This window comes from Callorhinchus milii, unplaced genomic scaffold (assembly GCF_018977255.1).
Source record: "Callorhinchus milii isolate IMCB2004 unplaced genomic scaffold, IMCB_Cmil_1.0 Scaffold1, whole genome shotgun sequence".
Lineage (NCBI taxonomy): Eukaryota > Metazoa > Chordata > Chondrichthyes > Chimaeriformes > Callorhinchidae > Callorhinchus > Callorhinchus milii.
In genome coordinates, this window is record NW_024704742.1 from 20,727,549 (window position 1) to 20,799,637 (window position 72,089).

Genomic DNA, 72,089 nt, shown 5'->3' on the forward strand with positions numbered 1-72,089 from the left:
CCCTTGCCTCTTTCAAGGCATGACTCAAGGCCTCACTTTTCGACGGTGCCTTCAGCCACCCTCCTACTTCTCTGCCCTCCCTCATCCCAACCCTGATCCCCCACACTTGGGTCCTGATCCCCGACTGTTCAGCGCCTTGGGACGTCCTCCCAACATGAAAGATGCTTTACAAATGTAATGCTGATGTTGTATATTTGTGTGCAAACATTTGCTCATTTGCACACAGCAATGTTCCACAAACAGCAATGAAACAAATAAATAGTTTTATTTGGGGGATTGTTGACAAGTACATTGAGAAAAACTCTTCTCTTTTTGAGTAGCGCATGGGATTTTTAATGTCTACTTGAACAAACAGTTGGGACCTCAATTTAATATCTCATCTGAAGGACGGCATCTTCAAAACGCCCTCAGTCAATGGGAATAGAAGTCTGGATGTGGGGCTTGAATCCACAACCTTCTAACTCAGACGCAAGAGCACTACCAACTGAGCCTGGCTGACATAAAACTGTGATACCATGAGACTTTTATACTAATCATGACATGTATAAAAATAGCCAGTCCAGGGAGACTATGAAATTCCCAGGACCTGTGAGATTCCCCAGTGTTGATTTTCTGCTTCATTCACTAGATGTAGGGAATTTATTAATGTGGGCTTTGAGCTATTCTGCTTCGTTCGCTGAGTTTAGCAGATTTGTGATTGCACTTGTGAATAATTATAATGCGATTTTCTGTGTATAATTTAATTTTACATTTAGAATGTAATTTTATTTATAATTTAAAATTGTATTAGTTATTTATTGGTGCACATGACAATGTTCAGCAGACTCCATACCAGTCTGTAAAGGTCAGTGCAGTTACCCAAGATTGCAGACCAGAGAGGCAGCAAGCAACATTTTGAAGAAAATCTTTCAAGTGCAACAACCACAGATCTGAACTGTTACAAAACAAGGTGATTCTTTCTTTAAAAAAAATCTGCAGCATCAATTAAAGGTTCTGAACAGGAATTTTCTTTTTTTGCATCCTTTTTTTTTCTGGTTGGTTGTGCTTTTCCCCACAAGGTCATATATATATATATATATATATATATATTGGTCAGCCTGACACATGCGGAAACCCATCACCATAGTTAAGAGTAACCAAACCAAGCTGAGATTTCCATGTATCCCACCTACACATGGAAATTCCAGAGATAGACTGTTGGACTGGAAAGCACACTCTCTCCCTGGACAGATGGATGTTCATTACCTAATTCCAGAAAATATTAGGCGCAGGTTGGCAAGTGCCAAGGTTTGGGGACCCCAGTGTGCGTTGATGTACTGCTCGAGTTAACTTCCACATGTATGCGGATGACACCCAACTCTACCTTTCCTCCTCTACTCTCAACTCCACGACCACCGATGTCCTGACAGCCTGCCTGTCTGACATCGAGTCTTGGACGAGAGACAACTTTCTTCAGCTCAACGTGCGAAAAACCGAGGCCCTCCTGATTGGCTCACGTCAGCGCCTCCGCACCTCAGGCGCCGACACCATCAGCATCCAAGGCTGCACTCTCCACCTCTCAAAGCCAGTCAGGAACCTCGGCGTTTTGTTCGACCCTGAGCTGTCCTTTCTCCCTCACATCCGCACCACAACTGGCACCGCCTTCCATCACCTCCGGAACATCGCCAGACTACGGCACTACCTCACCCCTCACGCTGCTGAAACCCTGGTCCACGCCTTTGTCATCTCAAGGCTGGACTATGGGAACTCTCTCCTCGCCGGCCTTCCCGCCACCTCCCTCCACAAGCTGCAGGTCATTCAGAACTCTGCAGCTCGTGTACTGTCCCGCACCAGGCTTCGGGACCACATCACTCCCACCCTCGCTCGCCTCCACTGGCTCCCCATCCCCCAGAGGATCGATTTCAAGATCCTCATCCTCACCTATAAGGCCATTCACGGCCTTGCTCCCTCCTACCTCTCTGACCTACTATCCCCCTACCTACCTGCCCGTACCCTCCGTTCCTCCGGCTCCGGTCTGCTCCACGTCCCCCGCCCCAATCGCCCTACCATCGGTGGTCGGGCCTTCAGCCTCTCAGCCCCCAGGCTCTGGAACTCCATCCCCTAGTGCCTTCGCCGCTTCCTCCCTCTCCTCCTTCAAGGCTGGTCTCAAAACCTTTCTCTTTGACCGAGCCTTCAGCTCCCCTCTCGACTCTCTTCCCCCTCCTCGCTCCCTCCCTTCCCTCCCCTCACCCTGACCATTTCCCCCCTCCTCGCTCCCTCCCTTCCCTCCCCTCACCCTAACCATTTCCCCCTGCTCGGGTCCTGACCCAACTGTGCAGCGCCTTGGGACGTCCTCCTGACGTGAAAGGCGCTTTATAAATGGAATCTTGTTGTTGTTGTTGTTGTTGGAGTCTAACCAGCTAAAACCGCATAGCTTGCATTGATATTGCTGTCTGGCGGGTTTTTCTCGCTGCTTGTCCAGCCAGGAGCACCCTACCTGTTGGCTTGCAGGGTTAACAGGAGCTGAGTTGGATGACTCCCTGCCACCAGTGGTTAGTCTGCCCTTCGAGGTCCTATCAATGGGCCAAGCTGAGTGGTCTGTCATCAGCAGTACCCTGGAATACTGTGGGCCCGCCTGGCTCAGGAACCAAACTACAGAGGGCTGGCTCTTGGAGCCAGTTCAGGGGGTGGAAACCATCTGGTTACAAGAGACCTCAGAAAAAAAAACTTTAAATTAGATCTAATTCTGTTGTAATGCAGATAGAGGCTCCTTTGGCAATTGGAAGTACGTCACAGCAACACATGGGAACTGCATTCTGGAAATAGATTAGGTTCGGAGCAGAGTTTCTGCAGGTCGGTATGACATGTTTCTGGTTGCCTCAATTCGTACCACAGAGACCTCATTAAGGAATCACATTACAAATTGCCATCATTTAGATTTCATTGTGTTCAATTAAATATAAACTGAATGGTGATCTCGCCAAGAGCCGAGTTTTTCGTTCACCAAGATTGCAAAAATGTATCACGTGAATAAAGTATGAAAATCTTGACAAAAAATCCAGCTTTATCTTTCATACCAGATAATGCCAGTTCCTCAAGGTAGCACCTCATAAAGAGAAGCTGTGATCAGCACAGTGATCAAAATGCATTGCAATTTTATTATATGCAGTACATATATATACATAGATATAGATATATACATATTATCTATTCAAACCTGCAAGTAAGCATAATGGAACTTTATGTTACTGTGGAAAATTGCTTTCTCAGAAAATGCCATGATTGAAGTGTCCATATAAAGTATAACTGTGTCAGTCATGATAATGACCTGCCAATCAGCCTGGAAAGTCAGTTTATTTTCTTTGTGATTGATTTAACCACTTTGACAGCCAGTTACAGGCTATAGTGAGAGCATTCTGGAATGGATTCTGGAATGACTCGTGAAAGATGAACCACTGTTATTGTTTCTGCAACTTTAAGACAATTGTTGGACTTGGCACATCAACTGGGTGAAACCTTGAGTTGTTGACTATTGAAAGGGATGGCTCAAGCCTGCAAAACAGTGAGATGTGGGCACTCAATTGGGTGGTAGAAGATGAAGGACAGTTGAAGACAAAATTAAACAGAGACTAAAGAAATGCTCTATGATTTTTGACAGATTATTTTCATTGGGAGGATGCGAGCTGGTAACATAACACCATGTCTAAATACCATGCAGACAACGTATACATATCTATAAATAATAATAATAATAATCCTTGTATTTGATATAGCGCTTTTCACGTCGGGAGGACGTCCCAAAGCGCTTCACAGAACACACTGTAAAGTGAATTGACTGTATATTTGTGGACGAATGCGGCAACCAATTGCGCACAGCAATGTCCCACAAACAGTCGTAGATTGAAAATGACCAATTTATTATTGTTTTTGTTTTTTTGGAGGGATTATTGTTAGGCGTGTGGAGTAAGGAAACTTGCCCGAGGTTTCTCCCTGCCTGGAATTGAACTCAGGTCTCTCACTTGCAAAGCGAGTGCTCTAACCATTGAGCTACAGGACTCCACAATAGTAAAATTAGGACCAGATCTGTCTGTGTTTGATTCCACCGCCATTATTTTTAACCCCCAAAATATCAAATCCATCCCATTGTGTATAATTCCTAATCAAACATTGCAGCAAGTCAAATAAGATCTTGACTGGAACAGAAAAGATGCTTTTTAATCATGTTATTTATATTCAGTTCTTTAAATAAATCCACTTACACAAACATAGTTGAGAAGTTAAGGATTTGAGGATAAAGGAACCAGTGTGTGTGCTCGCCTGTTCAGAATGATTCGGTGAACAAGTGATCAAATGGTCCTTAGGATACATTATCCAACCATTTCCAAGGAAAACTGTTTTTCACACAGAGTGTTGCTGGTATGTGGAATGCCCTGTCAAGTAAGGTGGCAGAAGTAGAGTCCATTGTGGGTTTCAAGAGGGAAGTAGACAGGTATAGTAAAGATAGAGGCTTAAAAATATTTAAGGCAGTGCAGTGAGATTAATAATAATAATTGCATTTGGTGTAACGTCTGTTACATCAGGTGGATGTCCTGAAGTGCTTCACAGGATGTATTGTAAAGTGGAGTGACATTGTGTTTCGTGGGTGAATGTGGCAGCCAATTTGTGTACAGCAATGTCCCACAAATAACCATGGAGTGAGTACCCAATTTCATTTTGGGGGATTGTTTGCCAAAGAGATTACAAAATCTTGCTTCTCTTTTTGAATAGTACCACAGATCCTTAATGTCCGCCCGAACAGGCAGACAGGATTTTGGTTTAACGCTTCATCCAAAGGACGGTACCTCCCACATTGGAGCACACTCCCAGCACTGCATTTGAGTGTCAGTTGATACAATACAATTTCTAGTCGTGATGTGGAATTTGAACCTACAAGCATTTGACTCAGAGGAGAGAGTGTTATTATCTGATCCACCCTGACACACATTGAATGAATATCTTGGTGTGAGAGCTGGTCCAGACGTAATGGGCTGAATGGCCTCTTTCTGTGTTGTAAATTTCGATGATTCTCTGAGGTATTTTGTCAACCACTTGTCAGAAGTCCAGCTATACATTATTTGGCTTCCAACAGTCAATTTGGGCTGTCATTTCCTCAAAGTCTATGAGATTGGTCAGAGAAGACCTATCCTTTCTGATCCCATGCTGGCTGTCATTTATTAAATTATTTTTATACAAGTAATATTCCATTTCCTTTCTAAAAATGGCCATATTGTAATAATAACAATAATAATCCTCAATAACCCTTACATTTGGCACAGCACCTTTCACATCGGGAGATATTCCCAAAGCGATTCACATGATATGTTGTAAAGTGTGCGAATGTGGTATCTAAGCAATGCATAGCAATGTTCCATGAATAGCCATGAAGTAACCAGGATTGATCAATTTTATTGGACCCCAGAGGCAACTCCCTTCTCTTACAGTACCCATATTGTCCCAATAGCTATTCGTTCCATTATCATAAACTGACAGACAGTGATGTATATATAACATAAGTAGTTCGCTCATAGGAATGGCAGAATTCTTTTATGTTAAGAGGAGCAATGGTTAATGTTTAGAAATGAATCATGACAGAAAATTGATAAATGGAGACCTAAAGATGAGGATAAAAAACAAGGCCCAATCTGCCTATTTGGGTGGATGTTAAATATCACATGGCACTATTTGAAAAAATGATCAAGTTTTTCTCAGTGTCCAGGCCAACATTGGTAATGACAGCTCATTATGCTTCTTAATTGCCTGGATGTACTGAGTTGGACAATGTTGAAGTATAGTCAATTACAAGTCATTTACATGTGGAGCAATGCAGAGGAAATCAAGAAGGTAGCTGCATACATCTTGTTTTCATTTAATAAGGGAACATACTTTACAGAGTGATATATATATAACATAAGTAGTTGTTGTCCATCTATTTGACAAACTCTTATTGGTTAACCTTTAGAGCCGGTTGGCTGATTTATAGAGGATACACAGAATTCAGCATAACACAAATCTCTCTTTCTTCAATTTGATTTTTTGTCTGTGTTTCTTCTGCCACTGAGGCTGATGGGATTTACAGAAATGAGCTGGAACAAACCCATGTAGCAGCATTTAATATCTAAACACAGAGAGAACGGCATATGCAAGATTGAATATGAAATTAAATAACCAGAGGAATGTAGCTGATGTAACAAACTCTTTTACTGTTAATTTGAGAACAAATGGAAACCCATCCTCATTATTAATTCATATCTGTAGTTATGAATGATCCAAGAGAGCTAAATATACAGCGAGCAAATCTGAATGAGCTATTTTTGACAATAGGATCTGGAAATAATCAAAAGTCCCAAAATTCAAAGCTGTGTTTTCTGCTGGTGAATCACTGATTCCGTGGGGAATGATTGAATTTACAGAGACATTCTGCTGATTCTGCTGAGACTGTGACAATTCAATAGACTCTCAATGTGTTAGAAGACCTCAGTACAGTTACAGCACTTTAATTGGTGCCTCAATGGAAGGAAGTGAGTCAAAATGTATTGGTAATTAACATATGTGTTATCATTAGAAAGAAGTCCTTCTACTTTTAAGATTATTAAAGCAAACGGCCAAGCTGAAACAAAGAATAAAACACCAGGAAATTGCTCTGCAGTCTCCATGAGATCAGGAGAGAAATATATCAGGAACCACACTAACTCCTCTTCCAATTAACAAATGGGGTTTTAATTGGGAACAACAACAACAACAACAACAAGATTCCATTTATAGAGCGCCTTTCACGTCAGGAGGACGTCCCAAGGCGCTGCACAGTTGGGTCATGACCCGAGCAGGGGGGAAATGGTCAGGGTGAGGGAGGAGGGAGCGAGGAGGGGGGAAATGGTCAGGGTGAGGGGAGGGAAGGGAGGGAGCGAGGAGGAGGAAGAGAGTCGAGAGGGGAGCTGAAGGCTCGGTCAAAGAGAACGCTATGAAAACCTTATAAAATTGAGATATATAACTGTGTTCAAATACAGATTTTAAAAGTAGCATGTAAAGGAATTAAACATAGCAGAAAAATAGAAAGTTTCACCAATAATCTGCTTTACTTTGCAAAATGATACTTTTCCTTCATAGTGCAGAATACAGTCAGGCAGGCAGGTAGGACTCTTTCTTTCTTGGTTGCTTCCCTCTGTTCGGACCTCCTTCAGTCCTGCTATATTCCCCCAGAAAGCTTCCCCAAATAAACAGTTTCAGAGGTGGATCTTCAAAGGTCTCATTAAATTTAGGGTGGCCTCTGTCTTTGGAACAATGACCATGGAACATCTTAAATCTTTAGCAGATTAACACGAGAATGTAAGAAATTTGGAGAACATTGGTTTTCAAACTTCTTCCTGGGACACGCTGTTGACTGGGTGTGACAATATCGTTTACACAGACGGTCATACACATACAGGCTTGATAGCTTTTTGCATTTAAAAATATTATCACATAGGGCTTCAGTCTACAACCTTCTGACTCAGAGGCAAGGTGCTACCAACTGAACCCAGCTGACACCCAATCTGGATAATATAATAATTTGATATAAGGCCTTATCACTTCATTGAGACATCTCAAAGCGCTTCACAGAATATACTATAATATATAATATATAACAACAACAATTTGCATTCTTATAGTGCCCTTCATGGGGGCTAACGTCCCTGAGTGCTTGACAGTGGCAGAGTCTGACAATGAGCCAAGGGGAGAGAGAGGAGGGAAGTGATTGTAACCACAATCAAAAAGGAAGGTCTTTAGTGGGGATTAGAAGGTGGGGAAGAAGGAGGGAAGGCAAAGGGATTGAGGGAGAGAGTTCCAGAGTTTCGGGGCATAGTGGCTGAAGGCACGGCCACCGATGGTGGAGTGGAGGTAACTAGGGAAGAACAGGAGGCCAGAGCTAGTCAAGCAGAGGCAGAGGATGGTGGAGTATGTGGGTAAGTGGGTCGGATAGGTCGGGAGGGCATGAAGCCCCTGCAGGCATTTCTTGGTAAGTGCTGTAAATATGCCACCAAGTAAGGAGTTGTCATTACGTGAGAGAGTGGACTTAATCAAAACCAGTCAGGGCAAAGGTCATAGACAGTTAGCTGTGATCTATGGCACTGGCAGAATACAAGTTGGATGCATTCTCAAAAGGAAGGCTGAATACATGACAGCTTTCGTTTTAAATGTGACAATGCCTTTATTTTATCGAGATTGCAAAATATGGTTGTTGAATGTTCATCCCCCTTGCCCATTACCAATGCCCTTAACATTACATCAGTTGAACTGAATCACCCGACCTGTTTCAGTAATCAGGTCCCCATCACTAACTAGGTCACTTTTGCCCAGTCCCTTGAGTGTCTGGATTAGTGAGGTTCTAACTGTATTTCCTCTGGTGGGGAATCCAGAACAAGGAGGTATAATCTTAACAATAGAGCTAAGACACATAGGAGTGAAATCATGAGGCATTTTTTCACCCAAAGGGTAGGGGAAATCTGGAACTCTCTCCATCAGAAGGCTGTGGACGATGGATCCATTTACATATTCAAGACTGAGGTAGATAGATTTTTGTTAGGTCAGGGTATCAAGGGAAATGGGGCAGGGCGGGAAATTGGAGTTGCGGTACAGATCAACCATGATCTTATAGAGTGGCAGAACAGGCTCGAGTGGCTGAATGGTCTACTCCTGTTCTTATGTTCTATATAAAAAAATTGAATGTATATTGTTTGTCCCACAAACAGTCATGGGTTCAGTGACCAAATCATTATTATTTTTAAATACAGCATTTTTTTTAAATAGATCATTCACAAAGCAGAATTCACTGCACTAATTGTGACCTCTGGTTTGCAACTGAAATTGAGGGATTTGCTTCAAAATTTGATGAAAAGGTTTTATTGAAAAAAACGATAATGCATCTTCCAGCTGTTTGTGGGACACTGCTGTGCGCAAATTGGCTGCCACATTCGGCTACAAATACACAGTCACTACATGTTACAGTAAATCCTGTAAAGCGTCTGAGATGTTTTGTCAACATGATGGTCATTTATCAAATGGCACAGCAGCTTAATTTCACAGCTCCTATTTTGGAGCTCTCTGGCCACTGGAGGGCCTCAATGCTGGGTGCAATGTTGTGAATGTGAAACACTGGAATCACAAATTGTACTTCAAAATAATTGCAGTATGTTGTTCCATGCATTGCTGAGGCTAAAAAGCCAATAGTCCCATTTGCATGCCACACCTGGAACAATGTGGTTATCCCGAGACTCCCTTGTACAACTTGTGTCAGGAGTAGCCCAGTGGCAGCACTCTCACCTCTGAGTCAGAAGATTGTGGCTTCAACATCGGGACTTTGAAATCATAGAAATATTATAGTCCAGGTTGAATTCCACTCCCTGGCACCCCTTAACATTCCAATATCCTCCTACCCTACTTTTCCACTCACCTTCTCTGTTCAACTAACTTTGGTTTACCTTGCCTGACTCACCATGCCACCATTGGTGGCTGAGCTACCGATGCCCCAAACCTCTGGAACTCCTTCCCTTTATCATTCTATCTCCCATCCTTTCTTTCTATCTTTAGGTTTTCCTGCTCATATCCTACTTTTTTAAATGTGGCTCTGTGCACTTCCCTCTCCACCTCCACTTCTCACTTGCACAAACCAATCCCTATAAAGCACTTAAAGACATTACCTTACGTGAAGATACCACATAAATATAAGTCGTTATTATACTAAAAGGAAACAAGATAATCAAGCTTAACATGTATAAAATTTTCCTTGAACAATACATAACCAAAATTCTACCTAGATTTAATCTGTAAGACTATTTTCTCTTGAAATTTGAGATCAACAACAACAACACAATTACATTTGTATACCGCCTTTCAAGTCAGGAGGACGTCCCAAATTGCTGGACAGTCAGTGTTTTGGACCTGAGCTGGGGATCGGGATCGGGGAGGATGTAGAGCAGCGAGGGAAGGAGGGTGATCGGAGGCATGGTCAAAGAGTAGAGTCTTCAGATGGGTCTTGAAGGAGGCAAGGGAGGGGGCAAGGCAGAAACTGTGGGATGGAGTTCCAGAGGGTGGGGACAGAGTGGCTGAAGGCTCGCTGACCAATGGTGGGGCAGGCGAGGTGGGGTACCTGAAGCAGGTTGGTTGAGATTGCAGACGTAGGAGGAGAAAGGCCATGGAAGGCTTTGAAGGTGAGACCCAGGGTCTTGAACTGTATCCTCTGTGTGATGGGAAGTTAGTGGAGTCGGGCGAGGATGGGACTGATAGGGCCATGGAACCCAGTGCGGGAGAGGACACGGGCTGCAGAGTTCTGGATGAGCTGCAGCTTATGGAGGGAGGAGTTGGGGAGGCCAACAAGCAGGGAGTTTGCATAGTTAAGCCTGGATGTTATGAATGCGTATATGAGGGTTTCAGCGGCCTGCAGTGTGAGATAATGGTGGAGCCAGGTGATGGGGGAAGGCAGAGCGGGTCATGGCTGGATATGGGGTAGAAAAGATAGTTGAGGGTCAAACAAGACGCCAAGTTTCTGGACTGGCTTAGAAGGGTGGAGTGTGCATTCTTGGATGGTGATGCTGGCAGCACTTGAGGTGTAGCGGCGTTGACGGGAGCGAATCAGGAGGGCATAAGTCTTGTTGATGTTCAACTAAAGAAAGTTAGCTCTCATCCAGGAACTAAGAACATAAGAACATAAGAAATGCTAGATGAAAAAAGACCAAGGTCCATCTAGTTCACCTTCACCTTCCTGTCGGTCGCAAGCACATATGTCCCAAACTACTTATGTAACATATCCCATAAAGTTATTTCCTAAAAGAAAACTATCTAATCTGTGTTTGAAAGAATCAACACTTCCTGCTTCAATCATCACCCAAGGGAGCCTGTCGCACAGGTTCACTATTCGCTCACTGAAATAGTGTTTGCATAGATTTGTTCTGAATTTACCCCCCTTCAATCGCAAGACATGTCCTCTGGTTTTACTACTCAGGACAAGTTGAAGCAGCCTGTCATGATCTATATTGTCTTGCCCCTTTAGAATCTTAAAGACAGCAATCATGTCACCTCTTTTCCAGCGTGAACATGCCCAATTTTTTTAGTTGCTTCTCATAGTCCAGTCCTTCCATTCCCTCATTTTGGTTGCCCTCCTCTGTATCTTCTCGATTTCTCCAATATACTTTTTGTACTGAGGTGACCAGAACTGTACACAGTTCTCTAACTGTACACAGGTCTCACTAATGATTTATACAATGGCAGGATTACCCCATTCTTTCAGCTTGCTATTGATCTTTTGATACATCCCAACATCCGGTTGGCTTTACTCACTGCCAATGAGCATTGTTGGGAGCTTCAATTTATTGTCAATCAGGACCCCCAGGTCCTTTTCATTTTCCATACATATTATTTTCCTTCCTTTCAAGTGATAGACCCTTCCAGGATTTTTTTCTCCCCATGTGAAGTCCTTTACATTTCTCCACATTGAATTTAATCTGACAGACGGAACCCATCCAGTCTCGATAGATGCCCCTATTCCAAAAGGTGCCCCATTATTTGAGAAAATGAAAGCCTGACTCCCTACACCAATGCTTTAACCATGCATTGGTCTACCTAATTACCCTCTGTCTTTCCTTACTAGCACGTGGTACAGGTAATATTTCGGAAAATACTACACTTGAAGTCTTTCCCTTTAGTTTTCTTCCTAATGCTCTGAATTTAACATGAAGGCCCTCTGGTCTACTTCTATATATGTTATTTCTTCCCATATGAACAACTACAATTGGTTCCTCACCTGCTCTCTGTACTATTTGGTCAACCCAGTGTATCAGATTCTCAACCTGTGCACCCGGTTGGCAACTTATCATTTATTTTTCTGCTTCTGGTTTGCACAGAATGCGATCTGTGAACCAAATAGTTAATCCCCTAATATCACAACTTGTCTGCTCCTCTTTCTCTTCTTCCCTCCTTCCCTGGCAGGCTGCTGGATTGCCTCGGTCCACGGCACTCCCTTGCCTGACTTGATGTCTGACAGACATTCTGTCAGAACAGCAGTGGTCCTGGAGTCAAGGGTGGAGGGAGAGATAGAGTTGGGTGTTATCCACATGCATGCTGTTGTTTTTGTTGACTTCAGGTGCGATCTGAAGACAGGCAATGAGGGGGCAAGGTGGAGGGATTGAGGCAGGGATTTCCAGAGTTTCTGGGCATAGTGACTGAAAGCACGGCCACTGATGGTGGAGCAAAGGGGACAAGGGATGTGCTGAAGACAAAACTTTTGGGCCTATGATCAGTTCCTCTGAGGCTAGGTAGTATTTCAACCCTGTTTGCACTCAGTGAAACAGTGCCAACAATGTAGCAACATATCAATGTTATATTTGAGTCGATGACTCTGAGCAATATTGAAATAAAATTTGAAAGATAGAATCCAGTATTGAGGTCACGTCTCCACTTTTAGGTTTTATTGATGAATGAGACAGCCTTGTCGTTAGAGTTCCAGATTTTACTATGATCGGCGGATGGTAGGCAGATGGTGGATTCAAATCATATGTTGGGACTTTGAGCTGCTAGTCTATGCAGCATTCCTGTGCTGTGTTGGTGATATCATTTCAGATGTTAAAAAGGTGTGATTTCTTTACGCAGCTGGTGGTGTAAATGTGATACTCGATGCCGGACGTTGTGATTGAAGCAGAAAGCATCAACTTATTGAAGAGGAAACTTGATGCACACATAAGGGAGAAGGGATTAGAGGGGTCTGGGGGAGCAGAATACGAGGGTTGGAGGCTCATCTGGGATATAAACACTGGCATAGATTAATAGGGCTGTATTATCCGGTCAATATAATTTTATGTAATTTTTAGAGTCATTGAACTGAGGTCTCATCTGCCTGAATTTTAGATGGATAATAATAATAATCCTTGCATTTGGTATAGTGCTTTATCGAATTGTCAAGAGGTCTCAAAGTGCTTTCAAGCACTTTACTTTGAAGTTTAGTGATTGTGTATTTGTAGATGAAAGCGGCAGGCAGACAATTGCTCCACAGCAATGTCGCACAAACAGCCATGAAGTGAATGATCAATTTTATATGGTGATTGACGGCCAGGATACCGAGAAAAGTTTGCTTCTCCTTTTGGAAAGTGGCATGGGATCTTTATCGTCTACCTGAGCAGACACTGAAGATATGTTTCTGTTCTATTTCTAATGCCCCAGAGTCATTCTGAAAACGAACAATTCTTCTGTTGATCTAATCTCCAAGCATCACACCTCTGCTGTTCAGGCTCTACACTTTGGACAAATTAACAAAGGAATGTTGATCCTAATGTTGAAATGAACCGTCTGATGTGTTGTATGCACAACATTTTGCGGGATCCCAGATCTTGTTACAAAAATGTCCAGTGGCTACGTGAGGTCTTCATTAAAGCAACTCCTCAAACTATTCAAGATCCTATTTTGCTAACTCGTATTTATATGTAGAAATGAAGCTATCGCATTTGCACAATAAGCGATATTAGAGAAGAACATCAAGGTCAATGTAAAGGTGGAGACACAACAGATGAATTCAGCAATCAAACAGCATCCCACTTCAGACATCAGTGCTGCAGGTTGCACAGTTGCACTGCTTTAATTAACAGATACTTTGCATCCTTTGAATCAGAGGAATGTCAACTCAGGCAGCAGGCTATGAGCAAATTAATTGATAATAAACTTCAAAACCACAGATATGAGTTTGTAGCAGAACACAAAAATTGCAACCTCCTATTGCTTCGCAACATAAAACCACTTGGCAAATTCTAAGATATTTTAAATATGATAAGTTTGCTTTCCTAATCTGTTTTCTTCAGTGTGCATCTCAGGATACCAAGGAAAATATGGATCAGCGTTTCAATAACAACAACAACACATTATATTTATGTTGCGCCTTTCATGTCAGAAGGATGTCCCAAGGCTGAACAATTAAGGGTTTGCGTTTGATTGGAATCAAGAGCGGTGGAGGCCATTGATTTTACATATTACTTGGGATATAAGGCTATGAAGAGCTACTAATGCTGATATAAGACAACAAGCTCAATCGACGCCATTCACGAGCTCTTGCAATGTGCTCATTCTGCTGACACAGACGCCCAAGATCCATTCACAATACTCCATCTTCCAGCTTGTATACTTCATTCACAGCAATGCTGCTGTTCAGCTGGCCCTGAAGTCAAACCTAATGAAACTGGAAAAGTGAATTTATTTACTGTGTTGTGGACAGTTCTGGTGATTCAGCGGTGCTACGTTTGGAGTCATTACAGTAGTAAAAATGTCAGACCTATATGATGTATGTAACAATTTCTGCTCCACACAAATTGTCACAATCGATTACATTTTTATTTTCAAAGAATTAAATAAGATGAATAGCCCACTGTGACACTTAATGCTCCTGTTTTCAGAATGTCAGCCAGAAATGGAAGAATAAAAAGGAAAGCGATATTAATGTAGATTTGGTCTGATATAACCACCACAACAACAACAACAGCGACAAATTACATTTGTATAGAATCTTACCTGTGGGGAGACATCTCAAGGCGCCAGACAGTCGACGATTTTTTCAACCTGAGCTAGGGGTTGGGATCAGGATGGTTGGAGGACTAGGAGGGTTGGGGCAGGAGCCTGACCAAAGGTGTGGTCGAAGAGGAAGGTTGTGAGATGGGCCTTGAAGGAGACAATCATGGGAGCAAGTTGAAGGGTCTGTAGGATGGAGTTCCAAAGCGTGAGGGCAGAGAGGCAGAAGGTTTGACCACGAATGGTGGGGTGGGTAGGGCAGAGGATGTGGAGCAGGCCAGAGTCCGCTGAGCAAAGGGAGCAGAAAGATCAGTATGGAGTTAGCAGGTAGGGTGGAGCAAGGGCATGGAGGGCCTTGAAGGCAAGGACAAGTATTTTGAACTCTATCCTCTGGGGTATGTAGATCTAGTGGAGCCGGGCGACAGCGGGGGTGATAGGGTCAGGGAGTTTGGTGGGAGATGACACAAACTGCAGAGTTCTGAATAATCTGCAGCTTCCGGAAGGAAGAGTTGGGAAGACCAACAAACAGGCAATAAGTATAATCAAGCCTGGATCTGATGAATGTGTGGCTGAGAGTCTCGGCAGCCTGAAGAGAGAGACAGTGGCGGAGCCGGTGATGTTGTTGAGGTAGGGGAAGGAAGAGCGGGTCATGGGGTTTGAAGGATAGTTGAGGGTCAAACAAAATGCTAAAGTTCTGTACTGGCTCAGTGAGGTGTAGAGTGCATCCATGAACGATGATGCTGTCAGCGCCTGATGCGGCAGGACTGTCCGCCAGTATAACACTATGCGGATTATAACAATAGGTGACTTAATAACATGTGAATTTGGCTGTGGTTAGAGAGAACAAGAGTTGCTGCATGTAAATATCGTGCCAGTTCAATGAGTGTGATATCTTAAATGGTGATTTGGACAAATAAAGATAAATTATTTTAAACAGATGCTATCGGGTTGAAACTTTTTCTGGTTGCTTTGTTGCTGTTGTTGTTGTTTGTTCATTGCAATTGTCATTTACTGTAAATTTTGCAAGTAAGGGTTTGCCTCCAGTTTTATGTTTCACTCAAGAAAATCTGAGAAACCCTTATGTGAACATTTGAATCATACTGTAAATGATTTTGTATCCTACAGATACAGTCTAGATGGAGCGCGTGCATCACCAAGCAGTTAGACATAGCAATGAACATGGAGATATCAAAGCTCACCTCTAATGTTTCATACATCAAACACAAGACGCTAAGCAATTAAGTCATAAAGTCAATGGCTTTGTATACTTTGGCTCAGAAACAACGTCAACTGAAAGTGCTATGAACAGATGTCTTTTGTAACAAAGGGAGAACACATGGAAAATCCCGAGTAATTTGACATCATCTTATGATTCAAGGGCTGGATTTCTATCAGGAATTAAAATACAAATTCCATAAAAAGAGCCCAGGATTTCAATGTTTTGTTTTTTAACTGATACTAGTAAGTTGATGTCATAATTAAATTGAATCTCTTACCTTGTAGAACATCTCCAGGTCTATCTGGCATACATTTGAGGAACGTGCAGGCCGTTATGTACATTTGTAAGCATGGTGATGGGTTTCTGCTTGTGTCAGTTACCCAGCTGACGAAAAGAGAACGCTGTGGAAGAAACAGTTCATATTTATTTGCCTTCCCGTGTGCTTTCCTCTGCCAATATTCTCAGCTGATCAATAATCTCAAGATCACGAAAGTGGTTCGGATGAAGAAGGCTCTTTAGCCCCTATGATCTTATCCTTCAGAATATCCACCCTAATGTCTTCCTATTTAAGCATCAAGCTGCATTTTAAAATGAATGCAGTGGCCTGGTCTCAAACTCCCTTTCTGGTAACCTGTTCCAGTTGTTAATTACCCTCTAGGAGGTAAAGACATCTGTCCTGTAATTGTCCTGTGCAAGCCTTTCGACGTTTTTTCTGTTTAAGAAAAACTTGCATTTGATATAGTGCCTTATCACACCATTGAAGCATCCCAAAGCATTTCACAGGATTTATTGTAATGTGTAGAAAATCTGTATTTTGTAGGTGAATGCGACAGCCAATTTTTTTGCCCATAGCAATTTGCTGCACAAAGCCATGAAGTGAATAATCAATTTTTCTGGTGCTTTGTTGGCCAGGACACTAGGAGAAATTTCCTTTTCTTTTTAAACAGTGGGATCTTTAACACCTTGGGAACAGGCAGGCAGGATCTCAGTTTAATGTCTTATCCAAAGCACTGTTCTGGTATCTTGGTGCATCCAAAAGTATTACTCTGAGTTTAATTTCTCAATCCCATTTTAAATCATTTTAAATCATACATGATACATATGATCCCTTCTGAGATTCCTTTTCAAGACTAGAGAGCCCTACCTTTCCTCATTGTTGCTCACAACTCATTCTTCTACCACTTGGGATCATCTCATTGCTCTCCCCTGTAATGCCTCTAGGCCCTGGCCTTATGCCTCATGCCATGGCAACCAAAACTACACGCAGTACACTAGGTTTGATCAAAGAGAGGAACGCCTGGCCTCCTGAAGCGACGACAAAACTCTGGAAGAGTTCAAGCCATCTGCTCCTCGTAAAGTACCGGCTTGCCATTCCCACAGCCGGTCACTCGCTGAACACGGAGTCTCGCAAACCATCCACCTCAACAGGACTAACACTGTTTGTTGTTGCAGTAATCCTACCCTGAATGCTGGAGCTGTCTAATGTTAGCACTGTGCTAGAAGGCCTCATTCAGAATTTTACCAGCCAGCAATATTTTTTAATAAATATATATATATTGAAACAACGGTCAGCCAAGCTTGTCTCTGCCTGTCTCCTGGGGTTACGTGCTGCATTGTGGAGAATTCACTGTCTTGTGTCACCTTCTGTTTACCTAGCAGTAAGTAGGAACTCGGCTGTTGGTCGATTGGCGGATCGCTTTACTGGGGGTAATAATCCCTTCAGAAAATAATAATAATTTGGTCAATCAATCCACGACTGTTGGTAGGACACAGCAGTGCGCAGTTGGCTGCCACCTATCGCCCACCGAATATAAGGTCACTGGACTTTACTGCGTATTCTGTGAAGCACTTTGAGACGTCTCAGTGACACGATAGGGCACTTTATCAAATGCAGGAATTATTAGCTATTATTAGAGCCTTACAAGAGCATAACATACCCTGATTATTACCTCTGGGGATCAAAGATCAATTGATTTGATAATATAGGCCAGTATCCTGTTTGCCTTGTTTATTGCTGCTTCACACTATTTTCATACAGTGAGTGATTCGTCAACTAACACCCCAGATATCGTTCAGCTTTACCTTGACAAGTTTTTGTTAAAACTGTGCATAAATAAACTGTATCAGGTAAAGCTGCCCATCTCAGTACAGCAAGGGAGGAAGGTTAATTGGTCTGTAGGAGGGAGATTTTCTTCTCTCTGATAGCAAAGAGTTTAGGTTTGATACATCATGTGCTGTATCTCTTATTGAGGATTTTAAGCACTCCGAAATGCTACCCTGCATGAAGGGACCTATATAAATGCAAGTTGTTGGTGGTGTTGTTGCTAAATGTGGATCCAAACATGATATATCAACCATTCACCACTGGAGATTTGGAGAAAGCTCCCAGTAGCAGGCAGCTTCTATAGCATGTAATGCACTTACTTGCAGTTTATTGACAATCATTGTAATAATTTCTTATTTAGGAAAGAGAAAAAGGTGGTGGGTTTGGAGAGGGAAATTCGAAATAGTTAAATCAGGTCATAAAACAGGACCAGGTTGAATGACCTTTGCTTGCATTTAATATACTGTGTTCGTACCCATGTAAATATATTCTTATAATTTGGCACAGTACTGAGGATTAGAGTTCACTGATCTGCCAATTCAAGTGGATAGCTCAATTTGAATAAACAATTTACTGAATCTTATTGTGTTTGGCAATGAGAGACAGCAATCTCTCCGGGAAAATGATTTGTTATCGACTTTTCTCTCTCAGTAAGATGGTTTGATAACACCCTCCAATCCCCAAAGGCAGCTATGTATATACAATGTGATAAATCACAGATTCAAATTGATGGTTCTGTTCGTACTGAACTTAGTACTGTGGTGAACTGTTCGCTTCATTGACTCCAGCTCTGCATGCAAACTAACTGAGGTAAGGTTATAAGCTTCACTGCTTTTTAAAATGTGTTATAAAAGAGTAATACAGGCAACTTTGGAAAATGACTGGATGTGTAAAATGTGCTTTTTGTTCTTGACAAATCCCCAAAATATTGAATGATTTAGCCAATCTGTTGTAAAACCACATGTTTCCACCATCTATTCTGAAAGACTGCCTCTGGGTGTTGAACTCCCACCAATTTCATCACAAAGGCAGTGACCAAAACTGGATCCAAGTTCTTAAGCGTCATTATCCCTGTTTAACTACTGCAATTGTTGTTCCCTATATTGAGTGTTGATTCACATGATACCTTAAGGTTATATTCCTCTGAAGCTGCACTGAAACACGGTCGAAAACAACAATGGCTTCTGAAACCTTCAGGCCTGACTGTTGTGCTCCCCCTGGGAGGAGAGAGTTCAATCCCAGAGCCAGGCATTAGCAACAAAAGGAAACATGCGATGTTTCAACAACAGATTCAATAACACATTTTATAATTATCAAATCTATTGTGAAATATTGTTATTTTACCTCTAATTTAATTTCACCTAGAAAATAGATCAAACCCATGCCTTTGTTTTATTTTCTCACAAAATGAACCGTCTATTTTTTAAGACAAACTCTTGTCATATTTCTTATTGAGGAACTCTTTTAGAATTAAAAAAAATGAAAAATCAACTTCCCAATTAAGATTGAATGTAAGATGTTTTGAGGTATCTTCCCAACGTGAAAGGTGCAATTCCAAATTTATTATTATTATGTTAAATGCAAAATTGTTATTTTTTGTTCTTTGTCGTCACACAATTTTGTGGACAAGTTGGATATACATTTCAAAAGCAGCCATTTGCTGATCCTATTAAAGTGAGTTACTGACAAGTAGGCAGTGTTTAACAGTGGAGCCATCACTTTGATTTATGACTTCACATAGAATAATGTTGGTTTGTTGCGTGGGTGCTGATAATAGTCCCTTAATATTAGTGGATGGACAGACGAGGGGAGTGAGGGACTGGGAAAAAAAGCCAGACAAGCAATTGATTTTCTCTGTTCATTGTATAGTAAGAACGAGGATATAATGAGTGAAAGACAATTACCTTATCTTATCATGAATAGTCATCAGAGTCAGTAGAGAAACAGTGCCAGAGTTGTTTCCTTTTTGGATCATTGCACCAGGATTCAGAGCAGTATTGCGTGGTAAGGTCAGAGTACATGCAGCCTTTTATATGAATGGGATAATAGTCCTCCTGCATGACTGGGGCAGAACTCACTCATACTAGTGATTAATAGGTTTGTAGATGTGTTGTAGACATTCCAGAGACAATGTTGAGCACATTCATGAAGTACTTCTCCTGAATGTGTAGAGAATGAGGTTGCCCTTTGGTATTTCTTGGGTCAGATGGTCAAGCATATTATCATCTGCAGAAGAATAAGCATCAATTAATATGGAGGATTATTGGCCAGAACACTATGAGAAACTTAGAATATGGCATGAGATCAATAATAATCTTTTAAAGTTTTGATTTTGATACATTTCTTTTTTTAGCAGTGAATGACAATGTTACAATTTGTTTTCCTTACAAATCATGCCTTTTCAGATCTTTTCAGGTAACAGAGCTTCTCCTGCAATTTGTAACATGACCTCTGGGTTAATGGGGCTGTGTTGACCCTGGAACTCACCTGCTGCCACACAACCTCTTTCTCAGAACATGGTGGAGGGGAGGGAAGGTTTTCTTACAACTCCAAACAAGGCATTTCTTCTCTGCAACACAACTTCACCACACCCTGCTAGGCAGCCATGCTAAATCAGACCTGAGGTTGTTTTTCCCTCCACCACAACCTCTGCATGCCACAGCTGGATAAATTGGAAGCTGTGCTTTAGGAACTACTATTGCTTGGTACAAATCTATTTGTTGATTAGCAGTTTCACTTGTCAACGCTTACAGATTTTGGCAAGGCTTCTGTTTTCATTTGTAAGTGCAGAAAATGGCTGTTTCAGTGTTATTCACAGCATGTTGCTCAACCTCAGACTGAGTTCGGCTAATTTTCCCTGAAAAATCTTAGACAATCCATTATGCCACTTGAAAATGATCTCTGCTTAGTGGAATCCAAGTTGTCAGAACCCAGAGCATTTCTGCCCGATTTGGGCATTAGAATGATTCAGAAGCTGGAGGTGAAGGAAATTAACTTTTTTCCTAAAATAAAGAACAAAATTCCTTTTGGAGTACTGCATTTTTATCCAAGTGCATTGTACAAAGGAGAATAATTTCTATCTTATGTAAGGTTTAAGATTATAATAATAATAATAATAACAATAATAATAATAATCCTTGCATTTGATATGAAAGGATATGCTCGTGGAGTCCTGTAGCTCAGTGGTTAGAGCACTCGCTTTGCAAGCGAGAGACCTGAGTACAATTCCAGGCAGGGCGAAACCTTGGGCAAGTTTCCTTACTCCACACGCCTAATAATAATCCCTCCAAAAAAACCAAAACAATAATAAATTGGTCATTTTCAATCTACGACTGTTTGTGGGACACTGCTGTGCGCAATTGGCTGCCGCGTTCGCCCACAAATATACAGTCAATTCACTTTATAGTGTGTTCTGTGAAGCGCTTTGGGACGTCCTCCCGACGTGAAAAGCGCTATATCAAATGCAAGGATTATTATTATTGTCATTATTATTATTATTATTATTATTATTATATAGCACCTTATCACATCATCGAGACTTCTCAAGTGCTTTGTGTAAGGTGGTTTGACTGGGTATTTTGTGGGCAAAAAGTTGGAACCAATTTGTGCACAGCAATGTCCAACATATAGACATACAGTGAATGACCAATTTTATTTAGGGCATTGTTGGCCAAGAGACAAGGAGAAACTCCCTTCTCTTTTAAAATAGTGCCACGGGATCTTTAACATCCACCTGAACAGGCAGACAGGGACCTCAATTGAATGTCTCGTCTGAAGGACGAAACCTCCAACAGTGCAAAGGATCCCTAGCAATACATTGGAGTTTCAGCTTAGACGATTTGATTCCAAGTCTCTATGTGGGGCTTGAACCCACAACCTTCTGACTCAGTTACCACATGAAAATGTATTAGATTTAAATAGGGAGTGATTTATGAATTTAAGTAAGATAGTGATATTTCATGTGTTTTGTAGCCATGATTGCTATTACAATCTTTATTACAATACAAATTTAATTTGCTATTATCTTCATATTAGCATTATGAATTGTGCAGAGCAGATAGGATCTGTAGCTATAACTATTTTCCTTTATTTAAAGTCACATATTCTATCATCCTGTTTTTTTTTCTTGCAGTTTTGATTTCCAGGAGATAGTATCAAAAATATTGATGGCAATCATGTTTACACAGGTACAACATTCTTTGTTTTTATATTACCAAATGCTTCTTTGTACGATATGCCTGTAGATTTCCAATGGAAATACCATTTATCTTATTTAGCTAACTGGTCATTATATTGTTCATGCCAAACTGCATATGAGCAGTTATTTTTCCCTGACAAATATTTGCAATCACTAGATGCTCTAATTTGCCTGATTTTTTGGGGGAAAATATTATTTGGTTGAATTGGGTCATTCTCTTAAAGGGACAGGGTTGTGCTGGTGAAACGAACTGGCCTGGCATCTTAGCAGACTCGTAAACAGAGCTTTGGAAACACGCTTGTTGCTGATGCACTGAGAGAAATTAACTTTTGAGAAGTTTATCAGAAATATAAAAGATTCAGATAAACACCATATGGCAATTGTTTGCACAGAATGATTTTTCCCAGAAGCCAAAGAGTTTCAGCTCATGCTGCTATTGACTATTCCAGGAACTGAGTGTGTGCCTTTCAGGACCTGCTCATTGACCAGACTCGATGGCAATTTGACTACTTAATAACTTCTCCTGAACACTTCAGTCTCTTCTATCTTAAGAATGTTTGGCTTTGGTAATCAGAGGGTCGTGTGTGGTGGGAAGAGACAATGTTTGCTATACAAGTGTGTGCTAATAATTCATTCTTACTTGAAAAGAGATACTAAATCTACAGATGCTTCATCAGGGAGGGGGAGCTCAGGTTTACAGCCAGTCATTAGGAATAGGTAGAATGATGCTATGTTTAACACAAACAATAATAATAATCCTTACATTTGATATTATGCCTTATCATGAATTCGGGATGTCTCAAAACACTTCACAGAATATACTGTAAAATGAATTGACTGTATATTTTGTGGGTGAAACGTAGCAGCCAATTGTGCACAGCAGTGTCCCACAATCAGTCATGGATTGAGCGACCAAATTATTATTTATTTAATAAATAATAATTATTTAATTTAGGAATTATTAACCCAAGAAAAGTGATCTGCCAGTTAACTAACAACCAGGTTCCTACTTACTGCTCGGTAAACAGGTAAAAAATCCACTTCAGGAAAAGTAGATTCAATGAATTTCAGTTCCACCTATGCACCAGCTGAAAACATAAATTGTACAATAGGATGGTTTTGTTGAGATTGCTTGAGTCGTATAAAAGTATTCTTATTTGCATAAAAAAAAATGCAGCCTATTTGAGGTAGAAAGGTGATATGAAGAAAATCAAAACATTAGTGATTTGTAATGAATAATATTTTGTACGTTTTCGATTCTTTCAAGAACAAATTAGATAGATTTTTGTTAAGAAATAATATCTTGGGGTCCATATATAGTTTAGTGCACAACATGTGCATGCAACTGCCAGGATGGTGTAAGGATGGTGTCTCTTGGCCAACAATGCCCTAAATAAAATTGGATGCACATTGGTCTTTTTTTGCCGAGTAAATGCTTATATTCTTATATTCTTACTATAGACGGCTGTAAGAACATATTAAAATAGTAACCCTCTGAGACAGGAGATGTGATAAGGCGCAAAATCAAATACAAGGATTATTTATTTATTGTAATATATTCCCCTAGTTCCATCTCCTCCATTTGCAACAGTGGCTTCTCAGGGTGATAAGTGGGGGATACCTAGTCTCTCAGTGTTAACTACAGAGGAAGATTACATAAGGTAGAAGTGGGCCTTTATGTAGGCAAAGCCTGCTACAGTGAAAGATCTTTTCAACTAAGAATAAGGTCAGCTTTATAGTGACTGTAGACTGACAGTTGTAACAATACATTAGCAATGACAATAAACAGGAGCTCTGAATGCTAGACTGATGTCTTTCCATTAGAGCAAAACCACTTTGCTATCAATTATTACTGTTTTCAATATACACAACTGAACATTTGGGTCATCCAAGTTGCTCCTCTCAATTATCAAAGCAGACACATCAGTCTGCTTGGGTTTATAACCTCTATCCATGCAGAGAGATTTTCTGATCTGTACAGCCTGAGGTAAGTCTCTGAAGAGATCGTTTATTTTCATGGGTTCAGAAGGTTCCCTTTCCGTTCTAATTTAGTTGACTTCATTGTCATACCAAGATTTTGCCAGACTTATTGTCATGCCTGATGTACGCGTATTTGACTCATAACAATTGCCGTCTTGTGCATTCTTATTTGTCTACTTTATAGCAATTTATGTTGTTATAATGCACATAAATCAGATAAATGTTTAGTGCATGTTTGCATACAGATCTGGCTGGGGATATGAACAGCTTTATGTTTCAATTATATTTGTTATTCATGACTTGTTTGTTGATATATATTATTGGATCACTAAATTTGCATATGACAGGTTAATATAACAGAGTCAGCTCACAATGACTAAAAACTAAAACTGATTTTGACTTGACAATTGAGCATAATTGCTCTTTACCTGGTGGACCCCAGTGCAAACTTGGTATTCACCTTTATTCATTAGAAGGAAACTATAGCAAATTTGGGGATGTTGTAATGAGATCTATCAATTTAAAAAAGATAATTGCCAATAACCTCCAAAATTACTTCTTTTGAGGTATTGTGTGTAACTAAAGTAATTATTGGACCTAAAATGCAATATATACAAATGGCATTGATTGTCCTTTTTGCACATCACAATTTGCAAATTCTAATTTGCGAATGTTACATTGGAAAAATCATAATTGTCATGAATATCTTGCCAGCAATATCTGGAAAAAATGCTGACGAGCAAAACACCAAAAGGAAAGTAATCCTATTAATCCTTGCACTTAGTATAGTGCCTTTCATATCAGGACGATGTCTCAAAGCACTTCATAGGATAATTGTAGACTATATTTATTGTGGGATACAGTGGGATTTACTGGGTTTCTTGGAACAAGAGTCCTATGATTTTCAAGGAAATTTTCACTTGCCTGGATGTAATACAAATCACCCAGAAATACACAATCACTATACTTTACAATAAATCTCATGAAGCACTTGAAATGTTTTGATAGCATGATTAGACGCTATATCCTGTAGCTCCTGTCGCTCAGTGGTTAGAGCACTCGACTCGCAAGCGAGAGACCTGGGTTCAATTCCCAGGCAGGGTGAAACCCCGGGCACGTTTCCTTACTCCACGCACCTGATAATAATCCCTCAAGAAACAAAAACAATACAACAACAACAACAACAACAAGATTCCATTTATAAAGCGCCTTTCACGTCAGGAGGACGTCCCAAGGCGCTGCACAGTTGGGTCATGACCCGAGCAGGGGGGAAATGGTCAGGGTGAGGGGAGGGAAGGGAGGGAGCGAGGAGGGGGGAAATGGTCAGGGTGAGGGGAGGGAAGGGAGGGAGCGAGGAGGGGAAGAGAGTCGAGAGGGGAGCTGAAGGCACGGTCAAAGAGAAAGGTTTTGAGACCGGCCTTGAAGGAGGAAAGGGAGGAAGCAAGGCGAAGGCACTGGGGGATGGAGTTCCAGAGCCTCGGGGCTGAGAGGCTGAAGGCCTGACCACCGATGGTAGGGCGGTTGGGGCGGGGGACGTGGAGCAGACCGGAGCCAGAGGAACGGAGGGTACGGACAGGTAGGTAGGGGGATAGTAGGTTGGAGAGGTAGGAGGGAGCAAGGCCGTGAATGGCCTTGTAGGTGAGGATGAGGATCTTGAAATCAAAGGTGAGGATGAGGATCTTGAAATCAAGTGATAAAATTGGTCGCTTCAATCCACAACTGTTTGTGGCACATTGCTGTGCGCAATTGGCTGCCGCGTTCGCCCACAAATATACAGTCAATTCACTTTACAGTATATTCTGTGAAGCGCTTTGAGACATTTAAAAGTGCTATATTAAATGCAAGGTTTTTTTAATATTATTATTCAAATTCAAATAAATGAGACAATCATCTATGGTGAAAGACTGTCAGGAAGGCTTTGTCCATATATTTATTCCAACTGGAATTTCATGAAAAATGGGAGGCTGACATCCAGTTGACTCATGTTGTGTACTTCAATGGCTTTCACCGGTAATTCATTCCTCAAGTGTATTTATTACTTTTGGCATAAAACACATCTGACTAATTTCTCTGATTCCTAATTTCTTAATTGTATCCTCTGATCCCTGGAACACAGGTAAAACTCCAAATACTGGGCAAGGTAGTAAACCGTTCAGTTGAAAAAACAATACAGTTTATGATTTTATTTGAACATCAAAGTCTCGCACCGATGTGTCTTATCTCTTTCATTGTCCATTGTCGCTGTGAACTATATCAGATGTCAAACTGACAGCTGCCATGAGCTCCTGGCTTTTCGTTCCCTCAGTGGGAATGAAAAGTGTGTTCATGATAAATTCAATTTTATGTTTTCTCCCCCTTGGCTTGGGGCACCTGAACTTCTGGCTAATGCAGGAAAACACCTTAGCATCCGTTGTACGCTTTGATCTGCAACAATAGTCCCATTACAATACCTAAGTATAATTCCTCATTTTATAATATACCTCCAAAGCAGTGCTGCCTCAGGAGAAGAGCACTCAAGACCTTTTGGTATGATGATACTGGGATTATTTTTGCAGTTTGTGATTAAAAGTATGAATTACATCGAGTGATTTATCATATCTCACAATGGAGAGCTCCTTATTGGATTCTATTCAATTTTACGTTGAGCCATAACTCACATGTTTTAGTCATGAATATTTATAGGCACAGCTTCTTGGTTTTATTTCTATTCAGTATAATTTAAATCAGTTCATATGATATTGCTTCAGACCTAAGTTAAAGTAAGATTTTTTTTATTTAGGTTATTTATTTAAGTGATTCAAAATTGATTGACCATCTAAATCTTTAACTTATACATCAGGATTCTATTTATTTCCTTTCTTATAATACATTCTTCAGTTCCTTCATGGAGTGCTTCAACTCTGTTTTTAATTTCGAGGCTATTGCTTTTAAACTATTACAAGGACTGTCAGTATTCACCTTTACACCACACAAAAAAACATAAAGCAGTATTCAGGAGACGAGCACTCAAGACTTTATAGGCATAATCTTCAAATATTCTAAATAAACATCTGTTGACTAAATCACGTGTCTCAGTTGTATTCCTTGCTTATCACTACAAAAAACCTGAAGGCTGCCGCATTTTGCCTACAAAATACACAGTCAATCCACTTTACAGTATATTCTGTGAAGCGCTTTGAGATGTCTTAACGATCTGATAAGGTGCTATATCAAAGGAAAGGATTATTATCAGTCTTCTCATTTAAAGTTAAACTTACAATGGTCTTATTGCGAAATATTTTTTGAAACAAACAGGCTTATTTCCAAGATAAATAGAGGACATTTCAAACTGAAGCTGAGCCACAGATGTACAGTTTCAGTGTTTTAGAGGTCCAGTTTCAGAAGTTACTGAAAAATGTGGTAGCCTTTACAGGATTAGAAGAACAATTTGGATAAAATTGCCCATTTGAGCCAGCTTTTCAGGAAACCAATGCTATAATTTTCCTTCAACAGTTTCTTAAATGAATCTGGTATGCCAGCCTCTACCACCCATCCTAGAACCAGATTGAGCTGTTGATTGCCCTCTGTGTAAAGAAATACTTCCAGGTATCTGTCCTAATTTTTTTCATAACCCTGAACCAAAACTCTCCTATCCTGCTGCCTTGGCATATTTGACCTTTCTCTTGAGACTGCTTAAACAGGTTGAACATTTCTGGCATTATCTCACATTGAAAATCTTTGTTGCCTTTTTGACCTTTTCCTAAGAATTATTTGAAACAATTTAATAATAAGTTGCAGATAGAGACAAGAGCAGATTTCTCGCAATATTGATCCAGGTGATTGCTGCAGCAGGGTAATTGTTTAGAGACATTTGCATCTCTGATTTCCTATGGGCATGCTTCAGTATTCAGGAAATAGAAAGTCTGAATAAAACCGCAGAATTCCAGACAGGACATTGTCTTAATCCAGTCCTCATTGCGAGGAACCTTGGCAAATAGACGTGCCCGCTGTAAAGTTGACTCTACCTCCAGAGTGCTCAGCGTTAGGTCCGTGTAGGCTGGAGCCCTTCCTCCCTGAAGCCGCTTCCCACATTCGCCACATATCCACCTCACTGCTTGATCATGGGCTCTGCAAATAGCCGGAGGAAACCTCCCTGCTGCATTTCCAGGAGCTCGGATCCTTAAGGATCTGATATCAAGAGTATTAATTGGAAGATATAAGGACTGTTTGAACACAGGTCTTGACCTGCACTGGAACCCTGCTGACCTTGAAGAGAGACAAGCACAACCAGAATGTCCTTTGCCCCTTCTCAGCATAGTTTTCAGGACAGTGTCCAGGCAAAAGTTAATAATTTCCACGACCCTGAGGTACAGATAAAAATCAACATTGGGACTGATGCCCCTTGTATCTTCCAATCAGTACCCGCAATGTCTTCTTTTGAGCCCTGCAGAATCATGATTACGCACTTGGGAGCACACACAACCATGTCCCCCAGGTTGCCCCAGGATCTTCATGGAGATGTTAGCAATGGTATGAATGATATCAGAAGCTTAATCTGAACAGAGCACCATGGCTTATATAACTGTTGTAGCTGTGACAACAGTCATCGATGATCTAGCCCCTGAGACTTTCCAGTCATCCAAGCATGCTTTTTCCTGTTGGCATTGGACAAGGTATATGACAAAGTATGTTTTCCTTTTGCACATGTATTGAAGAGGTGATAATACAATGTTCTGGAAGGTTGAGAGAGCCAACCAGATCCACTACAGTGCTGATGAAAAAACATTAGTTTTAATGTTTATACTGCTGGAAATAACCTTTGGGGAATTTAGGTCTACAGCCAGAAACCAAGGCTCGTGATTCAATTGCACAACACAATCACACCAGCAGATCATAGTACAAATAGATCTTTGATATACAATACCAAATTACATTTGTATAGCACCTTTCACATCGAGAGGACGTCCCAAGACAGTCAGGGATTTGGACACGAGCAGGGGCTTGGTATCGGGAGGGTGGAGGGCAGGGAGGATAGGGGTAGGAGGGCGCCGAAGGCACGGTCGAAGCGGAGGGTCTTGAGACATGCATTGAAGGAGGCAAGAGAGGGATTGAGACGAAGGGACTGTGGGGTGGAGTTCCAAAGGATGGGGGCAGAGAGGCTAATGGCCGTACTGCCAATGGTGGGGCGGGGAGGGTGGGGACATTGAGCAGGCCAGAGTCTGCTGAACGGAGGGAGCGGACAGGTTGATAGGTCACAGAGGTAGGAAGGAGCAAGCCTATGAAGGGCTTTGAAGGCAAGGACGAGGATTTTAAACTTTTGATCTCTATCCTCTGGGGATTGGAGAGTCAGTGGGACCAAGCGAGGGTTTGGGGAAATAGTGTCAAGAAGCCTGGTGTGGGAGAGAACAAGAGCTGCTGAGTTCTGGATGATCTGCAGCTTGTGGAGGGAAGAGTTGGGAAGGCCAACAAGCAGGGAGTTGGCATAGACAAGGCTAGATGTGATAAATGCATGGATGAGGGTTTCGGTGGCCTGAGGGGAAAGGCAGTGGCAGAGCCGGCGGTGTTGTGGAGGTGGGGGAAAGCAGAGCGGGTCATGACATGGATGTGGGATAGAAAGAACAGTTGAAGGTCAAACGAGATGCCAAGGTTCCAGACTGACTCAGTGAGGTAGAGTGTGCATCTATTCATGGTAATGCTGCCAGTGCTTGAGGTATGGAGGCGCTGACCGAAGCCAATCAGGAGGGCCTCGGTCTTGTTGATATTCACTGAGAAAGTTAGCTCTCATCCAGGACTTCATGTCTGACAGACATTCTGTTAGGACAGGAGTGGACCTGGAGTCAAGGGTGGAGGCAGACAGATTGAGTTGGGTGTCACACATGTGGAAATGATCAGATCTGTCACAAAGCAAATATCAGGCTTCATCCAACATTAATCTCTATGCATTTATTATTAGTGGGGGAGGAAAACAGCCAAGGTGCTGCGACAGTTTTAGTATAATTTAGGAAGGTAATTTAGAAATTCATCTAAGGCATTAATGTGAAACTGTCATGTGTTTTGTGGGTAAAGAAGGGCTTCAGCAACCTGTGCTTATAGGGGATGAGCTAACATTAGTGTAAAATCCACACTCATCCATTTGTTTGTAAGAACATAGGGAGGTGTATGTTAGCTGTGTTTCTGGTGACTGGGAAAAATACAACCACAAAAGAGGTCAACTTAAAAGACCTTTATGTAACTCAGATTCCCTTGGGAATATATATCTCTTGTTCTGCTTGGCCCGGCTGTGGGCTTCTTTTATTAAATCAATACAATTTGTTTTTCAAAATATCTATCTTCTTGAGCTTTATAGAATAATAAAAGTATATTGCAGTTGGTGCTCGGTTCAGGAACTAATGTTATTGTACATCTTAGAAATAAGCTGCTAAAAACCTCTGCACAGATCCTCCACCCATTCAGAAGCAGCTCCAGCTGTCAATCAATCGTGACTTAACTCCTCGCATTCCCTCCCTTATTTTTTCCTTCGTCCCCTCAATGATTGACAGCCCAACTCCAGGTACTGGTGAATGGCTCAGTTTGTGAATGACACAGCATTTTGCCCGGATTAACAGGATTTTTGTCCGAATCAACCGGCATATTTAAAACAGGTAGGAATACAAATGAATTGGGGCCGGGCATTCTAATAATAATAATGATAAATAATGATAAATTCTTGGATTTGATATAGCGCCTGATCACGTTGTTGAGAAATCTCAAAGCACTTCACAATTTATATTGTAAAGTAGTTGACCGTATATTTTGTGGGTGAAACGCGGCAACCAATTGCGCACAGCAGTGTCCTACAAACAACAACAACAAGGTTATGTTTGTATAGCCCCTTTCACGTCAGGAGGACATCCCAAGGCGCTGGACAGTGTACAGCATTTCAGTCGTGGATTGAGTCACGATTTTTTTTTGAGGGAGTATAACCCCCGGAAAGTGATCTGCCCATCAACTACAATTATTCAATTTACCCGGGGTATGGGATTAACCGGCACCTGGCTAAAACGGACTCCACAGTACATCATTGAGCTATCATACATACTATCATTGGTTTACGTTAGATGCGGTCTCAATACTGTATACATTATTTTTCCAGACAAGGGATGTATCGCAAGGGAATTTGAGTCACTTGAACATTTGATTCAATAGGATCTGAAAGCTTTCAAAATTCATTTTCATATTTTTGGTCAATGCTGAATAATCTGCAGCTCTAGTAATATTGTGAATCTCAAAATTGAAATTCAGTATTTCCACTATATTCTAGCTTTAGATTTTTTTAAGACACTAATGCAGAGGAAATAATAATTAATGTACTTTATGATAATAATAATAATCCTTACATTTGATATAGCACTTTTCACGTCGGGAGGACGTCCCAAAGCGCTTCACAGAATACACTGTAAAGTGAATTGACTGTATATATTTGTGGGCAAACGCAGCAGCCAATTGCGCACAGCAATGTCCACAAACAGTCGTAGATTGAAAATGACCAATTTATTATTGTTTTGGGTTTTTGGAGGGATTATGATTAGGTGTGTGGAGAAAGGAAACTTGCCCAAGGTTTCGCCCTGACCTGCCTGGAATTGAACTCAGGTCTCTCGCTTGCAAAGCGAGTGCTCTAACCACTGAGCTACAAGACTCCACTCATTATAAAATGAGTCATCAATTTGAAGATTAGGTTTAACAATAATAACAATAAAATAATTTTACATTTGGTACAGCACCTTTCATGCTGGAAGGATTTCCCAAAGCATTTCATAGGATATACCTTAAATTGCAATGACAATTGAAGCTTTGGGATGTCCTCTTAGTGTGTGGGCGAATGAGGCAGCCAATTTGTACACTTTGAGACATCCTCCCAACATGAAAAGGCCCTATATAAAATGTAAGGATTATATTATTATACCCTTTCCAACCCCGGGAAGAGGATGGGGCATGGTGGGGAGGGAGATTTTCTGAATCTCTGAATACTGAACCATTAAAGGGGAAATTTGGAAGTGCTAAATCTCTCTCTATATCAAAAATGAAGAAAGTTGTAGAGAACACACAGTAATGAAATTCTAAATGACCTTATAATATATGCTTAACAAGATTATTACTGAATAAAATGGTGATTTTTATTTTAATAATCCTTTAATTTGATATAGGCTTTATCGCATTATCAAAACGTCTGCAAACCAATTTGTACAGTAGAGTGCAGTCAGCTATCACTGAGATCTTGTAGACTTGTTAAACAATGGGTAGTGTGAGTTATTCATTTATTTCACTTTAGCAGCATTTTGGAATGTTAATTGTTACTGCTAATTAAATTTTGTTATGCAATTATTACCCGAGCTGAAAATGTACATAAATGTAACACCAACAGTTGTTTTTAGTTCTCTCGGGGTAGAAGATTTTGTGGAAAGCCTTATATCGATAATAAATAACCACTGGTTTCCTATGAAGTCAAATATGAATTGGAATGAGTAACTCCATTCTTTCCTATCCATATATGCTCATGCCACTTTGCAAATTAAAACATCCTCATTCTCATTGAACCTCAGAGAAAGAGAAAAATGTTATATTCTCCAGTTTAATTAGGTTCTGTCATTTGTTAGTGGATAAACTGTTCTTTTCTTAGATGCTTTTACCAATTGCTGTTTTCCACTTGTAGCATCAAGACAAATGTGTAACTTCTAATTTTTTCAAATGCAGTATAATGTTTTCAACCACAAAGTAACAGTCAATCCATTTTACAATATATTCTGTGAAGCACTTTGAGATGTCTCAATGACCTGATAAGGCGCAATATCAAATCCTGTAGCGTTAAAGAGCACTCGCCTCAAGCGAGAGGACTTGGGTTCGATTACGGGCAGGGCGAAACCTTAGGCAAGTTTCTTTACTCCACACGACTCTGTTTGGTTAGCAATAAGTAGGAACCTGGTTGTTAATCAATTGGCAGATTGCTTTTCCGGGGTAATACTTCCTTAAAAAAAGGTCACTCAATTTATGACTGTCTGTGGGACACTGCTGTGAGTAATTGGATGCCGCATTTGCCCACAAAATATACAGTCAATTCACTTTACAGTATATTCTGTGAAGCCCTTTGAGCCATTTCGAGGTCGTGATCAGGCTCTATAACAAATGCAAGGATTATTATTATTCACCTGACCTCACATCTTTTGGACACAGTATTAGAGGTCTTGTCTGCCTATTAGAATGGTTGAGGTTAAGGTGGGTGTTAAAGAGATCCCATGACATTATTTCAAAGAAGAGGCGGGAGTTCTCCTGGGTTTCTGGCCAATATTCCTTTCATTAAAATCCACCAAAAAACAGTCATTCATGAGGTCATCCATCTCTTGGCTGCTATGGTTTATTGCCTAAGCAGTTTTGCTGCCTATATAACAATAATCAATACACATCAAAAATAATTAATTGTTTATATATTTTGAGATGTTTGAACATGATAAAGGTCTATTTCAAATCAAGGACTATCAATATTTTATCAGTAAGGGTGAATCACCATCTACATTCCATTAAATATAATAGTCCGTGTGTTATATAATTTACAGCTCAATAATTAATACATAGGATTAGTCTGAATTCTAATATATCATACCATATGCTCTTCCTCTTTACAACTCCAACTAAAAATTACACTTGTATAGTCCTCCACTCGCTATAGATTTTACCTCCACTCTCTGGAACTCCACCCTCAAGTCCACCTGAATCTCTCTCTCCATCTCTTTCCTCTTTCAAGGCACGGATCAAAACCTACCTCTTTTAGTCATCTTTCCCCTCCCCATTTCCAGCTGGGTTGCCTTTCCAGCACTGTGAATGCATATTGGGGCATCCTACCAACATGGTAGTGCTATAGAACTGTAAATTGTATGGCATTCTTCAACAACAACTTGCAGAGTAACATCCCATCGCAAAGTAGAGTCCCAGAACACCTTTAAAATGTACCAGTCTTCCCAGACTAACATATGGAATGATTTTCAACTTGTATACACAATTTAACTTGGGATGTTTCTAAAAAATATCCACAATTCCAACTGGTGGAACCATCACTCAATGGATACGGTCCTGGCTACAGGCAGAAGGATTGTGGCAATGCTCTCATGCATTTCATTCTGAGCTGTGCAATCCACAGTGATTCCTGCTCGCTACTTAGTGAGGGCTGAAACCTGCACTTGTCAGACATCAAATGACTCACCAAGATGTAAGTAGGATCGACTTGGAGTTGAGCTGGCTCCAAGTTGACACGCTTGACAATAGAATGCTGGAATTCAGTCAACCTTCTGTAGGAATCTCATAGTCTGGTTCCTGAGCCCAGCAGATCTGCAGCACTGCTGATGGCAGACCAGCCTGGCTCATGAGTAAGACTTGAAAGGTCACTGGGGACAGGGATTTTTACCACTCAGATCTTGTTAATCCTGCAACCCAAGCCTATGTGGTCTCGCAATTTATGTGGTTTTAGCTAGTTGAACTCCAGCAGTACCACAAACACAGTCTGGATTTCCTTAGCTTTGGTTCTCACCAATCTATACCCTATTACTCTGAAATATGTAAGCAGCATGAGTGCCTCCAAGGAGAGAGGTATATTCCATGGAAAATTCCCTGTGTAGGTAAAACATATGCAGAACTCTCAGTCTAGTTTGGATACCCTTAAATATGGTGATGGGTTTCCATACATCTCTGCTACCCGGCTGACCCAGAAAAATTCCAAACCATGGTTTCTGGTTAATTCTGTGCTTTGAGCTTTGTGCTTCAACCACTATTCATTATGTGGTGTTTGAAAATAGCTTTACAGTGAAAATAACTTCATAATCTCTAAGTCAATTGAAAAAGCAATAAATCCAGCACACTTATTTAATGCTTAATGGCAATACATTTGTGTAATACATTGTAGAAAGTGTCTGGATATGGGGCCATTTGCAGTACAATTGGAAATAATGTATTGTGCAGATCTGATAGGGAGCAATTTGCCTTCATTTAGCATCTTTCACGTCAGACAAATTAAGTACTTTAAAGAGAAGGATTGATCAATGAAATAAACTGAAAGTGAACACAGTTTACAACATAGCATAATTTACATTTATATAGCACCTTTCAACAACAAAAACAATGTCCACTTGTATAGCGCCCTCTATGCAGGGCAGAGTCTCGGAGCGCTTATAACAGTGACTGACTCCGAGAAGGTGGGGGGGTGGGAGATGGCCATAAGCACGGTCAAAGAGGAAGGTTTTCAGGCAGAACTTGAAAAAGTGGAGAGAGGGGGAAAGGCAGTGGGAATGAGGGAGAATGTTTCAGTGTTTCTGGGCACAGTGGTTGAAAGGGTATGAGAGGTTAGCAGGAGGCCGGTGCCAGTCAAGTGGAGGGACTGGGTGGTGGATTGGGGAGTGAGGAGGTTGGAGAAGTAGGGAAGTGCCAAAGAGTGAAGGGTTTTGAAAATGAGTGTGAGGATCTTGATGTCAATCCGTTCGGTGATGGGAAGCCAGTGGAGCTTGGCCAGAACTGGTGAGATGTGCGTACAGAGTTTGGTCAGGTAAGTATGCGGGCGGCAGAGTTCTGAATGAGCTGAATCTTTTGAATAGTAGAGCTGGGAAGACCGGCCCATGTCAAGAAGACATCTGACAGTGCTTTCCATGCTGGATAGGCACCCAAGCTGGGGGTGGGAGCTTATCTACACTAATAAGGTGCGACAAACTATAATTTAAGTAGCCAATTAATTAGAATTTGGAGGTAAATAGGGAATATAAGATAAGATATCTTGGAGAAAAAGCTCCTTTTTTTGCTTATTCCAACAGGGATGGTGGGGGAGGGGGAAGGAGTGGGTATTCCTTAATATTCATCTTAAAGTAATATCCTGTGCAGTGCTTTGAGATGTCTCGGTGATGCAATTAGGCTTTACATCAAACACAAGGATCATTATTATGTTTAATCAGAATCACAAGGCAGGCAGAATTAAGAAACTTAAATGAATGACTTAATCCAAAATCCCATGAGGATCAGATTCTCATGGGTTTTTGGATTGAGTATTCAGTTAAGTGATAAATAAGCTCTAAGATAAATGATAAATAAATAACTTGCAATCAATACAGAATATCGAGACAGGCAATCTGTACTAGCAATGCCCCACAATCATTGAGGAATCAAGTTTATTTGAATGTGTGAGGTGAATTTGGATTGGGAACAATATTAGCCAGGTAACATCACATATTACATTTAAATTCAAAAAATGAGAAAAAAAGGTAAATATGGGGAGAAATAAATTGGAAGACAGAATGATGGTGAGCACAGGTCTGGAGTGGCAGCCAATAAGCATACACAGAGAGGGTTAGAGGTCTAGATGAGGTGCTGTCTCCGTGTTTTATATTCTGTAACATATTTGCTGGATGCACGTCCCTCAGGTCAGATACAGCCATGTTCACTCTGCGGCCTTCATTGTCCTATGGGTCCAATATGCTCACTTACGGTCCCACTTGTGATAGAACTATAGAATTTTGCACAACTGAAGAAGGCTATTCGGTCCATTTTGCCTGTGCTGGCTCTTGAAGGAGCAATCCATTCAGTCTTTTTGTCAGACCCCTGCAAATTGTTAATTTTTTAGCTATTTGTTTAATTACTTCTTGAAGGCTGATATGGATTCTACCTTGACCACTTGCACCTGACAGGCATCCTAAAAAATCTGTGTGCCAAAAAAAACTTCCAAATCTTCCCCTTTGCTTTTTTGATAATTATTTTAAATTGATGCCCTCTGTACACTGCCTCAGATATAAATTGGCCATCAATACAGATTGAGGCCACAGCCTTTAACTTTATATATCCTGATGTATACCCTGATATCTATCTGACATTTACAAATAATCTATTATGCATGGAATTCCAAATGATACTTTCTTGCTGTTTTTGCAAAGTACAAATGCAATTGTGTTTGGAGGTTTGCTGAGCCTGGGTGATAGAATGGAAAAGTTTACTTATATTTCTCCCATTGCTTTGTAGTTTTTTTGTTGAAGTTTTATTGAAAATAATTTGCAGTGGATTGCAAAGGATTTCTATTCACATTGGGGAACTAATTTGTGGGTTGGATTAGTAACTCAAGTGCATTTTATGTTAACAATTTATGTTTGAATAACTAAATGAATTGGTTGTTAATTAAAAATTAGGATGGTTGTAATTCTTTCTCTTCACATGTTTCCATATGGTTAACCCAACTCATGAATTACACCTGTTTATGGCTTAATAGATTCCTTACAAAATACACAGTAACTTCACTTTCAATGCATCATGTGAAGCTCTTTGAGATGTCCTCCCAAACCAGAAAGATACATAAATATCAAATGCAAGGATTACTAAATAATGCTTGTAAAATTTAAGGAAAACAATTTCACAATATTGCAATTGCCATTGCTAGGGTGTTGGTGTAAACTAGTAATGTAAGAGCAAGAATAAGTGTGCACACATCAGTAAGTTCACATTCTCGCTGTAGCATCCCGCCATTCTATTACAGGACCTGTGGTTAATTCAATAGGAACTCTGCATTTAGCATTTTAATTTACTTAATTTCCATAAAACATTGATACAATTACCTGAAGTTTTTGACAGTTGAACCCCGTAATGACTCTCTTGCAGACAACTACATGATAAATTAAATCAACTGAAACCTGGAAATGTACTTTATCTATTTTAATGGGCTTCATTGTCTTATATAACTGTACAACCGAGGCTCCGCTTGCTGGTAATTTTGATGAACTTTGACAGCCCTGCAAGCCAAAGCTGTAATGAGTGTAGGATGGTTATAGCTGGACATGCAGTGAGAAGCTTACTAGACAGTGCTTGATTGGCAAGCTGTGTGGTTTTAGCTGGTTAAACTCCAGCAGAAACTCAACACACTTGCTGGAATTCTCAAGCCTTGGCTCTTTCCAACCTGCACTTGATACTTTCTGGCATTAAGTAAACAAGATGTGTCCCTCCAGGGAGAGAGTGTGCATTCCATTTTGAATACAGGAAAATATACATGTGTAGGAGCCGTCTATATGTGAAACGTTATGTGTTTGGAATACTAAACATTTTTCAAAAATGTCCTCATATATCAGACCATCTGGTTCACTAAAACACAATTTAGGAAAATGCAGATGAGGGGATTAAGTCAACACTGCTATAATTATTGTGTTAATGGTAGAAAGGATGAAATTTCACAGTCATCATTCACACGTATACTGATAAGGTTTTATACAATATTTAAAAATTCATGGTGGAGCGAAGCAGGATCTCACATAAATCATCAGAGCTGAAAAATATTGCTCTGTCTCCAATTTATTAATATACTATATCAGAAAGATGAATGGCTTCAAACTGAATTCACAGGGATGGAGGTACTGACTGAATTTTGTTATTCCTCATTTGTGTATGAAATGTTCCAAATAGAAAAATGATTAACAGCAATAATAATCCTTCTATTTGATGTCGCACCTTATCACGTCATTGAAATGTCTCAAAGCACTTCACAGTATTTTCTGTACACATGCAGTGTTTTTCTGTGTAGGTATTTTGTAGGTGAACAAAGCAGTCAATTTACATATCGCTATGTCCCACAAATAGCCATAAGGGAATGATTAATTTTATCAGGAGGATTGTTCGCCAATACACTGGAAGAAATTATTTTGTTTTTTTGAATACTGTCATAAGATCTTCAACATCCAACTGAATAGGCACAAACAGGACCTTGGTTTAATGTTTCAACTGAAGATCAGCATCTCCAACAATGCAGCACTCTCCCAGCACTGCACTGGAGCGGCAGCCTTCACCTAAATTAGCCAAGATTACGGGCAGAATTGTCACCAAACGGAGCATTATGTTAACTGTCACTCCTACAGTCCACAATAAAGTAGCTGAAAGATCCATAATAATTAGGGTTTGTAACAATCAATGCTGTATTTTGAAACATCATTTGTTGTGAATACGCAATAAGCGTTCATACTTAATGTTGCATGTTAAAAAAAAATCCAGACAATAATTTGCCTTTGGCTTCACTGTTTTAAAATGGGAAGCATTAAAAGTTAAATGCTTGAACAAAGTGTATTTCATTGAGGCTCTTTGAATGTGCAAACTATTAAAAGCATAATTTAATAGGTACCTCTTTGAAAACAGGAAAACAATCTTTGCGCAACAAGCCTGAAACCCAACCACAGCACAGAAATTGGTCCAAACCAAAGATTACTGAAGAGGAAACAATATGGCATGTGATGTGAACATCGCCACTGGTGATAATTATCACATCTCATACATTATTTCAACCCTATTGTCATTCACCCACTCCGAGTCCCAGGTCTCTCTCAACACAGATGGTTGAATGATCTGTGTTTATAGCAACTCAGAATTGAACCAAGATTTTCCCCAACCATTTCTTTTCTGTGCCACGACAAAGCTCAGAAAAATATTTCTTGTCTACAATGCCTGAGAGGACACAACTGTTGGCATTTTCCTCTTGTAGTTTTTGTTCCTTGAGACCAACGTTTCCCCCAACACTCTAATAAAGTCCAACTTCAATAGATCATTATTGCACAGAAGAGCCGTTGGTGCATTTGTCTCATTTAACACAGGCGTGCCACAATGATTTAACGTTTTTATTAATTCCACCATGTGAAATAGTTCCGAGCGGGACTCTTTGACTAATGAGCCCGAGAAAGAGACCAGGAAAGTCTCTGGCCACGGACAAGGCAGATTCCGAGCTTCTCCGTCATGCAGGGACCTAAAAAGAATCTTAAAAGTAAAAGCTTAAAAGTAAAAAGCAACTTGAGTGGCGCGATATTAAAAATCGATTTAAACAACAATTTGTATTTATATAGCGCCTCTCACATTGGATAGCATCCCAGAGCGCGTCTTTCCTCACTCTATTAAAAACAAATATTCCCATTTAGAAAGGTCTGGAGACAAAAAAAAGGACAGATTATTTCTTAGCTACAGTTCCTGCATGCTCCTTACTAGTCACCGGCAATGATAAATGATTGTATATTCATAAAAACATAGCAGGTCTAAAGGTCACCAAGTTTGAAAATAGACAAGAAGCTTAAACTTTATAATTTTGAATGAAGATAGCTGAGAGTGAACTGCATTGAATTTTATGAAATTTTGTGGGTGCAAAATACAGCATGTGATGTGATAATTATTACAATGTAGGAGATATCCTAGTCTGTAACCACTGCGAGATGCAGGGAGTGGGCAGGGAATCTTCTCTCCTCCAACTTTGTTCAAATGATTTTGCCCACAAGCTAGTCGCTCCAGCTATTGATTAACCGGCTGACATGTTAAATTCTATATCAATTTGGAAATGCTTTTCTTTTTAAGAACTGTGGAAAAACAGTTTCCAAGCTCAAACGGAATATAGGAGTTTTCTGCAATCTACAAACCTTTAATTTGAAGGTAAGAAGGTCACACTGGCAAAGACTGAACGGAAAATTCACACCTTGTGTTTACTCCAGGAACACGAAATGCTACAACCTGTATTTTAACAATCTACATCATTCCAAAACCTCCATACAGAAGATCCAGGCACCATTTCTGCTACTTGCGGAATTGTGACTCACCGTGTCTCTGCCTGAAGCTTTGCCAATTCTATGCTGAGGATGAAATACAGAGTAGGTCTCAGTAGCCACAAGGTCAATTTCATATTACAACCATCCTTGCTGGAGTTGGTTTCACTCACTCTGTGACATGTGCCACTTACAAAATGAAAAGGAAAGGACGTTATGAATGGTAATCAATCTCATTCTGATCAGCATGTCAACCAACTTTTCACAATGGTACTTAAGGCTGCTGCAGGCACTATAATATCAATTCCAATGTACATAGACAGTGCTCTGGTCAGGCCATGCCTGGTATGCAGAGTACTGCATGGAGTTCTGGTCACCGCAACGTAAGGGAACTGCAACAGGCCCTTGAGGCAGTGTAGAGGAAACCAGTAAGGATGATCCCCATTGTTAGAGCAATAGAAAAGTGCCTTCTCTGCTACAAACGGCTTCCTCCGCAACATACGCACTACAAACCCCCCCTTTGTTACAAATCTGTACGCACAGTGTCCTAGGCCCCCCGGGCCTCGGTTTGCTCGATGCTGCTACTGTGGGTGGAGCGTCTCCGATACCACCGACGCAGAGCAGGGATTGTTGGAATCATGGAAGCGCCGTGAGCGGGAAATCGACTTCGCCTGGCGTCCAGCCTAAACTGAGCTCCTGTGGCGAATTCTTGGTAAGTGTTGTACTATTCAAGTTAATATTTTTTAGTATTTTGAACATAACTATGTCTTCAGAAAATATATGCCTATAGTTCTAAGATGGGTTGTTTAACAAAATGCATCTTTGAACAGCCCCAATCAACCCTCCGCAATTTTCTGCAAAATTCACCAAATCCCTCCGCAATTTTCTGCAAAATTTGTCAAACACCCAGCAATTTTTGGCAAAAATCTTTACAGGACCTACTTGCTATGTTTCACTAAGTTTTATGAGTCACTAGGTTTCTTGGGCCCAGTTTTGAGTTTGGCAAGTATTCTGTGAGTCTCCTCAGCCAGACCAATTAACTATGAATACGGCACTAGGCAAAATTCTTTGCATTTAATAGGAACCTGCAGCTCGTGTCTCTCCCGTAGCAAGCTCTGTGAAACGATTACTCCCATCTTCGCCCAACTCCACTGTCTTCCCAAAACTCAGAAGATTGGGTTTAAAATCCTTGTCCTCATTCTTAAAGACCCAACAACAACAACAAGATTACATTTGTATAGCACCTTTCACTTCGGGAGGACGTCCCAGGGCTGACCCACCCCCCACCCATCCCGCCCTATATTCCTTCGACTCCATCTCTCCCTCTTCCCTCACCACGACTGTCCGCAAACTCAAACGCACCACCTGCTCCCTCAATCCCATCCCCACCTCTCTCCTCACATCCCCACTCCACCTTCTGGCTCCTCTCCTGTCCAACGTAATCAATCTCTCCTTGTCCACCGGTTCAGTTCCCACCCGCCTAAAAACAGCCGTCATCACCCCCATCTAAAAAAACCTTCCCTGGACCCATCCCTTCTCTCCAGCTACCGCCCCATCTCTAACCTCCCATTCCTCTCCAAGGTCCTGGAATGAGTCGTCGCGTCCCAGTTCCGCTCCTTTCTTTCTCGCCATTCCCTCTTTGAACCCCTCCAATCCGGCTTCCACACTGCCCACAGCACGGAAACAGCCCTGGTCAAAGTCACTAATGACATTCTGAACAACTGTGATCAAGATTCCCTCTGCCTCCTTGACCTCCTCAGCCTCTCTCCCGCCTTCGACACTGTCGACCACTCCATCCTCATACTTTGCCTCTCCTCTTTAATTAATCTTCACGGACCTGCCCTTGCCTGGTTCGTTTCCTATCTAACTCACCATCTCCACTTTGTTGCCTCTAATGGTCTCTCCTCCAGCCCCTGCACTGTCATGTCTGGCATCCCCCAGGGCTCTGTCCTTGGCCCTCTCCTCTTTAATATCTACATGCTCCCCCTTGGTGACATCATCTGCAGACATGGTGTCAACTTCCATATGTATGCAGATGACACCCAACTCTATCTTTCTGCCTCCACCCTCAACTCCAGGACCACTGCTGTCCTGACAGACTGTCTGTCGGACATCAAGTCCTGGATGAGGGCAAGTTTCCTACAGTTGAATGTAAACAAGACTGAGGCCCTCCTGATTGGCTCGGGCCAGCGCCTCTGCACCTCAGGCTCTGGCAACATCAACCTCCATGGTCACACACTATAACTCACCGCCAGTCAGGAACCTAGGTGTCTTGTTTGACCCTCAACTGTCTTTTCTTCCCCACATCCAAGCCATGACCTGCTCTGCCTTCCCTCACCTCCGTAACATCACCCGACTCCGCCACTACCTCACCCCTCAGGCCACTGAAACTCTTGTTCATGCCTTCATCACCTCCAGACTTGACTATTCAAACGCCCTCCTTGTCGGCCTTCCCAACTCCTCCCTCCACAGACTACAGATAATCCAGAACTCTGCAGCCCGTGTTCTCTCCCGCACCAAACTCAGTGACCCCATCTCCCCCATTCTTGCCCGACTCCATTGGCTCCCTATCCTTCAGAGAATCCAGTTTAGGATCCTGGTCCTCACCTACAAAGCTCTCCATGGCCTCGCCCCACCCTACCTCTGCAACCTCCTAACCCCCTACCAACCTACCCGCTCCCTCCGCTAAAACTGGCTCTGGCCTGCTCCACGTCCCATGATCCACCTGCCCCACCATTGGCTGGAGAGTCTTCAGCCACTCTGCCCTCAACCTCTGGAATTGCATCACCCAGTCACTCCGCCTCACCCCCTCCTTGGCCTTCTTCAAGTCCTGCCCCAAGACTCCAGTCTTCGACCATGCCATCAGCCACCCCCCTTCCCCTCCCCTCCCTTCACGCCCCCTGACCCCAGCTTAGGTCTGAAATGCTATACTCTGTTCAGCGCCTTGGGACGTCCTCCTGACGTGAAAGGCATTATACAAATGTAATCTTGTTGTTGTCATGAGGGAGAAGTGATGTGGGGGTGGCTGTGGACGGGGCAGATGTAGCTGAATGTAACCCCTCGATTTTGGATTCGAGGAAGTCCAGCATCTCCTCACAGTTGGAGTTTGAGGAGAGAATGGGTAAGGCATGGAAGGGTGGACGGAGGAGACGGTTTGTGGTGGAAAAGAGAAGCCTGGGGTTGTCCTTTGCCTCCAAGATAACCTTGCTCCTCCCTACCTCTGCAACCTATTAAAATCATACCAACCTGTCCGCTCCCTCTACTCAGCAGGCACTAGTCTGCTTCATGTCCCCCCGCCCTGTTTGCCCCACCATTGGCAGTTGGGTCCTCAGCTTTTCTGCCCCACTCTCACCTCACCCCCTCCCTTGCCGCCTTCAATATTGTCTCAATACTTTAATCTTTGATTGGGCTTTTGGCTACCATTCTGGTCCTCCCCCCACCTCGCACTACCCTCCACACGTCTTGATTCAAATCCACAGCTCGGGTGCAAATGTTTTTCTAGTTCCCTTCTGAAAGCTTTCCATCCTACATGTCTGTATAGAATTGAAACCCAGGTCCCATAGTTGAAAGGACAGGCTGGTCTCAATTTACTCCAATGCCCGACCTCCTTCATTGATGCCCCAATGAAGAATAATGAACTCCAGTGGATCTTGCCACAATTGGCATTGTTGTGCTTTTCCATTATCTCCTTATGTGATTCCCCCATTGTGATCTACTTGATCTTTCAACTTTTTAGAAGTACAACTTGTGAATAACTGTGCCCTTTAATGAGACAGCAAGCTCCAGTAATGACTCGAAAGGCTGTGAATTGTTCCAGACACATTCTGCTTGAAGAAAATTTTTCAGCAATTTAATGAGGAGTGCTTTTTCAAAAACAAATAGGTCAGGTTGTCACTGATGCTGTCTGACATGCTGCTCCGTGCAATTATATAGACACCAGGATGGACTAATTGGGCTGAATGGCCTGTTTCTGTCCTGCAACACTCCACGTAATTCTGTGTAATAGCGCTGCCATCCTAGGTATTGCTGTTGCCATTGAATATGAATAACAGTACTACAATTTCAATTATATCCAATGAAGATTTCAGTCTTGCCATTACTCTCTGTGCACATTTGATACATTGTGGGAATGATTCAGCAAGCCCTAGGAGCTTATATAATACAACAACAGCAACTTGCACTTATATGGCGTCTCAGAGCGCTTAACAGTGACGGAGCCTGACTCGTAATGCGTGAGTTTCACAAACCTGACTTTTTGAGCTGCAGTATTGAAAGCGAGCGGAGTGCAAGTTAGCAATGATGCCACCTGATTCTTGGTTATGCTGGCTTGCTTGAATTTTCCCTGAAGTATCAAGCAACAAGCACAACCTTAATGCGGGATCACAGTGCAGGTTTGGTAATCAGCTATCAATATAGATTAGAGTTGCTGAGAGAACAGAAACATGGATGCTTACAGCAGGGTTGTTTGCTTTCGCAGGAAGAAATAATCACTCAAATCTTAGAGTGGAGGATATCTCACAGTTTCTAACAGTGATGTGTTCCCACTAACCCTTGAATAATGCTTGGAGTGCTGAAACTATGCTATTTCTGGGGCTGTGTTCCTTTAATGAGCACATCTGCACTCTTGGAATCCTAGTTTTTATTAATAAGGATATAGAATATGTAACTAAAGTTGGCATAGTGTTTTTTAGGAAACAGCTTGATACTATAATGGGAAGACAGTAGAGTGGGTATTAATAATCCATAATAATCCTTACATTCAGTAGAGCACCTTTCACATTCAGAGGACGTTTTAAGGCTATTCAGAGGATAAGCACAGAACAGTAAACACAGCACACAACAATGTCCCATAAGCAGCCAGGATGTGAATTGACCAATTTTATTTGGGGGATTGTTGCCTTGGACACCAGAAGAAATTCCCGACGTGAAAAGCACTATACAAATGTAATCTTGTTATTGTTGTTGCTATAGGATCTTTAAAGTCCACCTGAACAAGGCAGATTAAAATCTATTTACTATCTCATCTAAAAGATGAAACTCCAGCACACCCCCAACCTTCCATTGGAGTGTCAGCCTGGACTATACGAGTTCAAATTTCCTATGCGGAGCTTGAAACCACACACTACTGACTCTGAAACGAGTGTGCGACCAATTGAGCCAGGCTGACACACATTCTGAAAGGATGAGATCCAATTAACATAGATCATCTTCACCTGAACCTCTCTTGTAGATTCATTTAAAGTAAACTAAATAAGCTATTATATCAGGCTCAATCCATATTACCTTTGAAAGGGAACTGGAGTTTAAGAGTGAAAGTGGGGTTCATGCAAAAAAGGCGATTAAAACACACAGATAACGATGGCACAAATTAGACAAGTTGGACTCTTCACTCTTGAAAACTGAAGTCTCAGAGGGAGAGGGACTTATAGAGGTAAACAAGATTTTAAATGGAATTAAGAAAGCGAATGCAGAGCAATGCCTTTAGATGCACTAAAACAGTAGAACAAAAGGGCATAGGTTTAAGAATTCAAAATGGCAATTTAAGGTCTGACATCAGGCAGTATTTCATTAACCAAAAGGTAATTAACGACTGGAACAGATTACCAAGAGCTTCTCTGTCGGGAGACAAAGTGATGTCGGCGTGACGTCACAATTTAAAAAAAAATAACAACAACAATGGCCTGGCTGCCACTGCCATCCGAGCCGTGAACCACACAGCCTACGGGCTGATGCTGTCCCACTGATCGCTCGCTCCCAGTCTCTGTGTGCGTGTTTTGGCTGCCGCCCTGACCCGAGCCTCCCTATGCCCCTCCACTCTAAATGTCTCTCCTCCCACCCACCTGTATCCCCTACTCCCCTTCTGTCCTTCTCTCACACTGCCCTCCCCACCTCTCTCTTTCCTCGACCCTATCACCACTTCCCTCTGTTCCAGCCTGGGCACCCTCTGCCAAGCCCATCGTGACTCCCGGCACTGGCTATTCCAGAGCAGCAACCCCAAGTGACCCATCATTCACTCCCTCTGCTCAAACCGCCTCCTTAAGGCAAACCCAACTTCCCCCTCCCTCCCCAACTCTCCACTCACACTACTCTCCACAACTATCTCTCCTGTACACCCAAAAATCCTCTCCGCATCACTCTCTCTTCCCTCTCAACCCTCCAGCAAACCCACCCGTATTTCCCTCCAAAATGTCCGTTCCCTCTCAAACAAAGCCTTCACCAACCACAACCTCATCCTGGACGAGAACTTGACATTCTTGGGCTCACTGAAACCTGGCTCTCCCCCATCCCCCTAGTGGAAGCCTCCCCTCCAGGCTACACCTTCCATCACACCCCCCGTCCAAGCCAACGTGGCAGTGGAGTGGCCTTCATTTCCAAAGCCTCCCTTGGTCTTACCTCCTACTCCTCTGGCTGCTTCTCCTCCTTCGAGCACCTCACCTTCTTCCATCCCATTGAAAACTCTCCCATTGAAAATCTTCCTTGTCTACCATCCCCCGGCTCCTTCCACACAGACATCTCTGCTCTCCTCTCTGCCCTGTCCCTCTACTCCAAGCACCTGCTCATCATGGGCGATTTCAACCTCCACCTAAACTCCCCTTGCACTACTTCTGCCAACTTCACTGCCCTCCTCTCCTCCCTAAACTTCACCCTTCACATAAATTCACCTACCCACAACCGTGGTCATACCCTTGAACTCATGATCACCCACGACCTTGACATTTCCTACCTCAGCATAGTGGACAAGGCCATTTCGGACTACTTCCTCATCTGCTTCTCCTCTCACATCCCTCTCTCCTCCACCAAGCCCTCAACCATCCTCTCCTGCCCTTGGAAAAGGCTACCCGCTGAGATCCTCACAAAGGCACTCGCATCATCAAACATTCTATCCCTCTGGCCTTCCACCCGCGGAGACCCTGAAGCAGCCATCCAGCTGCTCCATGATCGCCGCTCCTCCAACTTAAACTCCCTCGTCCCCCTGAAATCCAGGACCATCTCCAAACCCACCCGATCTCCTGGTACAACAACCATCTTCGCTGCCTAAAAGCCCAAACCCGGCTGCTCAAGTGCAGATGGCGGAAAACTGGCCTGACAGTTCATCACCAACTCTGGCACGAGCATCTCCACAGCTACTGCCATTCTTTGACACACGCAAAAACAGCTTTCTACTCCAACATCATCTTGGAGGCTAAACACAACCCTAAAATCCTTTTTTCCACCACCCACTACCTCCTCTGTGCCCCGCCCCTCAGGCCTCCTCAATCTTCATATCCAATGCCAAGTGCAAGGAGGTCATGGACTTCTTTGCATCTAAAATACACAACATCCGCCAGGCAGCCTCATCCACCTGCCTCTTGTCACCCACCACCATGCCCTCTCTGTCCCCTTCACCCTCCCCATCATCTGCTCCTGCCACGACCCCCATCCTACATTCCTTCCTCCCCATCTCTCCTTCCTCCCTCTCACCCACCATCACCTCTATGAAACCACCACCTGCTGCCTCGACCTCCTCCCCACCAACTTGCTGGTCACCCAGATCCCCAACCTCTGCCCACTACTGGCTGCGTCATCAACCAGTCCCTCTCCTCCGGATCAGTTCCTAACCCCTCAAAACTGCTGTCATCACCTCCCCCCCCCACACCTCAAAAAACCTTCTCCAGATCCCTCAAACCCCAGCCACTACCTCCCTATTTCTAACCTGTCCTTCCTGTAAAAGTCCTAGAATGGGTTGTTGCCAATCAACTTCATGCACATCTCTCCTCCCACTCCCTCTTCAAACCCCTCCAGTCCGGTTTACGCGCTGCCCAACGACATCCTCTCTATTTGTGACCAGGGCTCCCTCTGCCTCCTTGTCCTCCTGGACCTCTCTGCCGCGTTCGACACAGTCGATCGCGCCATCCTCCTTCACCGCCTTTCCTCCATCATCCCCTTCAGTGGGACCGCACTCGTCTGGTTCGAGTCGTACCTCACAAACTGCCAGCAATACATCTGCACAAACGGCTTCTCCTCCCGCTCTCACCCGGTTACCTGCGGGGTACCCCAAGGATCCATCCTTGGCCCCCTCCTCTTTCTGAACTACATGCCCCCTCTTGGGGATGTCATCCGCAGACATGGGGTACACTTCCACATGTACGCGGACGACACCTAACTCCATTTTTCCACCTCACTGTGCGGCCCCCAGTCCCGTGATGTTCTGTCAGCCTGCCTGTCAGACCTCAGGGGCTAGATGAGCACAAATTTCCTTCAGCTGAACATTGACAAGACAGAAGCCATACTCTTTGGCTCTCATCAACATCTAAAATCTCACAGTTCTCACCTCCTCCACCTACTAGACCTCCTCCTAAAACTCTCCAAACCCGTACGCAACCTAGGCATCAGGTTCGACCCCCAATTATGTTTCCTCCCCCACATCCAGTTCCTCACCAGCACCGTCTTCTTCCACCTCTGACGCATCACCATTCTCCGCCAATACCTCACTCCAAAAGCCGCTGAAACCCTGGTCCATGCATTTGTCACCTCTCAGCTGTACTATTCAAATGCTTTCTTCACCAGTCTCCCCTCCACTACCATCCATAAAATCCAGATTATTCAAAACTCTGCCGCCCACATTCTCACCCGCACAAAACTCCACTCCCCGATCACCCCAGTCCTTGCCAAACTTGGCTGCCTGTCCCAGAGAGGATCAACTTCAAGATCCTCACCCTTGTCTTCAAATCCCTCCAATCCTCTGCACCCCCTACCTCTCTGACCTCCTCTCTTCAAAGCAGTGCCAGTTGCCTTCGTTCCTCCGGGTCTGGCCTCCTCCTAGTCCTCCGCTCTACCTCAGCGCCTGTACCTTCAGCCACTATGCTCCGAGGCTCTGGAACTCCCTTCCTCACTCCTTTCGCCTCCCCCACTGACTTCCTATTTTCAGGTCTTGGCTGAAGACCTTTCTTTTCGACCGCGCCTTTGGTCACCTTCCTCCCCCTCCGCCTGGCTCAGCCCTGGGATCCGTTACTGTGAAGCGCTCTGAGACGCTGTCCAGTGTGGAGGGCATTATATAAATCCAAGTTGTTGTTGTTGTTGTTACCAAGAAGAGTGGTAAAACAAGGAGTGACACATATATATGCCACCTATGCACAGAAATTTTCCTCTGTTGAAATGCAATGCATTTTGCCTGATTAACACCAGACAATATTAAGCAGGTTGACGAGAGCCATGGCTTGGCACCCGCAGAGTGTGCATTGGGGTACTGTTGGAGTTCAACCAGCTAAAACCACATAGCTTGTACTCAAAATCATTGCCTGGCGAGCTTCTCACTGATCCCCTCCTCCCTTTCCCCCCGGCTCGGGGTCAGACTCCGCGACTGTCAGCGCTCCAGGATGCTACCCGTGTGAAGGGCGCTGTATCATGCAAGTTGACGTTGTTGTTGATCGTCCCGCTAGGACCACCTTATCCATTAGGGCTTCAGCTTGCAGGCTTAAAAGGAACCAGGAGGGAAGCAATTGACTGATTGACTGATCTGTCCCTCTATCTTATGCTGATCAGCCAGGCTGACTTGGTCTGACAGTAGCAGTGCCCTGGAGTACTGCGGACCCACCTGACCCAGGAAACCGACTACTGAGAACCACCACAGACAGTTTTTTTAAAAAAAACTACACACTCTCCAATGTGCAGCTGGTATGTTAGAGGTGTCGTCTTTTAGATGAGATGTAAAACCGAGGTCCTGTCTGACTGTTCAGGTAGAAGTTAACGATCCCATGGCACTTCTCATAAAACAAAGGGAGTTTCACCCACTGTTCTGGCCAGCAATTCCCATAAAATTGGTCATTTACTTTGTGGCTGGTTGTTTGTGGGTCAGTGCTCTGTACAAATTGGCTGGCACAAAAAACAGACACTGCAAATAGGATACCTTGTCAAGGTTTTGAGATGTCCTCCCGATGTGAAAGGTGCTTTGTCAAATATACAGATTATTATATTATTCTGCTTTAGTTACTTTAACACTGTACCCTTCCCTTTCCCCTTCTCTCCTGCCTTGCCCCTCCCTCCTTTCCTCGCAACCCTGAAACTTTAAGCGCTCTGGGATGCTCGGCAGATTAAAGTGAAGAGCAATATACAAATGCAAATTGTTGTTCTTGAACCTGTGACTTCATCTTCTGCTGTGTCAGAGATTCCAAAAGTATTGCTCTGTTTAAATTTTCAATCCCATTTAAAATCTTCTAGACCTCGGTATGATCCCCTCTGAGACATCTCTTTTCAAACTTAATTAAGATGGATGAGATCAAAGTCTCTTCTCTCCCTGCCAACTCTACACCCTTCAACACGCACTGAGTTTAGACAGTCTCAATCATTTATAGAGGATCAAGAAATGATAGATCCATTAAAACAATTATTCAAAACATGTCTCTGGTAGGCCAGTCAGAGTGAATGACACTTTTCAAATCAGAGTTGACAAGTAGGCGTGTAGCTCAAAAGGAGTTTTAAAGTCAGTACCTGTTTAATAATTAAATAACTACAATTTCAGGGAAACTGATCTAGAAATGTTAGCTGAAAAGCTGCCTAATAAGCATGTTTTTTATTATCTCAATACATATGAATGAGTGAGATAAATTTTGCTTATGATGTGGAGGTGACATTAGGCATTAGTACAGGAATTCTTGTTTACCAGAGATCTAATGTCCCTGAAAACAGATTTAACTATGCGTGTGTCAGCAGCCATTGTAAAACCTGACTGTTAGAAGGTAATATAGCTTGCTGTAAAACAACAACTTGCATTTATATAGTGCTGCTTATGCAGGGAAGGGTCCCAGAGCACTTTATAGCTTGTGGCAATAATGGGTAGTGCTTCTATCCCTTTGGCTACCATGAGATTTTGGTAAACTGGAGGATCTGTATTGGAGCCTATTCTGGAAATGTGTCGAACTATTCTCTCCCCAACTAATAAACTTTATCGTATTCATTTATCTTAGCTTATCAATAGCTTAGCTTTCAGTGGTGGAGCAGGGCTACCATTGTTGACGTTCATGGAGTACAGCTTTCAGTTTTATTTCATATAACAGTGACTTAATTTTAACCTTATTAAGATAATTATCATTCGTATCATCCTTTGAGGTTAGAATGTGATTTGTTAACATATTGTTTGTGGTATTTTATTTGGTCAGTTTGTTGTCTGACACGTATTGAAAACCCATCATCGTACTTAAAAGTATCCAAACCAAACTGAGATTCCATAAATGTTTGCCAACTATCAATGGGATGCTTTGCGATTTTAGTTGGTTAGACTCCAGCAGGAACCCCAATGCACACTCTGGGGTTCCCAAGCCTTGGCTCTTGCCAAGTTGTGCCTAATACGTTCTGGAATTAGCTAAGCAGAATGCATCCCTCCAGGGAGAGAGTGCGCATTCCAACAATCTATCTCTCGAATTTCCACGCGTAGGTGGGATGCATGGAATTCTCAGTTTGGTTTGGATACTCTTTAGCATATGGTGATGTGTCAGACACCCAGCTGTCCAAACAAAACACACACCCAAAAATTCCCAGTGTCTGTAATGGAGTGTGCACTCTCTTCTTGGAGGGATACAGCCTGCTTATCTAATTCCATTTTGATTATCACAACAAGTTTTGACTTTATGAAATGTCAATTTGAACCTATAGTAATGTTAAAATTCCCCTTTATCTCCTCCATTTTGCCATTTCTCATTTAAAAAGTATTATCAGGAGAGTCATGTTCTCAGTTGGGTGCTTTAAGAGCCAGTGAAAGCCAACATATTACAAGCATCAAGACATTGAGATGCTGATCCTCTTTTATTATCTTCAATATTTCTGTAAGCTCAGTTTTCAAAATTTTATTTCAAATGGTGACAGGCACAGATATCTGTTATTAAATACAAGAGAAAAATAGGTCTTATGGTGTATCAGCCAAACCCTTCCAAATCACTTGGTTAATATAACAACAACAACAATGATGTTATCAACAAATATGCATATTTCAAACAAGTTACTTTTTAAGACATTTAACACCATAGTTGAGGTGAAATGATTTAGGAAAGGAAGAATTTTCAAATGGGTTAAATAGTTGATCAGTAATTGTAGTTCCTAGTGAGAGGTCAGATTGAATTTTGCATAGGGCAGCTGAGGACACTTAACAGGAAATAGTTCTTTACCCAGAGGGTAATTAGCTATTGAAATAGTTACCAGGAAGGAAGGTAAGAGCCATGTGCACTGCTATTTCCGAAACAGTTTGAGGTTATAATGGGCAGACAATATAATGAGTATTAATAGTCCTTATATTTAGTATAACAAATTTAACATTGGGATGACATTTCAAAGTGCTACACAGGATATTGTCTTAAATGGAGTGAATGTGTATTTTATAGGTGAACACCACAGCCAATTTGCGCACAGCAATGTCCCACAAACAGCCATGACGTGAATGACCAATTTTATTTGGTGGGTTGTTGCCCAGACACCGAGAGAAACTCCCTTCTCTTTCCAATGAATCTCATGGGATCTTTAAAGTCCACCTGAACAAAGCAGATTGGAAATCAGTTTAATGTCTCATTTGAAGGGCAGACAGACTTCTTCTGAACGTCTCTTGTGATCCATCAATTAAGCTGTATAAGTATTCAAGTTACTTGAGTGTTTCATTGCCTCGTAGCCAAGTCATTAAGTGGATAAATAAACAATAACATTGGAGGCATAAAGATGATAAAACTTTGGTGAAATCCCTCAGTTCAGTCATTTCAAATTTATTATTCAAGACATTAATAATCTCATTTAATTTGCCAGAATCTTAAATTGATAATTTTTGTGCATTTTCATTCCTTGCTCATGTACAATCCAATGTCCATGTTGTCATAGTTGGTAGCACAATTGCCTTTGAGTTAGGAGGTTCAAGCCCCACAGCAGGACTTTGAACTCACAAGTCTAGGATGACACACCAATGCAGTGCTGAGGATGTGCTGCATTACCATTCTCCAGGTGAGATGTTTAACCAAAGTCCCTTGTGCCTATTCAGGTGGATGTTGAAGATCCCATGGCACTGTTTGAAGTAAGAATGGAGTTTCTCCCAGTGTCTTGGCCAACATTCCCCAGCCAAAATTCATGACTGTTAGCAGGACATTGCTATGCACAAATTGGCTGTCGTGCCCACCTTGAAAAAGTAATCACTACGCTTTACAGTGTATCTTGTGAATCACTTTGAGACATTCTCCTGACATAAAATACAAGGATTATTTATTATTATATTTCAGATTTTTAACAAAGTTATTGTTCAGGTGCTGAATATGCTTATAGACAGCACTCTGGGTCACTGCCCCTCGTGAAGGGCCCTGTTTAAATGCAAGTTGTTGTTTAGATAGGGCAACAAAGCTAAGCTTTTGTTGTACAGTATTTCAGATGGCCTAGTTTTAATGATGGAGAGGGAGGGGAGCATGTTTCCAAGTGGTTAGAGATCTGTACGTGTCTGACCTCTTCTGGGAGTCGTAGCTTCAAAAAATGGCCATTGTACCTTATCTTCAATATAATCGGTGACCCTGGGTGACAATGTTGGGATCAATGTAATGATTTACAAATAACCTAGCTTTAGGTGTCTCCAAAGGAGAAACCCCCTGGAAAAAAAGACTTCTCTCTTTCAAGGAAGACAATATTCCTTACTTTTTGAATTAGTTTCTTCTTTTCAGACAATCTACATCATCCCTTCAAACATTTTAATGGTTTTAGCTCTGAAATAGTCAGTACATCTGGATAAGAGCGAGTCTCAATCGCTAAATCGCTAATATCAGACTATAGGTAAGAATCAACACTTTGTAGATTTTGTAGGTTGGAAGATTAAAACTTTCCAGTACCTTCGGGCCGGCTGAAATGTTAATATTGTTTTTTCTGATCCTGTTCTAATGTCATTAACCTATACTGCCGGATGGTCTGACTTCTTGCCCTTGTCTTCAATAATAAAGCAGCCTCTCAGGCTCTTGGTCTGTTATTATATCCGTGCCAATCTGACTCCGAGCGATTGCTGATTTCACTTCAGAATTACCAAGGCTGCTTTGGAAGCAATAAATTGACCCATAAATTTGCTAAAAATAGCCTTCAACCAGATCACGATTTTCAATGACTTGCATTGAGCAGACCATTCAATAACTAATGGAGGGAGGCATTGCTGGCTCTGAATTTTATTGACGAGATGAACTTTAGAAACAAGGGATGGTAACAGTAACTGTCTCAGGCAGGAGTAGTGTAATGGTTCACTTGGCCTATCTCTCAAACTTTACACCTTCCTCATCATTTAATACCACGGATTTTTCTTTAATTCCAGTCCTTGTTTAAAATGCTTTATTATTCCTTGTTCCATCTACTGTTTGGATAATTTGTTCCATATGCCTTTCCACAAATCTTTCTAGTACTGTAGGTTCAAAGATTTATATGCTGATCTGGTTTTCAGTGGTTCAGATCTTTTAATAAAGATAACTATTCCTGCTCATAAGTCAAGGTCACAGTTGTTTTGGCTGGTACTGCAAAAGGCTGAATCCACTTTCTGAAGTTATATGTGAGAGGAAAGGTCTAAGAATCTGATAGAATGATCAGAAATAGAAAAGCAAATTTGGTTTATGCAAAGAGAATATTGGTGTAAACTCTTTCTAATGGTATGTGTGTGTGTGGATGTGTTTGCAACCACAACAACAACTACAACAAGAATAAATTACATTTGTATAGCACCCTTCACATTGGGAGGACGTCCCAAGGCACTGGATTTGGACCCGAGCAGGGGGTTGGGATCAGAAATGGTGGAGGGCAGGAAGGGTAGGGGTAGGAGAGTGACCGAAGGCGTGGTCAAAGAGGAGGATCTTGAGACATGCCTTGAAGGAGGCAACAACAACAAAATTACATTTGTATAGCACCTTTCACATCATGAGGACGTCCCAAGACACTGGACAGACAGAGTTATGGACCTGAGCTGGGGGCCGGGGAGGGTGGAGGGTAGTTGGGGAAGCAGGGAGAATCAAAACATGGACGAAGAGGAGGGTCTTGAGATGGGTCTTGAAGGTGGAAAGGGAGGGGGCGAAATGGAGGGACTGGGAAAGGATTTCCAGAGGTGGAGGTAGAGTGACAGAAGGCCCGCCTCCCAATGGTGGGGCAAGCGAGGTGGGAAATGCGAAGCAGGCCGGAGCCCGATGAACGGAGGGAGTGAGCAGGATGGTAGCACGTTAGTAGGTCACAGAGGTAGAGGGGAGCAAGACCATACAGGGCTTTGAAGGTGAGGGCCAGGATCTTAAACTGTACTGTCTGTGTGAAGCCAGTGGAGTTGGGTGAGGATGGGGGTGATAGGGTTGTGGAGCCTGGTTCGGGAGAGGACACGGGCTGCAGAGTTCTGGAAAATCTGCAGCCTATGGAGGGGGAAGTTGGGGAGGCCGAAAAGCAATCAGTTTGCACAGTCGGGCCTCAGTGTAATGAAAGCTTGTATGATGGTTTTGGCGGCCTGGGGTGTGAGACAGTGGCGGGGCCGAGCGACGTTGTGGAGGTGGGGGAAGGCAGAGCGGGTGCAGGTGTGGGGTAGAAAGGATAGTTGAGGGTCAAACAAGACCCCAAGGTTCTGGGATGACTTAGCAAGGTGGAGTGTGCAACCATGGATGGTGATGCTGTCAGCTCCTGAGATGAGGAGGTGCTGACGGGAGCCAATCAGGAGGGCCTCGGTCTTGTTGACATTCAACTGAAGAAAGTTAGCTCTCATCCAGGACTTGATGTCTGACAGACATTCTGTCAGCACAGCAGTGGTCCTGGAGTCAAGGTTGGAGGCAGAGAGGTAGAGTTGGGTGCCATTCGCATACATGTGGAAGTTGACCCCATGTCTGTGGATGATGTCACCAAAAGGGAGCACATAGTTATTGAAGAGGAGGGGACCAAGGACAGAGCCCTGAGGAATGGCACAAGAGACGTGTGGGGGCTAGAGGAGAAGCCGTTTTTGGACATGAACTGCAGGCAGTGAGAGAGGTACAATCTGAACCAGTCAAGGATAGAGCTGTGAAGGTTAATGTGAAAGGGTGAGGCAGTGGATGAGGATAGAGTGGTCCACAGTGTTGAAAGTAGCAAATAGGTCAAGGAGGATGAGGAAGCAGAGGAAGCCCTGGTCTCAGATGGACAGAATGTCTTTTGTCACTTTGACCAGGGCTGTTTCTGTGCTGTGTGTGGATCGAGGCGAAGGGACTGTGAGATGGAGTTCCAAAGGAACTCTATGTGAAGGAACTATATGTGAATACATGTGTGTATCTGTATGCAGATGTGTGTGCGTGTGCGTGTGTACGTATATCCCTTTCACCCTGCTCTTTACAATGATTCCCAATATAAAGTATTATAAATGTAAATAGAAAATATAACATGTTAAAACTTAATTTTATGTATTAAAATATAATGATCTCACTGTTCCCTTCACTCAGCAAACACTAGCTTACTTCCTCTGTTTTATCCACTACACTGTCAGTCCCTGCTGGGGGGAGAAATCTCGATCCATGTGGAATTTTTCTCTCCTAGTTCTTTCTCCAGATTATTCCAATTAATTGCCCCTATGGGGAGTGTCTGGATTTTACCACTGTGGGAGAGGTCTTCCTGAGAATCCCAACATTTGACCTAGGCTTAGTCTGCCAGACCATTTATCTTAAAATTTGATTGTGCAAAAATCTTAAATTCAGCATTAGTTTGGAAGCTACAGTACATAAAGTGAAATTTTGGCTTCCGAATTAAGACTGGATTTAAAAAATTGCCACAGTTCTGCACGTTTTTAGTCTTACTTTACATTACATTGAAATGTCTTTCATTTTAAGTCACATTGATCCTGCAGGTGAATACCAAATGCAATTCCATGCCTATGCACCAGTTGACACTATTGAGAAAGGTAAAGTACTCTGAGCACATTACTCTGTTTCCTTATCCTTGGGGATCCTTCTCCCACCCCTTCCCCCCAGGACTTTGAAGCCAACAGCCCTTATGATAGCCTTCACGGCCTGTTCTGTTAAATCAACAGTGGAGTGTGAACGTCACACTTTCTTTATGGACATCAGACACTTTCAGCCTCAGATAGCTCCACTGTAATCCTGTGAGGCAAACCCACACCGATCTGACAGATTAATCTTAATCCCTAATTTATGGACCGTCACACTGCTTTCCAATTCCAAATCAAATTCCAGTCGTTAGTGGTTGGCATGAAGGTATTATCTGCTCTAGTGAAGATATATATATATATTTTTCAACTTTTTCAACTTTTTTAACTTCAAGATCGCATTCTTTCTTTAGCATTCAAGCTTCTTCTCACCACATCTTTAATGCTGTGATGCGGAAAAATGTTTTGCTTTCTGTTTAGCATTATCGTACCCTGTTTTGGGTATGCTTATCTCTAGAGTATGCTTTGCATTTCTAATATCCATTTTCGCTGTTTTATAGCAAACTTCCTCACTCCTCCTACAATTTCCACTCTCCTTCTCCCTGTGTGTTTTTGTATAATCTTTTTTTTCTCCTTTCACTTCAGTTTAATTGACCTATTTATTCATTTGGAGAAATGGAATTGTCTCACACTGTTTCCCTTGTTGAGCATTAGTAATGTGTTGTGGAACTATTGTGTTGTGAATATGGGATTATTACAGCAGGACAACTCAGGGTTATTATTACTGTGATATTAAGTAATTCTAGAAAGCCCAAATGTTTTTGAAATAATGAGTAATGGGGTAGGAATTCTTTGGAGATGCCAGGGCTATGAAACATTGATAAAAGTACCATCATCCCTGTCAGGAATACAAATCGCTGACTATCCAGTGCCTTGGGACGTGAAAGGCACTATACAATTGTAATTGTTGTTGCTATATCATCAGAAAAAATAATAAAATTTCATTCAAAGAGCCAAATAGAAACAACTATAATTTCTGTCTTGTTAACAAAATTACAGCATTAGTTTATTCCCGAGTAAAGAAACATAATGAGCACTCAGAAATTTCTAAGCCTACATGGATAAATATATCATGGATTTTCATTTTATCTAGTTATTGCAAGGTTACAGCTATCAATAATGCAAGATTCTATGAGCAACCAATTATTGTCATTAAACAGAATAAATTGTGCAAATATTTCCCCAATTTATTTTTGTTTTAGGTTTTAGATTTAGATTATCTCATTAGAGAATACTGTCTGAACTGTAATCTCCTGTTATTCTTGTAACATCTGTCTGACAGAAAGACAGAAAAGTCTCAGTGAAATATGGACAATGTTTAACATTGATTTGTCTACAGGTATAAAGTAAACAGGTTTCCTGAATCATAACAGGTATAACAGGTTTCCTGAATCATTGTCTCAATAGAGTGATGTTATATTGCACAGGTATGTCACGACTCCTCTTACCTTGGCACTCACAAGCTCAGTTGGTGGCTCAGTTGGTAGCACTCTTGCCCCTGAGTCAACATTTGTGGGGTTCAAGCCATAAGTTGGAACTTGATTTCATTGCCCAGGCTGTAACTTCAGTACAATCCTGAGAGAATGCTGCATTATTAGAGGTGCTGTCCATTGGATAAGATCCCAAATTGAGGTCCTATTGTCCCGTTCTTCACATGGATGTTAGGATCCCAAGACAATATTTGAAAAGAGAAGTGCATTTTTCCCAGGGACCAGGTCAGCAATCCTTCAAGTACATTGGGACACTGCTGTGCGCAATTGCCTGCCGTGTGTTCAAATTAACTGCTGCATTTGCCATAGAATACATAGTCCTTCACCTGTGAAGCACTTTGAAGCGTTTTGATATTATCCAGATTTATAACAACAACATGCATTTTATATAGTGCCCTACACATGGGGCTTGTAAAGAGTTAAATGGAGTGATACGGCACATTACAGACTAGTTGGCTCAACTCGTCCGTGCAGGTGCTTACCCTTTACATGAGTCCCACCCCTCCATGTGCAAGGTTTATTATTGTAGTTCTGTGAATAAATCATTTATTTTATTACATTTGCAAGTGCTGCAAATGGAAATTTCCCACAAAATTTCTGGGATGGATTTGTGAGCTGAGCCAACAGGTCAGCTCAGGCTTGGGGGCCGAGACTGGAGCAGTGCTGTCACTTGCCTCCAGCTTCCAAACTGCTGAATTATGAGTATACTGATGATCGGGCTGAGAGCAATGTGACCAGCGAGGAAAATGTATTGGCACTTCTGGTTGCGATCCTATTAATAGACTTGTCACTAATACTTTACACCAACAATTTTGCAAGATCTGGCAAAACTAATGACATATGCATTTGAAATGTTAGACTGTGACACTTTTAATGATTATGTAATGCAGCCGTTGTATCATTGTATAATTGTAACTTAACTCTTGCAGGACTAGAGGTTCCTGACAGATCGTAAAGCAACCATTTTCTGTCACAACTGGAGACGCCAGGGATCAATCACCGACTTTAATGAAATTATTAGCTGTGGCAGCGGTTGGCAGTTGGGTCTTTTAAATTTAAAAAAGAAAGGGGTATTGAAGTGTAACACATACTGATCGCCCAAATGATTGATATTTCCAGTTCTTACTTATCATGCCTGAACGTGATAAGCAAGAAATGGAAAGATCAATCATTTTGCTTTTTGTTATCCTTGCATTTGATATAGCATCTCATCACGTCTCAACAATATGGTAAGGTGCTTTATCAAATGCAAGGATTATTATTATTTACTATCCAATGACACTATTTAGTTTAATTCTATATCAATGCTCGTATAGAGCCATACAAAATAATAACGCACTATATCAAACGTAAGGATTATTACTTTTGCACCTATTCTCAACTAATATCTATCACCATTTATGTTTCTGTTCCTTACCATGGTCTGAGCAGAAGATCTGTCAGTTGGATGTAATTTTATCTAATGGGTGGTCCTTTATGGTGAATCAGTCAGGCGAATATTAACAGTAGGTTTCTTACACCTATTTGATTTCCAAATCTCGCTGTTAAATATCAGCCTGGCTGAGTTAGTAACACTCTGGGTTAGACATTGTGGATTCAAGCCTTCGCAATCACTTTGCAATCACAGTCCAGACTGCCTTTTCAGGCAGACGATGAAGATCTCATTGCACTATTTGAAAAATGAAGTGAGTTTCTCCCAGTGTCTTGGCCAACATTCCCAATGATAAAACTAGTCATTCACTGCATAGCTGTTTACAACATAGCAACGGATAAACCATCAAGATGCTTCTACATGAACACCACAATTAATATTCATACAGAACGGTTTACGTACATTTATATTAAAATATGTAAAAAGATATGAAGCCGCTCACCTTCGAGAACTCAGTGTTAAGGGATTCCTGTGGCATTTGAATATCAAACAGACTATTATTCACTTGATGTTTACAAGGTATTTTGCAATATCGATTAAATGCATTCCTCTTATGTGATAGGATTCTGGTAGAGATACTGCTCATCGGCATCCAACTCTTGATTCAAACAAGATTCCTCACAGGAATGCAAAGGATAGCCATGAGCAATAGTCATTAAAAATACACAAACAGCTGCCAAACATTGCACATCTATTTGAGGTATGTAACAGTGAGCTTTAAGACCTCTGTAAGAACAGTATAATTAACTCTGTGACCTCGCGTACTCCCTTTCCAAGTTCCTAATTATATTATAGAACAGTGTAAAATACCAGTTGATTGTGTGTGTGGTGCTTGTGTGCTTTATATTGTCATTGGGACCCTATTTTATCACAGTCTATAAAACACTGATGAAAATGTACTGGAGGGCCAACTTCTATCAAATCAAGCAGAATACACAAAATGGCACACATACACAAGATTGATAACAGTAATAAGATTTTTTTTAGGTGTAATGGTTGTTACTGCCCTCAGAGTCTCCAAATGTCCTCCACTTTACTTGAAACAATAATAAATAAAACAAACAATAATCGCCAAAATAATTGATTTTTTTTTTCCAGACCAATTATTTTGTTGACATCAGCAGTGATGTTGCAGCTGTTTCTATGTAGTACTGCCTTATGTAATTCTATGTATAGAGCTTCCTTATATATAAATATTTATATAATTCTGGGAAGCAGAAATAATGAGGTGAAAAACACAATGTTTTGCAATGCATTCCATCTGATAATTATCATATTAATCTATCAGGAAATGTCATATTTTTTCACTGCAAGTGCAATTAGGGGAAGGTCTGGATCAAAAGAAGATAGGAAGGAGAGTTAATGAAGGTGATTGCTCACCATGGAATCTGATGTGCAGGATTTTCTACCTGGATGCCCTAATAGTAAATCTGCTTTGAATTTCTTTTCAAGTCATGCAGTATTGATTGTAAATCCAATAGGCTTGCAAAGCAGTAGAGTTGCTAGATATCACCTCCTAACATGATGGTTGTCTCCTCTTCAAATCAGAGGAAATTGACTTCTTCCACTCAAAAACTGCGGGTGATGCTTCAGCACTGGCTGCCTCAGCAGTCGAGGGGCTAATGAAAAATTCATGATCTCCTGCCTTGAAAATCCACCCTTCTGCATCAGGATTGTGCATAATATGGCTGTATTTACATCTTGTGCATCTACCTGCCTTAATTGGTAGCACTTGCATTCGCCTCCGCTAAATTGTTGTTCTACTCCAAGGACAACCCCAGCTTCCTCTTCTCCATCACGAACAGGCTCCTCCGCCCACCCTCTCATGCCTCACTCATCCTCACCTCAAATGCCAACTGTGAGGTGATGCTGGACTTCCTCGAATCCAAAGTCGAGGAAATCCGCTCAGCTGCCTCTGCCCCTGCATCTGCTACCCCCTGCCCATTTCGTCCTCCCACACGGCCCTACCTATCCCTCCCTCCACACCTTTGAACCTGTTTCACCCTCCTCTCTCATCACCACCATAACCCGTACGAAACCCACCACCTACTCCCTCAACCCAATCCCTACTCACTCCTTACCTCCCAGCTCCACCTCCTTGCCCCTCTACTCACTGACATCATTAACCTCTCCCTGTCCTCTGGTACTGTTCCCAACCTTTTAAAAAAAACGCTGTCTTCACTCCTATCCTTAAAAAACCCTCCCTACTCTCTAGTCCCTAACTACTGCCCCATCTCCCCATCTCCAACCTGCCCTTCCTCTCCAAGGTCCTGGAACAAGTTGTTGCTTCTCAACTTCGCTCCTTCCTCTCCACCACTCCCTTCTCGAACCCCTCCAATCGGGCTTCTGTGTCGCCCACAGCATAGAAACAGCCCTGGTCAAAGTGACAAATGACATTCTGTCCATCTGCGACCAGAGCTCCCTCTGCCTCCTCGTCCTCCTTGACCATTCTGCTGCTTTTGACACCGTCGATCACTCTAACCTCATCCACCGCCTCACCTCTCACCTCAACCTCCACGGCGCTGTCCTTGACTGGTTCAGATCCTACCTCTCACACCGCCTGCACTTCATCTCCTAAACAGCTTCTCCTCTAGCCCCCGGACCATCTCGTGTGGTGTTGCTCAGGGCTCTGTCCTTGGTCCCCTCCTCTTCAATATCTATATGCTCCCTCTTGGTGACATCATCCGCAGACATGAGATCAACTTCCACATGCATGCGGATGACACCCAACTCTATCCCTCTGCCTCAATCCTTGACTCCAGGACCACTGCTGTGCTGACAGAATCTCTGTCAGACATCAAGTCCTGGATGAGAGCTAACTTTCTTCAAATGAACATCAAAAAGACTGAGGCTTTCTTGATTGACTCCCATCAGTGCCTCCTCACCTCAGGCTCTGACAGCATCACCATCCATGGTTGCACACTCCACCTTGCTAAGCCAGTCCGGAACTTTGGGGTCTTGTTTGACCCTCAACCATCCTTTCTACCCCACATCTGCGCCATGACCCGCTCTGCCTTTCCCGTCTCTGCATCGTCGCCCGGCTCCGACACTGTCTCATACTGCAGGCCGCCGAAACCCTCATACACACCTTCATTACATCGAGGCTCACTATGCAAATTCATTGCTTGTCGGCTTCCCCAACTCCTCCCTCCATAGGCTGCAGATCATTCAGAACTCTGCAGCCCATGTCCTCTCCCGCACCATTCTTGCTCAACTCCACTGGCTTCCCATCACACAGAGGATACAGTTCAAGATCCTGGTCCTCACCTTCAAAGGCCTCCACGGTCTTGCTCCCCTACCTCTCTGACCTCCTAATCCCCTACCATCCTGCTCACTCCCTCCACTCAGCAGTCTCTTGTCTTTGCCTGCTTCACGTCCCCCACCTTGCTCGCCCCACTATCAGCGGGAGGGCCTTGCGCCACTCTGCACCCACCCTCTAGAATTCCATCCCACAGTCCCTCCATCTCACCTCCTCCCTCGCCACCTTCAAGACCCACCCCAAAACCCTCCTCTTCAACCATGCTTTCAATCTCCCTGCTTCCTACCCTGTCCTCCACCCTCACACACCCCGACCCCCAGTTTGGGTCCGTAACTCTGTCTGTCCAGCACCTTGGGATGTCCTCCCGATATGAAAGACTCTATACAACGTATTTTTGTTATTGTTGAGTCAGAAGGTTGTGTGTCCAAGCCCTACATCAATATTTGGAACTAATATAGTCCAGGCTGACACTCCAATGCAATGCTGGAGGTGAACGTGTCATCTTTGGATGCCATGTTAAACTGAGGTCCCCTCTGCCTGTCCAGGTGGATGTTAAAGACCATGGCACTTTTCAAGAAGAAAAGGAAATTTCTCCAGATGTCTTAGACAATAGCCCCCCAAGTGAAATTGATCACACACTCCATGTTTGTTTATGAAACGTTGCTGTGCAAAATTGGCTGCTACGTTTGCCACAAAACATATAGTCACTTAAATTACAATCACTTATATCTTGTGAAGCATGTTGAGATACCTCGAAGATGTGATAAGGCACTACATAAAATACAAGGATTATCATTACCTTAATTGCGTTTCTATGAGAAAATTACTTTTCTACTAATTAAAATAACACCTTGGCTTGTGTGCCTCTGGGTCAGAGCATTGCAAGATCAAACCTTATGTCAGGAATTAAGATCATTGTCTTGTCTGACTGATATTCCAGATTAGTTTTGGGGAGCGTTACATTGTTAAAGATTCTCGTCTTTTTCAGGTGGAAGCTGAAGGTCCCATGATACTATTTGAAAAGAGAAGGAATTTATTCCAGAGTTCTGGTCATCTAATCCTCCTAATAAATTAATAATCCCTGCATTTTGACATAGTGCCTTATCACATTTTTGAGATTATGTAGGCAGGTTACGTGCATCCCTCTGAGGAGAGACAAAGAGAAATCTCCATACATATGTGGATATAGCGTCCAATTGCACACTCGCCTTATAAACGAGAGGACCTGGGTTTGATTCCTGGGCCGGGTGAAACCTTAGGCATGTTTCCTTGCTCCACATGCCTTTGTTTACTGAATAGTAAGTAATTGGCAAATCGCTTTCTGGGGGTAATAATCTCTCAAAAAAAATGTGGTCACTCAGTCGATGATTGTTCGTGGGACAATTGGCCACTGTGTTTAGCCCACAATATAGGCAGGTAATCCACTTTACAATATATTCTGTAGAAGTGCTTTGAGATGTCTCAATGACGGGATAAGGTGCTGTACCAAATGCAAGGATTATTATTATATCTGGAACTCTCAGTCTGGTGTGGATACTCCTAAGCATGGTGTGTGTCAGACATCTGGCTGACCAAAGAAAAACATTGAGCAACAGACTTGGGAGCAAATGTTTATAGCTTCAACCTCTGGTGGAATCCATTTAGTCTTCAGTTGAAATCAATATGTTTCATGACTCAAAAATACCTTTTTTATGAGGAGAGTAATAATAATCATAATAATCCTTGCATTTGATACAGAGCTTTATCACATCGTTGAGACATCTCAAATATTGTCAAGTGAATTGACCGTGTACTTTGTGTGTAAAATATGGCAGCCAATTGGGCACAATTGGATGTAGAGTCCCACAAACAGTTGTGGATTCAGTGACCAAATTCTAATTTTTTGAAGATGCAGAATTTCATGTCTGAAGCAAGCGGTTTGCCAGGCAACAAATGATTTTACCAGTGGAGTGATGTTATCAGTGGCATGGTTTGAAGTCATGTGGCAAATAGAAATCTATGTATGTGGCAAGCATAATTTTGTCTAAGCTTGCTGGTGGATTGACAGTCAGATGGAAAATGATCTAATTGATGTTAACGTGAATGTGTTCGTTGCTGATACAAAGGTAAAATTGTAACATGCTTTAGCTCAAGAATCTCTAACTCTATAGAGCATTGAAGGTTAAATTAAAATCACAGCATCCTCGCTGTTTGAAGCTCAGTTTGTCAAGTCGCAGACCTTGACATCCTTTGCCACGGCTTTTTTTAAGCTGCAAGGTAAATGTCTGGCCTTGTTACTCCACAGCAAACATCAGCAGGTCACTTAAAGCTCGAGTGTTTGGCAATTTAATTTAATAATTATGTGGAGTCCTGCAGGTCAGTGGATAGTGTAGCTCTAATATAATACGCCTTTCCAGTGGAGGGAGAGGTGTACTTCAAGCAACCTCTCCCTTCACACCCTAGTCAAACCCCTCCAGTCCGGTTTCCGCCCTGCCCACAGTACAGAGCCAGCGCTCGTGAAAGTCACAAACAATATCCTCTCTATCTGTGACCAGGGCTCCCTCTGCCTCCTCGTCCTCCTGGACCTCTCCATTGCATTTGACACAGTCGATCACGCCATCCTCCTCCACCGCCTGTCCTCCATCATCCACCTCAGTGGGACCACACTGGCTTGGATCGAGTCCTACCTTACAAACCGCCAGCCCTACATTTCTGTAAATGGCTTTACTTTGCGCTTCCACACGGTCACGTGTGGGGTACCCAAAGGATCCATCCTTGGCCCCCTTCTCTTCCTCATCTATATGCTCCCTCTCGGTGATGTCATCCACAGACACTGGGTTAACATTCACATGTATGTAGATGACACTCAGCTCTACTTTTCCCTTCCAGCTTGTCTGTTGGACATCAGGAGCTGGATGAGTGCAAATTTGCTGCAATTAAACGTCAACAAGACGGAAGCCATACTCTTTGGCTCCTGCCAATGTCTTCTGTCCCACAGTTCCGACCTCCTCAACCTACCTGAACTGTCCTTAAAACTCTCCGAACCCGTGTGCAACTTAGGTGTCAGGTTCGATCCACAGTTACCCTTCCTCCCCCACATCCGGTTGCTGATCAGTACCGCTTTCTTCCACCTCCCCCACATTGCCCGTCTCCAACAATACCTCACCCCCCCCAAAAGCTGCCAAAGCCCTTGTCCATGCCTTTATCACCTCCCGGCTGGACACTCTAACGCCCTCCTCCACTATTCACAAACTCAGCTCATTCAAAACTCCACCACTTGCATTCTCACCCGCACCAAACTTCATACCCCGATTACTCCAGTCCTTGCCAAACTCCACTGGCTCCCTGTCATAGAGCGGATCAACTTCAAGATCCTCACTCTAGTGTTTAAATTCCTCCATTCCTTGGAGCCCCCTTATCTCTCTAACCTCCTCTGTCCCCACAGCAGTACCCACTGCCTCCGCTCTACTGAGTCCGGCCTCCTCCGCGTCCCCCGAATCCTCCATTACACCATAGGTGGCCGTGCCTTCAGCCACTATATCCCAAAACTTTAGATCTCCCTACCTCAACCCCTTCGCCTCGCTTCCTCCTTCCCCATCTTCAGGTCGCGCCTGAAGACCTTCCTCTTCGACCGCGCCTGCGGTGACCTTCCCCCTCCCCCGAGCTCGGCCTCGGGCTCCGCCATTGTTAAGCGCTCTGAAACGCTGCCTGGAGTGGAGGGCCTTACATAAATGCAAGTTGTTGCTGTTGTAGAGCGCTCGCCTCGCAAGCAAGAGACCTGGGTTTGATTCCCGGCCGGGCGAAATGTTGGACAAGTTTCCTTACTCCACATGCCTCTGTTTACCTAGCAGTAAGTAGGAAGCCGGTTGTAAATCAATTGGCAGATCACTTTTTTGGGGGTAATAATTCCTTGGAGGAAAAAAAATTGGTCACTTCAATCTATGACAATTTGTGGGACACTGCTGTACGCAATTGGCTGCCCGTTTCTCCCTCAAAATATACAGTTATTCACTTTACAGTATATTCTGTGAAGCGCTTGAGATGTCTCGAATATGTAATAAGGCGCTATATCAAATCCAAGGATTATTATTATAATAACAACAACAACTTGGATTTATATAGCTCCCTCCATGCCGGACGGCGTCTCAGAGCGCTTCACAGTAACGGATCCCGGGCCGAGCCAGGGGGAGGGGGAAGAAGGTGACCAAAGGTGCGGTGAAAAAGAAAGGTCTTCAGCAGAGACCTGAAAATCGGAAGAGAGGGGGTGAGGTGAAGGGAGTCAGGAAGGGAATTCCAGAGCCTCGGAGCATAGTGGCTGAAGGCACGGCCACCGAGGGTGGAGCAGAGGATTTGGGGAACAAGGAGGAGGCCAGACCCGGTGGAGCGAAGGCGACGGGCACTGTTGTGAGGAGAGAGGTAAGGGGGTGCAGAAGATTGGAGAGATTTGAAGACAAGGGTGAGGATCTTGAAGTCGATCCTCTCTGGGACAGGCAGCCAGTGCAGTCTGGCAAGGACTGGGGTAATCGGGGAGCAGAGTTTGGTGCGGGTAAGAATTCGGGCGACAGAGTTCTGGAGACCTGGATTTTAAGAATGATAGTGGAGGGGAGACCAGCGAGGAGAGCATTTGAATAGTCCAGCTGAGAGGTGACAAAGGCATGGACCAGGGTTTCGGCGGCTTTTGGGATGAGGTATTGGCGGAGACGGGTGATGCATCGGAGGTGGAAGAAAGCGGTGCTGGTGAGGAACCGGATATGGGGGAGGAAGGATAATTAGGGATCGAACCTGATGCCTAGTAACAACAATGGAATAGTACAACCAAGAAATAAAGGGAGTTTCAGAAACATCAGTGTTAAAATGACCCACCTGAAAGAAAAGTTTCAAGAGCAAGATTACAGCTTTGATGCTTTATTTTGCTCTTCAGGGAAATCATCTTTGAACTAGATCTTTGAAATACATTGCTGTTTGGGGGTGTAGGAGTGTGTGTCAAATAGGAAATAAAATGACAGAAGCAGAGTCCCAAAACATAATGCTTGAATCGTACAAAAATAATTTGGTGTATTTGGGGAATTATCATTCCATTCAGGATTTATGCGTACTGTGGTAACTCTTCCTCCAAAATTTAAGCCATTGAGAATTTATGTTTGTTCTGTAGGATCAGAGGTATGCTTAGCTCAAAGCTCATCTTTCTATTATTTCGAAGGCAACCCATAGGATTTGTTCTTACAAAAAGTCATTCGAAACTGTGGATTTTTAATAGGCTATGTTTTGCATATTGTGATGGAGACAGATAAAAAAAATGCTGAGAAAAAGTTTCACAGCCAATTTTTAATAAACAAAATCTGTTAACACAGTTATTTGTTAAAACCAGCACGAACAGTGATTGTAATTGGTAACAAACATTCACTTTCCAATAGCTATTGGAATGACTGCAGTCTGCATTCAAAGACAAACAAGTTAGTTACTGGAGAGGGGAGACGGAGGAGGATTGTGTTATGTGTTATGAGAATTTTCACTGTTTATACTGTAATTATTACATCCCATAAAAATGCATTTTCTTACCAATGTATTGTTATTTTCCAATCAAGAGATATTTTAATTGTACTTTGTGTTTGAGAGGCTTTGCGTGCAGTGCTGCAGACTCGGTAACTCTAATCCACGGTAAATCCTGCGAAACGGTTTGAGGCAATTTAATGACAAGATGTATTGCTAAATCAAACACAAGACATATCTATTATTATCATTACCTGTCTAGGTAGGTCCATCCTAACTGTTAGGGCTTTGGCTTCGATGGTCAAGGATCTATTTATACTTCACGTTTATTGTAGATTAATGTAACCCCAGCTCTTGTATAGTATTGGTTAGAGTACTCGCCTCGCAAGTGAGAGGACCTGAGTTCAATTCCAGGGCAAAACCTTAGGCAAGTTTCCTTACTCCACATGCCTCTGTTTACCTAGCAGTAAGTAGGAACTCTGTTGTTAGTCGATTGGAGGATCACTTTCTGGTGGTAATAATCTTGGAGTGGAGAAGTGGGGAATCATCTGTAAGAGGAATTCTTAATCTTTAATCTAAAGCGAATAAATACCATGAGAAATTCCAAGCCTCAGTTGTCACTGCCTCCAAACCATACCCAAGTGACAAGACCAGCTTGTAGCTTGCACAAGAATGGGACTTGGGATCTGGAATGTAGCTTGGGAGGAGATTTAGAAACAGTACACATGTCACTGATACATGCCAGTGGAACCTGGTCGAGGTGCAACAATCCTCATCACCAGGACACACTTTAACAGTAACATGTTAGATCTGGCAACTCCTGAAGGAATGTAGTCATTTTTTTTATCTACACTCTCTGCTCCAGCGTGTGGAGACTGCTCAGTATAAAAAGCAGCAAAAGTATTCTTGCAATGTCAAATTCAAACTTGTTCCATGAGAGACATTTTGAGAATGGTGTTTAGTGAGACTGGCTCTATATTTGCCTAGCTCAGTGCTGCAGCGGACACACTTTCCAGTCAATGTACCATTTATGCTGGCAGAATAAATAATTTGGGAAAGATTGGAAAATACAGGAAGAGTTAATCTGCAAACAGCAACACTCCTAAAGGCATGATATGTCTACAGACAGCCCCCATATATTGTGTACAAACAGAATCAACACATAAGGGAAGAGACACAATCGGAGGAATATAATACAAAGACTTAAAACAATTATTTGATGTAAAATGATTACCATTTTTAAATTTTATTTGTATTTATTTAATGGGTGTGGGGATAAAATGCTTTATACAGTGGTTTTGGAAATTTGTTAGGGGCAGTGGGCTGGATGGGCAAAGGCTGTTTTTTGTTTCTTTCCCTCCCTTATGTCTTTTTCTCTAGGTTTCAGCCCGGCTCAGCAGATAGCGCACTTGTCTCTGAGTCAGAAGGCTATGTGTTCAAGTCGCATGTTGGAGCCTTAAACTCCAAAGTCTGGGCTGACACTCCAGTGCAGTGCTGGGGAAGTACAGCATTGTCAGAGATGCCGTTCTGTGGATGAGACGTTAAATTGAAGACCCATGTGTCTATTCAGCTGGACGTTGAAGCACTAGTTGAAAAGGGAAGGTTATTTTCCCTGATGTCCTGGCTAGCAATCCCTTAAATAAAATTGGTTACTTACATAATAATAATAATAATAATCCTTGCCTTTGATATAGCAACTTATCACGTCTTCGAGAAGTCTCAAAGTGCTTCACAGAATACACTGTAAAGGGAATTGACTGTATATTTTGTGGGCAAAACACGGCAGACAATTGCGCACAGCAGTGTCCCACAAACAGTTTTGGATTGAGTGACCAATTTATTATTTTTTGAAGGAATTATTACCACTGCAAAAACAATCCGCCAATCGAACAACAACCGGGCTCCTACTTACTGCTAAGTAAACAGGCGTGTGGCCTGTTGCCCAATGTTTCGTCCTGCCCAGGAATCAAACCCAGGTCTCTCACTTGCGAGGCGAGTGCTCTAACCACTGAGCTACAGGACTCCATGTCTGTTTATGGGTCTAAGTCAGAAGGTTATGAGTTCAAGTCACATGTCGAGACCTTAAACTCCAAGTCCCACAAATGCACTTCATGTCTGTTTATGGGACATTGCTGCACAAATTACACACAGTCACTCCACTTCATGGTATATCCCGTGAAGCGCTTTGAGACATCCTCCCAATGAGAAAAGCATTATATCAAATGCAAGGATTGCTATTATTAGGTTCTAATCTCCTTAGCATTTCTCTCTAACTGAGGGATGGTCAGGTTTGTGCTGAATGTATTGAATTCCCTTTGGTTCAAAAAGTGTTCATTTAAGTTTAGAGCCATATCCTAAGGGTGCTGGCACACTTTGAAAAAAACACCGGACTTTTAAAATGTGGCAGTCTGTCATGATAAGAGATATTTGATGCCATAATTTGTCAAACTGGTTATGATACAGATGAACATTAAACGTTTATAAGTAGCAATGTCAAATGCCTGAGGTGCATTAATGCTGAGACACTACAAAGAAAGAAACGAGAACGCTAGAAATTGGAAATAAAAATGTCAATTTGCATCTGAAAGGGAAGGCCAGCCAGAACAGGCAGACAGGACCTTGGTTTAACATTTCATCTGAAGGACAGCACCACCAACAATGCAGTAAACACCAGCACAGCACTGGAGTGTCAGACCAGACTTGTGAGTTCAAAGTCCCGATATAGGGTTTGAACCCACAACCCTCAGACTCAAAGATAAGATGATTCAGGCCCAGTCCTTCATTCCAATGTTCGTGTTCACCTTTGTAGCTTGTAGTCCAGTATTTTCTAATTTTATTAAATGTTATTAATTAAATTGTTGATGTGCTGCAACTGCTCAATCCATTTATGAATCTGCTTTTTTAAATTCACAGGAAATTAGTTTCATCTTATCAACATTCAGGGGATTGAAGAGACACAGACTTATGAAGC